Here is a 64,072-nt window from a genome sequence, read left to right as displayed (position 1 = left end):
ATTTACTTATACATTGCATGTATATATATATATACATATATATATATATGTTATTAACATAATTCATAATTAACATATATATATATATATATATATATATATATATATATATATATATATATATGTTATTTTTATTTTTGATATATATTTTTTAAATCAAATAAATAAAAAATTAATAAAATTATATATAAAAAAAATAATTTTCGATCAATATATTCTAAATAATTTGCGTAATATCTTTAAAATTTTTCAATAAATTTATATTTCAAATTAGAAAAACTTATAATAAATTCAAAGTTTACTTCTTTTCTTTTAGAGAATATAAATAATTTTGTAAATTATATATATATAAAGTATTTTAAATTATAAAATTATAATTATACGATTGTAAATATAATAAATTAATAAATTAAAATATTTTTTAAGTAATATGTTAATTAGATAGATATTTAGAAATTTTAAAAATATTTGCATAAACAAGCAAAAATTTAATTAATTTTAATAATTTATTATTCTAAACTTTCATTCTTTTGTTTTTCATTTTATTTTTCTCATTTGTTTCAGCATTTTTATTTCTTTCTTGTACTTTAAAATTTAATTTATTGAAACTAATGATATTGAAATGCGTTACAACACAAATATATTATATTATAAAAATTAAAAAATTATTTAATAAATTATTAATAAAAAAACTGAAAAATAAATTCAATGTGTATAAACATAACATTAAATTTCAAATGTATTTTGATTTTATTGATTTTAATTAATTATTATGAATATTAAATATTATGATTTAAATATAAATATAATAAACAATGTTAAAATTGAATATTTTGACAATATAAAATTTTTTAAATCTTCATTTCTAGAAAAAAAGATGATAAAAACAATAGAAAAATATAATTTATAATTCCTTAAAGATGTGTAACATAATAGGATTTTGATTATACGAATTATATAATTAATTATAGAAATTAATTATATCGGATAATTAAATTTCAATACTTATATATGACTACTATGACTGCATTTGATATGAAGGTTGAAAATACATTACATACATACTTTAACTTTATTTTTTTCTCAAATTAAAATTAGATTTATTTATACAAAATAAATTAAAAAAAAAATATAATATGGTAAATAACATAGATAAGTATTTACATTTCCTTTTAGCGCTTGATTTTATTCGGATAAAAGGAAATCGAAGTTTTATTATATTATTTCTTGTAAATTAATATTTGTAATTTAATATTATGTAACATTGAATTTTAGTTTCAAATTTCAAGCGATTCATAATTAATACTTTTATCGTAATATAATTACACTAAAAACTTAAAAAATGAAAATTATCATTTGAAATTATTTTATACTTACTTAATAAGTACTTAAAACAGTTTTAAATTTTTCTTTTTTTAAACATATTTAAATATTAAATTGTTTTTATAAGTTACTTACTACAAAGTTATACATTTTAATGCTTACAATATTTTTGTTTATAAAATCTTTTTAACTAATAATGAAAATAATTTAAAAATAAATTTATATATGTAGTTAATAATAACTTGTTATTTATTGGTTTTTTTTTTTTGCTTCGTTAATTATTATATATGACAAAATCTAAATCTAAGCAATAGTTATTAAAACATATTATATATCGTATTTAATATTTAATAATTATTTTATGAAAGTTTAGTTTGTAAATATTGTACAAAATCACCAATTTATTAAAAATTATATACTAATTATATACTAAGCTTATAAAGCATTATAAGCTATTATTCTATTTAACAAGAATTTATGAATTATTTTTTAAATTATAAAAAATATTTTTTTCTATTTTCTTAAATAATGATATATTAATTTTTCATTATTTAAATATTTATTATCGAATCTAATAATGTTTATTTGAAATATGTTTTTTATTTTATATAGTATAAAAAATGATATCAAAGAATATTCTATATATATATGTATATATATAAAACTTTTGATATTAAAAAATAATAGAAAAAATTTTACTTTAAAAAATATTTTATTAAATATTCCAAATAATAAACATTCCAATCCAAACATGACAAAATAGATTATAATATTTTATATGTTTCATCTTCTACAGTAATAAAATATTAATTTTACTTTTATTAAAATATGATAATTTTATGATTATCTAATTAAATAAATTAAATAAATAAGATAGAGATTAGAAATAATTACATATTATTATCAAAGCGAAGTTAAATTAACATAGTGATTAAGAAAAATTACAGAAATTATTAATAAAAATAAAAATATACGATTTATTAAATCAGAATAAATCAAAATTTAAAAAAAGTGAATCGAATTTATAAAACAATATTTAAATTCACATATTTCACAATTTCTATATCATTAAAAATATATAACTTTTATTTATAAATCAATTTACATCTGATAAAATTAAGATATAAAAAATGATATAAAATAGTATATTCGTGATATTATTAGAATGATTTATATTATTGATTTTATATATATTATATTATTGAAATATTATTGATATTTATATTCGTATAATATTCATCTAAATATTTATAAGAGAAAAAATGGATAAATAAAATTATTTAAATAAAATAACGAATGAAATAAAATGTAGAAAAAATTTTAAATAGATTTAAGTATAGATTTAAAATAATAGATATAATTTCTTTTTGTATTATAAATATAATAATTATAAATTTCAATATATTTTATATATCAAAAAAATATATAAATTAAATAATTATCCAAATATAATAAAGTATTACCACAATATAATAATATTAACATATAAAAAAAACTAAACAAGAATATATATTCAATATATTATATATATATATATATAATATTATATATATTATATAATATTATATATTTAATATATATATTCAAATATATATTCATTATATAATAATAAAAGATATTTAAAAAAATTTTATAAAAATTTATAGTTTTTATTTATATAAAAAAATTACATAAACTATTATATAATTTTCTATTACTGCAATTATAATAATTAGTTATAATAATTATAATAATTAATTAGTTATTTACATAGTTAATATTATTAAAATATTAATTAAATTTTTTCTTTTTTTCATAAATATAATTTTTAATAACTGGTGATTTTTATATGATTTTTTTAGAAATATTTACGTTTATAAAAAATATTTTTAATTTTTGTATATTGCATAGAAATGTATTAATTTATTTATATATGAAATATTTTAAATATAATTCTATAATAAAAATAAATATGCAAAAATCTTGTAAGTATTAAATTGTTTAACTTTTAATAATAATAAATTAATAATAATTACTATATATCTGTACATAATATATATTCTATTAATGTATGTCCTATATATGTGTATTAAATAAAATTGCAAAATCATAACTGATATAAAACATTTTTTTCTTCTTGTAAGTTATTGTTTTCTTTTTATATAGCAAAAAATATTTTGATAGCATCAATGTGAGAAATTTATAATAATGAATTTATAAATGAATTAATAAGCTATCTTATGCAAAATGAATAAAATTAGCAAACAAAATTGCATACAATGATTTTGTTATTGAATTTCTTGTTAATATTAATTTGAAGAAAAAAAATAATAAAAAAAAATTATTAAAATAGACAAATATATAATGTAAATATTGTACATATATCTGATATCACTGTTATAAAAATATATATAGCAATCTTATATGCTGCCATGTTAATAGATATAAAGAACTTATAATTGCATAATTATACAATATTATATATACATAATAATTGTATACATTATACAATATCAATATTGATTTTAAACAAAATTCAATTCAAATACTATAATTTGTAAATAAAATATTTTTAAATAGCATTAAATGAAAAAAAATATAATAAGTTTTCTGAAGATTTTAGATTTGTATTGAAATTCAATAATGAAAAAGTTTTAAATATTACTTTCTTGTTGATCGATATATTTTATCAATATTGTGCTTTTCAATTTCTGAAAATCCTAAAATGCTTTCAATTGCATTTAAATGTCCATGATGATTTTCTTTATCCGTTAAGAAATAGTAAATCGCCGATTTTAGGAACTGCAATGTAATCTCTGGATCAAGAACACCTTGATTATTACGTGCTTCTAGTATACGTCGGTACATTGCCTGTTAAACAAATTATATTTACTAATCATTTTGAATATAATTTCTATAAATTAAATTAATGTGTGTATATTTTTAATTTTATACATTCCTTGGCAGTATACTATCTATATATATATATATATATATTACATATTAGATCCAGATATAATTTATTATTAAATCAATCAAAAATAAACATTTTAGTACATTTATACAATTAAATATATTCATTTTGAGAATATTATTAACTTATTTTTCAGGATCTAACATGATAATAATGATATGATTTGTATGTAATAGTGCAAGCATGTGATGCTTAAGCACGTGCAAACTTACATTAACTGAAAGATAATAAGAGGCTGTTTCTTTCAAGTGCACAAAATAGTTTCTTTGAACCTAATGATACTGCATAATAACACAAATCAACTACATTTGTGCTTAAGTTGGCATGCAATTGTGACAAAGCATTATAATAAATACATTCTCTTATAAACATATCTTTATAATATAATTTATAAATGAAGACACGTGAAATCAATTCTTACCACTATCATAATTTTTATTTTCAAAATTAATGATAATTAAATTAAATATATTTAAATTAATTAATACAAGATTAAATTTTTAAAAAATTAAATAATTATTATATAAAATACAATATATTATTATATAAATTATATAATTATATAATTATTATAAATTTTATAATACTATTATAAATTATATAATATTATTATATAAAATACAAGAATAATTTTTACTAATTGATATAATATAATTCATGAAAAAAAATATTTAATATTTTTTTATTATATAATACACTAACACACTAATTAAAAATAATACAATTATTTCTTTAGATATTACTTTATTAAAAAATAAATAAATAAATAAAGTATAAGTATATGTTATTTGTAATAGTAAGTAATTTGTACAAATTATTCATAATTATATTTATATATTTATTTTATATTTATTTTCATACTTGAAAAAATAGAATATACATATAAATTTATAAAAACTTAGTTAATATAATAAAATAAATTATTTATAGAAATTAATTTAAATATAATATGTACATAAATAATCATATATAAAAAAACTTTTATAAGAATATTTGTTAAAAAAAATATTTGTTACAAATAAATAATAATAAGTTTAACAATTTTTATTTAAAATTTAAATTTCAAAATTAGCTAATATATTTTTATTATTTAAAAGGAAAAATGCAGATATTTCATTAAAAAAATAATTATTCAAATTATAAAAATCCACTTTTGCAAAAAGAATCTCAACAAGACAGAAATAAGAAAAAAATATTTGTTTGTGCATTTGTATGTGAACAAATACAACATTGATGATTAAAACAGTGGATGAGAATTGTGTCACGTGGCGATTCAGCAGAAATACAGACCTTACGTGTGCCAAGGACCCAGAGAGAAACAGCCTCCTGAGCACTTAATAAACTTTGGCTACGATCGGCTGAAATGTGAGGTTCAGGCGAGTAGCTTGTGTCCTGGAGTGTGAGCGGCGACCAAAAAAAGTGGCACATTATTAGTATAAGAGATTTGTGAATAACAGAGATGCACAGAAAGTGATGAACAACAGTGATTCCTAAATTATATCTTATTTATTCTTATATATTTTATGTTTTATGTTTTATTGTTATAGAGATATAATCTATATATCCTTAAAAAGAAATTATGAAAAAGTTAATAGAAATCTAAAATAATAAACAGTAAATAAGAAATATAAGAAATAAAATTAAATAACATAATAAATAAAATTTTATTTGAAAATAAAAATCGTCAATAACTAAATAAGTAAATAATTAAAAAGATAAGGAAATTGAAAAGAATTACATTAAACAAAGATAACATCTATAAACAATATATAAAACATTATTAATTAAATAAAATACACATTTTAAATTTAAAAACAGAATTACAAAGAATCTTTAAAATTATAAATAGCATTATACATTATTAAATATTTATTTTAAAAATAATTGAATACATTGCTTTTATATTAATGATACTTTTTAGTATTATTATACAATTTATTTTATTATATAGAATATGTATGAATATAATATATGAATGTAATATATATATATATATATATATATATATATATATAAAATATAAATTTTATTATATAGAATAAAGATCATGCCATCATCTTATATAGCGATGAAGATAAATATAAAGCTTCAATTATAAATAAAGTCAAGCATAAAGAATTTTTTTCCTTCATTTTTAATGTGCACTGTGTATAATATTACTATTATAATATTAACAATGTATAAAAGAAAATATAACGATTAAAATAAAAATATTTACCTTGATATTTTCCAATTCTGCTTGTGTTATTGTTAATTGTTGAAGTAATTCTGCAACAGTAACTTTTGGTGGTGTCTGATGTGCCTGTTCAAGTATCTATAATTGTATTTATAAAAGATAAATAAATATATAAATCTTAATTTTTAATTATGTATTTCAATTATGTATTCAAAAAATATTCAATACTTATATAAGTAAAATAAAATAAAAAAATATATAAGCAAAATAAAATAAAAATTTAAATATTAAACAAAACTAATAAAATTTTATAATTTTCTTAAGTAAGAAAAATCAATAGAATAATCTAATTACAAATAATATGAAAAAAATTGATAATATTTATATAAATAATAATAATATATATTATATAATATACCTGATCAGCTTGTTCTATACGTGCTGCTTCTTGACCTTTGGCATACATTTTCAGGTACATTTGTTTATTTCTCTCTTCTTGCTCATTTAATAGAGCCTTTTGTTCTGAGAGTTCTGTTTTTACAGTTTCTAGTTCTGCTTCTAATTCACGAACTCGTGCTTCCGCAACATCAACAGAAGGCCTCACTTCACAATAACGTGTATTTACTTCAGCTAATTGATTTAATAAACTTTCCACCTGAAATATAAAATAATTCACTGTATAAATTTATATATTATATTATTAATAATTTTTCTATATATATTTAATCAATTAAAAATCTACAGTTATAATCACTGTTCACTTTAAAAAAAAGCGAAAATATTTTCAACAAAAACAAAATCTTATATGTGAAAATTTTCTTGTCTTTCTTTTGATTTATTATTCTTAAAGAATCATATTTTTTCAAGCCATCTTTCCTTATTAAAATACTTTGCACATGATAAATATTTAATATATATGTATATATGTATTTTTTCTGAGATATCACCTTATCATTGTGTTTTTGCTTGAGATTTTGAAGTTCATCAACATGTCTACGATGCATTTCCTCAATTCTATTTTCATATAAATTCACCAATTTGCGTTTCTCTTCATCTCTTTCCGGTGTTTCTGTAGTTGATCTTATAAATGTATCAGAAGCATTACTTTCATCAACTTTATTAGGAGTTGTAGTGATATGAGTACTTTCTGATTGCACTTCTGGTATAAATACAGAATCTTTCGAATGGATGGATCCATCTTCGAAGTGACCCGAGTCCGCAAGAGAAGAGGGAAGATCAGAAGGAGCACGTTTTTCTGGAGTTTCTGGACTTGTGATCTTTCGTAACGCATTTTCATCTGGTAAATCTTTGCTTGGAGATTCTGGAGAAAAAGGATTATTTTCTCGTACAGTAAGAGCATCGCTACTGTCCGTTCTTTCATCTGGACTATTTAGAGAAGCTTTATATAATCTTAGCTCTACTACTTCCTTTGTTAATCGAAATATTTCCTGATCCTTCTCTTCAATTTCTTTTCGCGCTTCCTTTAATAATGCCTAAACAACATAATTTTTATAATAATTAACAGTAATATTTTATACGTATTATTATTATTAATATATAGTATTATTAATATATTATATAAATAATATATAATAATATATATAAATAAATAAATATTAATTTTTTATTAATATATTATTTTTTTCGTTAAAAATTTTATTTTATATTAAATTTTAGAGTATCATGATACAATACAAAATGGCAATTTTTTAAAATATTCGCAATGAATAATATATTATTACGCAAAAATTTATGTTGTTAATTATTTAAGTTAATGAATTCAATTGAAGCAATTAGAATTCAAATGAATTCAACTTGATTTAAAATCTTTATTTAAATTAATCAAATGTTACTTGAATTCTTATTAGCTAAATTGAATGTTTATTAAATTCGAATAATTTAATATGAATCAATAAATACCTAAAATAGTATTGGTCAATCCATAATAATAAAAGAAATTTTGAATATATCGTTAAATTATATTATCGTTATATATTATATATTATATATTACTATATATTACATTATATACATTATATATTACTTTCATTATCATATTTTTATATCATATTTTTTTCTCGTTTTCAATATTTTACAAACAACATACATATATTTACTTTTATTATTTTTCAATAATACATTTATTAATTTCATCATTTTAAATTGTAATTTTAAATTGATAAAATTCAAATATATGATTTCAAGCTCCTTGAATTCAAGTAATTTAAACGAAGCTTTACGAAGTTAACTCTTTACATATATTCTTCTATTGTTAATTAGTTTGGATCAGTGTACAGACTTAAGATACCATTATAAATGGATTAATTATTATAAAGCAATATACACAAAATATAAGATAATGTCATAAATGATAAAAAACAATATTAATTATTACCTGAAATTTCCTAACTTGTTTAGCTGCTCTTTGAGTAGGTGTAAGATATTGTTCATTGTCACCAGTATGATTTGAACAATGAACAACGTATCTTCGTGATCTACCAGACCATGTGGTACCGTTGAGAGCAAACGTAGCATGATCACAGGCGCTTGCGGCACTGCAGGCACTTCCATAACTTTTCACGCTTTCTGCATCGCTGTCGTCGGCAATTCCAGTGCCTAATCCTCCAGAGGCCGCGTGTCCAGGCCGCGGCCTTGCCGGCGTCAATGAAAGACTCTAAAATAGTGAGGAAAAAAAAAAAAAAAAAAAAAAAAGATAATTTCATCTATTTTTGATTTAATTTCTTATTTATAATTTACTATATTTATCTTGTATTAACTATTAAAATTTAATAATTTAGAGCTAATATTATATACTATAATATACATATACACATATGTGATTAAATTTTATATTTTTATATGTAAATAACATGACCATATTAATTATTTTTGTTATTAATGTTATAATTCTATGTTATAATTTTTAATATAACATTCATCGATCTAATTTGAAGAAATCTTTCACTTTGGAATTTAATTTTTTTTTTTATATATGTATTATATATAAATTAATATTAAAATAATTTCAGATCAGAAAATATATTAAAATATTATAAATTAAAATAAATACAATAATAATTAAAAAATCTATTATTTAATATTGATGATATTATTTAATAATGATGAATTTATTATATTATATTATTATAGTTATTGTATCATGTCATATTTAAAATGAACAAGTATGTGGAAATTTAAATTTGCTAAATATTATCTCAATTCTGTCTCATTCTTGTTATCTTATCATAATATAAAAAATATTATAAAATGTATAACTATAAATATATTGAAAATAGTATTAATTCTTTAGGATTCATAAAATTTCGATGTTTAAAGATTTTGTATTTTCAATTGTTTTTTTTTTTTTTAATATGTTATTTTAAATACTTTATATTTTTTTTATCATATAAAGTATAATATCAAATTAAATAATACTTTCTTTCATATTTTTTAATTTTAGCTAATTTTAAAGCAAATGTGAACTATTTTATAATACTTTTAAACAAAAATATATATTTTTAAATGATCTTCATATAATATTACTAATATTTTGATATTTTCTATATTTTTTTAAATAAATTTTCAAGCTTATCTTTAATTCTTTCATATAACTTTTTTATATCACTAGTTAATATATACAATCATTTCATATCGAAAATTCAATGAGCTGAAAAAACTTTCATTTAATAAAAAAAAAATTATGTATAGAAAAATTTTAGTCATTTTGAAAATCGAATCATTTTAATAATACAAAAAAAATTTTGATCGATTTACTAAAATAATAATGAAAATAATTAATATAGTCTATTTTATGATAAATTTCTTAAATATAGAAATGAAAATTTTTTTCGAAAAAAAAAAATTATAAAAAAAATTATAAAACAGTAAAATATTTTTTTAAAATTAATTAGCTTCTTAAGGAGTTAATTATTTTACGATAAGAATTAATTATTTTAATTGTCTTATAATTAATCTCATTATTACTTGTTAGATTAATTAAAGGAATAAGCCCACATTAAATAAACGAATAATATTATTCGAAAGTTATATTTTATTCATGCAATTCTGGTTAAATTACTTTATATGAAATATAATTCGTATAAAAGATTAGAGAATGAATAGATTGAAATTAATATATTCTTATTATTATTATTTTTTTATAAATTTATTAATTATAAATTACATAATTATTAATTATAAATTTATTCCAATTGTTTTAAGTGATTTTAAGAATTTATAATGTTTTGTATACTTGCTAAATGAAATATTCTTTAAATTTTATATTTGAAATGTAGATAGAATATTTCATTTTACAATAATTATGACATTAAAATACTAAAACATAAAATTAATTGAAATATTAAAGCATTTGATTTAATTGTATTGCTTTTATAAATCATTTAGAATTTTTTATAATAATATCTAATAATAAGAATTATAAGGAATAATATATTTTAAAAATGAATTAAATACAATTTAAATCAATTTGGACAATAATAAAATAAAATTAATTTTATATTCTGAATAATATTTATGTATTAAATTTTAAAAATTATGATATTGTAAAATGATTTATCATATCTTTTTCATAAAAATCAAATGAGTTTAATATAAAATATGATAAATGCATTTTAAAATATTTATGAAAATTCTGTAAATGATATTATATTGTAACTATTAATAATTATACAAATCTAATTATTATATAGAGCGTTTTTTTTATATTGTTGACGACAAAGAAACGAATATATATAAAGATAAATTAAAAATGAAGACTTATATTTTCCTTACGAAGCCTTATTCGTATTCATTTGTTATGATGTAAACACTATGATAAATATTATTGCGTTTATATTATAATTAATTATAACTTTGCCAGTCATTGTAGACCAATACCAATTAAATTAAATTAATTAATTAAATAATTATAAAGATATATAATCAAATTATTCATATTATATCAATTACTCATTCTAATATAAATATACAATATGTTTGGAAAATATAAAAAAAGAAAAAAAATGAAAAACAAAAAAAAAATTTTAATAAAAAATGTTGTAAAATTTCTATTTGAATGTTGAATTATCTTAAAATATTAGGAAATAAAGATAAATATTTTAAATATTTTAAATATATTACTTTTTTTATATTTTATATCACTTTCATAAATATATATATTTTTTTTAAATTCAAATTAGAAAAGAAAAAAGAAAATTAAGAATAATGTAAAAATAAAAAAGAAATAAAATAAAAAAAAATTATAATATAAGAAATGATTAAAATATATTAAAAGAAATTAAAAAATCAAGGAGGAAAAAATTATTAAAACAATATAAATAATGTGCAATTTTAATTTTTATAATTTTTATAATTTTTATAATTTTTATAATTTTTATAATTTTTTATATAATGAAAAAAAGAAATTACAATATGAAATATTTTATTTATTCAATTAAATATTTGATAATTGATTATTCAATTTTTTTTATAATTAATTGTTTTGAATAATCGAGCTGTTATTATATAAAACTTCATTTTTATTTTATTTTTTGTCTCTTATTATGTTTTCCTCTTACTATCCTCTACTATATCCTTATTATATCCTATAATGTAATAAATCCTAGTAACAATATAGATATAGTATTGATATTTATTACATGTATACATGTATAAATGGGATCATATGTAAACGTTTAGTTTCAATATTGATTTGTTTGGAAATAAGGCTTCATATAAGAAAAATTATATTTTTATTTATTTTTTTATATGAGTTTCCTTTTGAGTTTTGAGTTATTTCGTTAATTTGAAAACATCGCATATTATAAATATTTTTTCTAATTTATGAAATCTGCATACATCTGTAATGTATTTTTATATATCTTGATTTATGATATGTATTGTTGATTCATAATAAATTATTTAATATTTTTAAAATAAATGAATTAATCTAATTATGCAAGTCATTTTAGAGAATACTAAAATAATATTCCAAATTTTTATGAAAATAAAAATTCTTCTTATGAATAATTATATATTTTGAATAAATAAATATTTCAAGATTTTATTAAAGTGTTATTAATAAAACTATTAATATAACTATTAATAAATTTTAAATATATATTATTTAAAAAATGTTTAAAAAGTTATTTAATGTTTAAGAGTTTAAGAGAAAGATTTAATTTAATTAATTAACATGTATACTATGAAAAACACCACATGTAGAAAATTAGAATTATAATTCCTGGCTATCAAATTAAAATTTTAAAAAATTTTGGAAATTTATTATTTTTCTATCATTAAGAAATATATAATATTATAGATATGTATCTGTTTTTTATTACATCTTATATTTTTCTTATAATATTCTAATACATAAAACATAATAAAACATATAACGTAATAAAATATTTAACTACCAACAAAAAAAAAATTAATGTTATTTAAATTCTATGTAAATCGCAATATTTTAATTTACTTTGAAATTATAACAATAAAGATTGAATCGATTGAAAAATCGATATATATATGTGTGTGTATATATATATATATATATATATACAGCACTTGAAAATTATTTTTAGCATAATTAATAATAAGTAAGAGTTAAATATTTCACAAATAATACTCTAGAAAATAATAAAGATAGATTATGGATAATAATTATTATAATTATTAATTATTACATATAATTATATATATTCATCATTATTGCTTTATTAAATTTTTAACATTACTATAACGATGAGTATAGTTAAGTCTCTCTAGTCCAATATTACATAAAATGAATCACATAACGTGACTACATCAAATAACTTGTAAATTATTAAATATATAAAAAATTATTTCATATAAAAGTTCATATAATATAGGAGATATAATTTGATGTTATTATTTTTTTTTATAATTAAATATATAGTTAACAACATTTCTTCATATATAATTAACAGCATTTACTATAGATAATAAATAAATGTTTTTATTTTTTTCAAATCGATAAGATTTTTTTAGATAAATATATTATTTATAATTAGATAAAAAAAGAAATCGTAACGAAAAAAATATTAAAAAATTTATAGCAATGAACAATATTAAAAAAAACAAATTCATAAATTAATTTTAATTATTAATACTTTGATAATTTTATATTTAAAATTAATTAATAATCAGATTTTAAAGTGATTTATGAACAGGAATGTATATCCTCTACAGCATGCAATTTTCATAAGAAATACTTTCTTATTTATTAATTAATTTACGTATATAATTTTATTTGAGATTATCATGTTACGCGATTCATCCTGCATATATAGTAGGTTACAACAGTATTGAAATGATGTACAGAGTGTTCATTAAACTTGTAATACTCATAAAAAAAAATCTTAATAAATATGAATTGAAAAACCCATTAAATATTACAGCATATATTCGATACATTTTCTATTAATTTCAACATAAATTTTTCCTTATAGATACGTACACATATTGAAAGATTACCAATGTTAATAATTGATGATAATAATTAAATTTTTTGGATTCGTTAGATATGATGTACAATGAAATCTCTATAATTGTAATCTCTATAATATTCGAAATAATAAGGAGAGATGAATGTTGGATTAAAAAAAAATATAGTAGAATTTTTATATTTAATTATTTACAGATTTCATAATTTATTTATTTATTAAATTACTTTAAAATAATTAATTTTTTAAAACGTTGAATATTAATTATATACCATTTGTTTTTCAAATCATTTGGATTCTTTTTCTATTATCATAAATGTTTCAGAAGGAAATAGAAATATATATTTTTATCATTATTTTCATCGTAGTTTCCTTTTTATTATTGTGAGAATTTAAATTAATACTAAATATAATTGTAAAATAAATATATAAATATCAAAATATAACAATCTAAAATTGAAAAAGAATCTATTATATTATTATATAGTTTATATAGTTATTTCTATTATATAGTTTAAACTAGAAAAAATCTAATGATTTTTAAATCTACATTTATTAAAATTTTTTTAATTGTTTTGATAAATGTTACATTATATATTATATAATATATTATATTATATTATATTAATCTATGAATATGAGATTTGGCAACAACTTTTATAAACACCCTGTATTTTATAATATTTATCACAACATTTCTCGCTTAACGTTTATTGATTTCAACAAAAAATAATTATAATCAGCCAATATTATTATTTGACATTTATTATGATTTTTATTTATTATATTTATGATTATATTTATTATATTTATATGCCAAAAAACGATACATTCAATAAGTATATTCGAAGTACTATAAATAAAATATACACTAAAGCATGTTAAAATATACAAAAGAAATAACGACCGTATTTATTACGATTCTAGTCATTGTTGATTCCGAAGAATTCGATTTATATTATTTCATAAAATATATATTTTTATTCATTTCTTGTTTTTTTTTTATTTTTATCTATATTCATATTTATTATATTTTATTTATATTCATAATAAATAATCCCATATTAAAAATAATATATATATAATAGAATATAATAGAAATATTGCTGATTATAATTCATCTAAAGATTTCACACAAAGATACATTTTTGTTTTGTCTAATTATTATATCCGCTATTATGCATGTTTAAAGCTGAATAGCATCGCTTCATTGAATTACAAATCTTTGAATTTTTTAGTTAAAATAAAGGACAACGTTTTTATGTTTTTATGTAAGATTTCGGCCATTAATGAATAAAAATGTTAGTGATCTCCCAGAATCTTACCCATTATCCGAACGGTTTTTTTAAATCATAATTATAAAAATAAATTAAAAAAATTAGATATTATTTCTATTTATATATTGAGAATTTATTTAAAAATATATATTTTTGCAAAAATAAAATGAAATATTACCTAGAAAATATTGGATATTTCGTATAAACAATCAATGACTAATATTTATTATATTTGACATGTTTGTAGAAGCATTATATTTAATTATTGTTTAAGTCATTAATAATCATATTGTCTAATCATTGATTATAAAAATAAAAATCATATATACATGATATATAAATATTAATTTCAAAATCTAGTTTCAACTTATGATTTCATTAGTATCCATTCATGGCCGAATAGTTATATCCTTTCGTTTTAATCAATAATTTATAATCAGTTTAATATAGTTTGATATTTGAAATTTTATATTGTATATATATATATATATATATATATATATATATATATATATATATATATCGACGAAAAGCAACGAAAGAATTAATTTGAAAAAATTTTTCAAAAATTATTTATGAATATTCTAATTAGAAAGTAATTAAAATTATTGAAAATGATCTTAATTCAATGGCCAAGGGCTGTATTAAAATAAAATTAGTAAATAATGCAATGGAATATGAATGTTAATGATAGAAATCGAATATTTTATATGGTTAAGAGAAACAATTTTTCCCAAGTATAATATCGATTTTAAATGTCAGTTTCTAATCTAAATTCTAGGATTTTTATTGAAACAATTCCATCCTATTTACCGCAATCACCTTACTGTTAAAGATTATAAATAAAATATTCAATTTATTATTGCAATCATTAAATAAATATACTTTTTACATATATTACAATAAGGTTGCATTTAAAGGATTATATAGACACAGAGAAGATTTCATGACTTTTATATCTGATCACCTAAGGGTAATTTACCTTAAGCTTTTTTTAAGAAGAAGTTTTCTTGTTCCCTGACTAGGAAGTCTCGTTTGAAAGTGATGCAAAATCAAACATCCCATTGAGTAGAAAGATATAAAATTCTTCTTTAAAGGCAAGAAGCTTGCCGTATCTGCATGAGAACAGTTTTTAAATGAAAATAACTAAAATATTTTTTAAATACATGTTTTCCTAATTTTCTATGAATGTTTTGATCATAAATAAAATCAAATAATAAAGTTTTTAATAAATAATATTTATAAAAAAATGATATTTATATTTTCTTGGCAAATAGATTAATATAAAGTAAACGTATAATCTTATGTATAAACATTTATTATGTTTATATATTATATAATTTATTATTATGTAAACAAATTTTTCGTTTTTTTTAAAAAGAAAAGTTATCACGTTGCATATCATTTTTGTAATTATTAGAAATTGTATTCGCAATAAAACAAAAATAATTATTTCTATATAATTATTCATTATTATAAAAGTAAAATATTATTATTTATATCTTCGAAATCATGATGTAACTGATAAATGCAATTGAAAAAAAAATTATTTGTAATTTAAAAATTAATATAGATTTAATAAGATTTCATTGTATACAACAGTTTCTATTTTTGAGAAAATCAAATCATTCTCGTTATTTTTGAACAATGCCAATAAATATAGTTTTAAAGAATAAAAAATACATTTTAATATTTTATTAAGTTTTTGAAAATGTGTTCTCAATATCTTACTTGGCAAATTAGAGAAGCACCTATTATAATTTGTTATATTTAAATTTTTCACTCATTTGAACATTTTCAATTCATAGATTTCAATTTCTTCAATTTCTAGAATAAATTATTTTATATTATTATAACAGCATATAAACTTTTTGATAATATTTTTTAATTTTTGTGATTTTTACATTAAAAAATTTATGAAATTTCATTATCAATTGAAATATTTCTTACAAATACATTCAAATATGTATCCAATGAATTTTCAAATTTTCTTTTACATGTTTTACACATGTAACAAAATTTTTTTCTATATTTTTGACTCATTCTTAAAATTATTTCCTGTTTGTAAGTCGATTTCAGAAACACTTTTATATATTTTTTGTATATATTTTTCATGTAAACTTTTATCGATTTTATATATTAACAAACAAAACGAAAGAAATAAATAGTTCTATATTAAAAATACAATATACAGAATATATATAGAAAATGAAATGACATTTTTGTTAAAATCAAAGACTTATTGGAGGACCTTATTGGAGGAATAGAATAAAATCTATTGTATGAATTTCTATTCTATTTTTATTTCTGTAATATACTATTTTACTAATAATCCGACAAAAGTGAAAATCGTTTTCGAAATGAACAATAAAAATAAATAGAGATTTTGTTGAATTATTTCCCGCTTTTCTCGTCATTTTATCTAGAAAAAAAAAGTAATTTAAATCGATATTACATTTGATGGGATTAAACATCGATAAATATAGTGTACAATCGTTATACTAGCAGTATTATATCTAAAAGCAATGAAGAGGTTTCATCTGCGCTGACGCATAGCTTGCAAAAAAGTCAGAATATTTTCATATTTCGTTGCTTATTTTGAATCTACTTAAATCTAAATATAATTAATAATTCAAATTTTGTTTAGCTAAGCATGAGACATCTTTTCATGCTTGCACGCGTTTCTCTAGTTTTCATGTTTGATGAAAAAGTAATACACGTGTGTATATATGTATAAAGATTATTATACGATTTTTCATGACAAAAGATCCAATCTATTTTATAAAAAATTCTTAATGATAATCGCTGTGAAATATGTGTATAATCGTTGTTTAATTTTTTTTAACAACTAAATTAATCATAATGAATTGAATTTGATTTCATAATAGTATAATTATTTGTTATTGAGGCTAGAGAAAATGGAAAGTTATTTATTTAATAAATGATTCAATGTATACGAATTCCAATAAATGGATTGAAAGTATTTTAAAAATTGTGATATCAAATGAAAATCGGTCTTGGCAAGTGACCTATATTTATCATGTTATTTGAGTGATTCGAACTTCGTGACATAACCTTATTTAAAAATAATTTGTTTTTTTGTTTATTTTATATTATATATTGAAAAATAACATATATATATAGGCTTATAAAGTATATATAAATTTTAAAAAATTTTATTAAACTTAAAAATAAAACATTAATGCATGTGTACTAATTGTATTTTTATAAATTTTATAAATTTTACAATATTTATTTTGAAATTATTATCATTTAGTTATTAATGCTACCTAATATTATTTTCATTATTAAATAATTTATATACTATTATAAATATTTATATATATTTATAATTATAAATTATATCAATTTTGACTAAAATAAAATTTATTAAAGAAATTATGATTTTATAATTATTGAAAAGTGCTTTTATGTGTAAATATAAATGTGTAAAAAAAAAGTGATAATAATAAAAATATCGAACTGTAAAATCTAAAATAAAAAGTCATATCTCTTATATTATATTTTTATATGTATACTAAGTTTATATGCAACAAATGAAAATACTATTATAGTCATAAATATAATAATAACTAGATATGTATTTATTACATTTTTACAACAAAAATATTTTTATTCTTAAACATTATTTCTTTTTATGGATAATAAAATAATAATATATCGTTATTTCGACGGTAAATTCTCTGATAATTTTTTTACGTTTTAAAAAAAGAAAATAATTTTTTTTTTTATTTTTTTCAAACATATACGTATATATATTTTTATATATTTTTTTTCATCATCATTTCCATTTAATACCATTATTATCGTTATATTAAAACTCATATAAGAACTATCCAAAAATAGTCAATAAGACACAATTGTTAGAACGCATCTGTGATCTGCATCGAAAAATACGACGTAATATTGCGGGGAAAACTAAGAAGCTACATCTTTCAAATAAGAACAATAATAAAAATAAATGTGATTAATATTAAACATATTAATACTCACGAGAGATCGTTGTCGGGGTGATTCAGTTCCATTCTCCGTGATGACTGGAAAAGTGCGATGGTCCAGGTGATGATGCTGCTGGTGCAGAAGATTAAAACGACGATAATAATGATAAGATCTGCTCAGAGCCGTGGTGGCCGTGGTACTGGGTAGTGGTGATGGGTTATTTGGTGAAAGTCGTTCATTGCACATGCGCATACTAGCCGACCGACGCAGGCCTGTAGGCGAGGGACGTGGAATACGGGAATCCAATGAAGAGGATACCGAAGATGATATTGAAGTTGACGGAACGGTGATCGGTGCACTTCCTGTCGTGTAAACCACGTTGTTATCGGCATTGACCTTGATCGTGCTGCTGTTGTCAGAACATGTTACTGGCTCTGACGGTGCTAACTCCGTTGTGGGTAATTCGTTCGTATTTAAACGGATTGAGGAACCTGGATGCATCGATTGAGAGGAATGTAAGGATCTTTCACTGCCGTGACGAGCCATCTCCTATAGATCCAGTTTATTTCATCACTTCGTATAATTCCTGTGCAAGAAAATCAAACTTCCATTAAGCTTTGTTCATTGAAAAATACATAGCATATTATTATGGGTTCCTTAATGGGATTTTTTTTTTTAATGAATTTTTGTCGTTTAGAATTATTATGTAAAAATTTCCAGTTGATATAAATATTTCATAAAATTAGGTTAAGCTTTAATGTTTGGGTTTTATTTAAGATTGGACGTTATTTAAGGAATTGGAAAACGTGATATAAGTCGAAGAATTATATAATGTAAAATAATCGGTAAATAATTATATTTAATAGCAAAAAAAGAAATTTAATAGCAACTCGATGATAAAAACAAATATATAAAATACGTAATTCTTGTAAGATAATTCCTTTTTATATCTAGTATTGAATATTTATTTCTTTTTGTAAAGATTTAAATAATTATTTTTTTATTAATTAATAATTTATTTTTATTAAAAATTAAAAAATAAAGTTTTCAAATATATTTATATTTTATACTTCTAATTATAAATCTGATTTAAAAATAATATATTTTTATCTTAATAAAATTTTTAGTATTTATTTTTATTTTATTTTTTCTTATTAAATTAGTTTCATTTATATCATAATACATATTTTATTGAGATTAAAATCTTTATATGTATTTTTATAGATATATATAGATCTTTATATCTTTAAAATTAATTTTTTATATATATATAAATATTCACAGTTTGTTTATTAATATTGATTAATATTAAATATGAATAATTTTAATTTTCTTAAGATTACTAATAATTTATTTGACTTTATTTTAACTATAGAAAAATATTATATTATGAATTGCAACCATATAAAAGAAACTATAAATATATATTTATTATCAAAAAGAATGATCGAAATAATTAAAAACAAAGATAAAATTATTAAAAAAATAAATAAAAATTTTTTTCTATGAATTATTTTTATTTATTTTACAAAAAATATTATTTGTCTTATTTTGTTTTTTTTTTTATAGGATTTGTAATTATAATGAATTTAAATTTCATTTGAAATTTTCGAAATATTGATATAATCAAAATAAGTAATACATTATTTAATAAAAAGATGCGTTTTGATAATAATAGAAAAAATATGATTATTATTATTATTATTATTATAAAGATAATTATATATAATTTATATAATTATATGATAATGATAAAATCATAATAATTCACTAGAATCACAATTATTTTATAATTTTATCACAAAATATATTTAAATAACTTATAATTTTGTTATTATTAAATTAAAAAAACTATTTGATTTTATATGGTGTGTGATATCAATCTTTCTACAATTGATAGCTATTCAAATCTCTATTTATTTATCATTTAAATTATTATTATTATTGTTGTTGTTGTTATTGTTATTGTTATTGTTATTATATTATTATTTCTTTCTATATATAATATATATATAATATATTATAGAAGTATAGAAATATATAAAGTACATAAATACATAAAGTACATAAATATATAAAGTACATAATGAGAGATAATAATTATAGAGATAACTAGATAATTAAAATAATTAAGATCATCTAAATTAAACATTTTCTTTTTTAAATATATAATTTTTTAATTTTTTGTTATTTATTTTGTCATTATAGATATTTCTTTTTAAGAAGTAAATATTGTTTATATTTTTATTATTATTAAATTCTTATATCATTTAATCATATTTTACATTTAATTAGATTTTAAGAAAATTTGTATTACATTTCTAAAATTTTTGTAGTATATTTTTCACACAAAAATATTTCATTTTTCTAAATAGATTAATAGATAATTGTAACCAGAATTTTGAATATCATTGATCATTATTAAAGATATTTTTTGTATTTTACTTATAAAATGTTTAAACATAAAAAGAATGAAAGTTTGAAGTTATTAATAGATTAAGATAATTAAAAAAGAAAAAAAATAATTTATTAGAAATTTAAGAAGAATATATATTTTTAAAATTGATATATATTTTTGGCTAAAAGTAACTATTGAAATATTTGAATATAAAGAAAGATTTATATGAATAGAAGCTACAATTGAATTTTATTTTTAATTTTTATGTATATTACAATCGTTAATGCAATTAATAATTATTCTTTAAGATTGAAATCTAATTTTTACTTAATTAAGTAAAATATTTAATTAATGTATAATTGCAATTAATGATTTAGATATATAATCGTCAATTTAATCGCTAATTCGAATAATTGTTTATTAAAATTTTCATTCATTATAAAATTCATTGAAGTGTATCCTCAAATTAATATATTTTGATCCATAATAATAATCATTTAATATAAGAGATATACATATGATATAGATATCACATACATCTACATCAAATAAAATTATAAATTATAATTATAAAGTTCATATAAATTTTAAATAAAATTAATAATTGATTTTTAATTATTATTTATTATTATAATTATTATTAATATTGATGATTTTATTTTTTTCAGTTAAATAAGATTTTTTTATGATTATATAGCTTCTGTAATTGTAAATATTAAAAAATTTTATCGATTAATTTATTTTGTCATATAATTTTTATTAAATAAAATAACATAAATTATAATATTTTCATTTTAAAATCTGAAAATATAAAAATAGAAACATAATAAAATTTATAATATTTCATTTATCAAAATATATATTAATAAATTCATTTACGTAATAAAAATTTATTCATAGAAAATATTTTTTCGTTTTCATTTAAAATAATTTAACAATATAAAATAATTTTTATAATTCAATCAAATCAAAATTAATAAATCAAATATAAATTAATATTTTTATTTATATATCTTTTTCAAGATCAATGTTTGACAATCTTAATTTTTAATTATTTTATTATGTAATTATTTTACTGAAATTGAAACATTCATTAGAGCAATTAATAATATTTGAATTTCTTTAAATAATTCGAAAATAAAAATTTAATTGAGATGAAGATATGATACAAATAGCATAAATAAATTATTAGAATTTAGATATAAAATAGATATAGATAGAATAAAGAAATTAAATATTAATTAAAAATTGAATTGTCGTATTAGAGAATTTGAAAATAAAAAAATAGTTATAATTATTAAATTTATTAATTTAAAATTTTTATTACTTTATTAAATTTTAAAATATTAATTTTAAAACTATTTTAATTATTTAAAAAGAAAAAAGATATTTTTTTAAAATACGTTAAATAAAAAATATTTATAATATTAATAAAAATTAATTAATTTCGATCAAAAATTAAAATCAATAAAAATAATATTTTAAAATTAATAATTTTTAATTATTACATTATTCATAAATTTCTTAAAGAGTTTGTTATTAGAGATATAAAATATTCTTAAATTATATATATATATAAAAGAATATTATATTTTATTATAAAATTATTATTAATATTAATATTGTAAAATTATTATTATTATTAATTTTATAATTATTATTATAAAATTTTATATTATGAATTTTTTAAATATATTATACACATATATTATGTAATCTATTAATAATATATATAAAATATATATATATCTATAATAATACATATAATCGAATTTTATATAAAATTATATATAATTTTATATATTTATATAATCGAAATAATACATAAAAATTTTTTTATAAAATTAGAATTTTTGAATAAATTTCTTTTCTTTAATATAGAATACAAATATTTTTGATTGATTCTATGCATATATATATAGTCGAATTTCAAGGAAAAAGTATTAAATAGTTATGAAGAATTTTTTTATCGATATTTTCAAATAAAAAAATTTTAAAAAAAGAAAATTTAACATGTAAAATTATATAAGAATATTGTATTTATTCAATAATTTATAAAATATTTTCAATTTAAAATAAAATTAATTTTTTTAAATAATAATTGTTTTATTAAATACTTTATCTATTCCTAAATGTTATGCAGAAAATTGTTGTTATTCAATAAATATTGATTATGTACCATAAAGACTTATTATATTAAATTATTCATTTTAATGGAACTTCTATTTCCTTTTGTAACAGATTTGTTTATTATCTATTATACCTGTATCTGTTATATCTATTATATCTATAATATCTAATTATCTTAGTCTGAAATTATTAAGAATTATAAGAATTCAACAATATAATATAATAATATATTTTTAAAAATTAATATTAATTTAGAAAATAAAAAAATCAATTATTACATTATTCCATTTTTACTATATTAGTATTTATTATATTTTTACTATATTTTTGAAACTAATACTTTTTAATTTTTTTTTATTTTTCAATTTTTTTATAATTTTACTTTTTACTTTTTTTTTATTGAGAAAAATTAATATTGCATTTATTTTAGATAAAGAATTTATTGTAAAATGAAAAAGAATGTTATGAATAAAAATAAACAATTTTTAATCTCTCTCTCTCTCCCTCTTTCTCTCTCTCTCTCTCTCTCTCTCTCTCTATTAATTTTATAAAATTATAATAAAGAAGTATTATATATTATATATATATTTAAACATAAAGTCAAATGAAATTTAAGAAAATCAGATTATTATTAATCGAATATCATAATTTAAACTACATATACAAATAATAAAAAGAATATAAAGTATTATTTAATAAAGTAAAGTTTTATTAAAAAATATTTTAAAAACTTTTTATTTCATTTCTTATTATTTATTGAATTCTGCTTATTCAGTATTGAATATTTATTAGATAATAAGATTAATTAATAAGATTTTTTTATTAAAATTCATTAGGAAAATAACTTTTATATATATTTATATATATATTATTTTTTTTATATAGTCTTTGAAATAAATTTTTTTATATTACCACATATTTTTTTAAAATAATTAAATACTACTATATTACAGAATAATATATAAATAATGTATATGTACATTACTTTAAAAAAATAGAATAAAAAATTGTATATCTATATTTTCTTTATGATAAAATTGGGTTATACTTCCGAAAGACCTTGACATAAATCTCTCGATCGACACGAAATTTGATTCATTCTACTGTTTTCTAGCATTCCTTTTTTCAAAATTAGAACCAAATTAAATTATCTTATAAAATATTTAAGTTATGTCAATAATTTGAATTAAGTTTTAAAAAATATAAAGTATTTTTTCAATTTTTTTTATCAAATTGTTCAATTTGATTTTAATTTTGATGATTTTAATTTTAATTTTGCTCTAACATAAATGATAATATAAACATATTCAGATATTATCGATTGAATTCATTTTTGAATTAATTTTTTTTGATTCTAATGAATTTAAAATGTTTATAAAACAAATTTATGAGACATCTAAAAAATAGTACATATATGTAATCATTATCATAAGATAATATATAAGAATATTTTTTTGATTGTTTGTTGAAGGTTCAGAATGTTAAAAAACGTATTCACAAACCGCAACTTGTAACGAATACAAAGATTATTGAGTTTAATTTTCAATGAATTTATATCGTTATTATAATTTTAAATCAAAATTTAAAAATGAATACTAAAATTATGTTTTTAAATTTTATAAAAATATGATTTCATAATTATTTCGAAAAATCGAAATATGAATGCATATTTATTAAAATATAAAATAAGGTCAATTATGTGCATATTAATAAAATGTAAAATAAGATTGATATCGCGAAAATTAAATTATATTAATTCATTATTCTTATAAATATTATTTTTTAAAAAATAGATATTTTTTAAAAAATATATTATAAATATGTAGTTTTTTCAATAAATATGATTTGATTTAATTAAAAATTCTTTATTATATTTGTAAATATTTTTTTTTATTATAATAATATTATAATAATTTTATTATTATAATAGTTACTTATTTAAAAGAAGAAAATTATGAGATATTGATTCAAAACTAGTGCCACATTTATATTTTAAAAATATATTTTTTATAAATTCAAATTATTATATATAAATAAATACTGTTTTTTTTAAATAATATATTTTATCAATCTATTTCAAATATATTTTATTGATCCCATATTATTAATATATAAATAAATAGTGCATTGACGATATTTTCAAAATATTTGATCATAATCAATCTATGTCAATTTGCTTTCTATTTATTTTTTTTTATAATATATGTTATAATATGCTTTAAATTTGTTATCGCATATCTATGACGTAAGATTAGTATGATTTTATTGAAAAGCAACTGCTTATATTTATGTAATATACCACATAACGAAATAATGTATGAAAGTACAAATATAAAATTTTGATATTCTCTACCAATAATATACATTACAGAATTCTATTGTTAATGTTATTAATGTTTTCTTTCACATAATTGAAATAATTTATATAATTTTATATTATTGTATCATTCATATTTAATGGATATAAAAAAGCAGGGAAAGACCTATTGAAATAAATCGATCATTTGATATCTTCTGATTCTCTCTTTCTCTCTATCTATCTATTTCAAGAACATCATGCAGCATTATGCAGCGTCCACATCATCTTTAAAATCATAAAAACAATATTATTTTCTAAAACTGTACTTTATTTTTACTAAGAAATAAATGCATATTGAAAATGTTAAGATTTTTAAGATTTATTTTGTATTGCTATCATTATTAAATAACTTTAGATTCTGCATTTATTATTTTTATTATTTCATTTTAACTATTTGATAACTATTATATAATCATTCTATAACAAATTCTTATAAAATATAAATGAAAAAACATATACATGTAAATGCTTAGAATTAAGCAATTAGTAAATGAAGTTGTCGTTGCATCAATGACTAATTTTGCAAGTTTCTAATGACATATCATGTGAACAGGAAGTAATTAATAATTAGAAAGTAGTAACTAAATCAGTAACGAAACCATATCTTATTTTTCAAATATGAATTTGAAATTATAATAGAATCCTCATTTGATATAAATTTTTAGAAATTTCTTTCATTTAATATATATGTGTATAATTATTAGAATTATTAATTAGAATAAAAAGCGCAGACAAATTGAATGAAAAAGATTTGATTTAAGTGTTAATTCATGCCACGCGGGCTTATCGCGTGTAAAAGTTGAATATAGCTACGAATACTTACTAATCTAGCAATCCTAGATTTGTTACACAACTAATTATAAGAACACATTCATGATAGACGAATCAATAATTATGATTTCAAAAATATTCGACGTTATTAGGTGCACTATACACTGATAATTCTAACACTTTTTGACAAGATATGGAAAACATGCTCACTAGTCGAACATCAGTCATCTACGATCTCAACGCGATTCGTGCAAGAACTATAGTATTACAACGACAGACAGTCACAAGATGTCGTATCGTAAGAACCGATCATTGACAATGTCGTAATTTTGAGTTATTAACGCCATCTAACAATGTGGACAATAATAATTTACTGATTGTAGATAAATTATTTCATTTTAAATATTTCATTTGTAATTGATATTTAGTTTCAATTCTGACCACTACTAGTGTTACAATCTTATTCTATCGGTAATGTTGAAAATGATACTAAAATGTCCACAAACAATAATACAAAAAAATATTAAATATTAGATCTATTAGCAATGTTCGAGAAAATTTGAGTAATAATTATAAAAACCTTGCGGATTATTTGTGAACAGTATAATTTGTGAACAATATTGGTGAATTTTTTGTTAATAAAAATGCGCCTTGAATTTATGAACAATTTCTGAAAACCAATCTTTAGTTTCTTCAGTTCCAGAGAAATCGTTAATTATATTTACTGTATATTTTACTCTATACTTTCTATTCTTCGAAAATCAAGATTTATAAAAAAAATATTCTTAAATTTATTAAAAATCAAGATTTATAAAAAAATATCAAAGAATTCGTGAATAGTTCTTACAAATCAAAAATTAAAGATTTACAAAAAATTTTATATTATTTGCTTGTAGTTAATTATAAATGATTTAAATTATATTATATTTTTTATTTATATATTTTCATTTAATTTAAAAAAATGTTATTGAAAAAAATTTAACAAGAAGAATTTCATAAATATGAATTTATTAATTATTTGCAAAAAAACTATGTGGTAGTTATGAAATATGAATGATGTTTATAAATTGCTAAATCATAAAATATTTTAACTTTATATTATGAATAGTTCGCGAACAATAATTTTTAGAAAATTTATTCTTTATATTGTTTACAAATAATATATGAATATTGATGAAAGTTGTACTTTAATTTAAATTATTTATAATTAATAAATAAATTTCAATTACTATTTTTATACATCAACTTTTATATTTATTTTGAATTTATAAATCGATCTTTTATATATAATCTTTTATATATAAATTATGTATAAATTATATGAATATACTAATATATAATATCAAATTATTAAAAATTTTACTTAAAAAAAAAAAAAAATAAGAAATAATTTTAAAAAATTTTAATTCAGTTTAGAAAATTTATCTTGAAAATAATATTATTTTGTACTTTTATTTTATATTGGTAATGATAAAAATTTTATATTTGCAGGTTGATATCCTAATTTTTACTTTTATGTATAAAATATATATAATAAAAATAAAAAAATAGCATAAAACAAATCCATGCTATAAATATTATAAATTTATAAATATTATAATAATATAAATCTATTTTATTAAAATAAAATAAAAAAATTATAAATTAACATATATATATATATATAAAAAAAATGATTTATAATAATTTTTTAAATGATTGTAGAACGAAAATATTCTTTTAAATAACTTAAATCATCAATATTTTCGAAATAGAATATCTTTTAGAAAAAATAAATTTAAATTTAATAAAAAAAAAAAAATTTAATATATTTTTAGTAAGAAAATAAAGAAACATTTTTAATTTATTTATTTATTTTCAAGATTCTTTTTTTAAATTGATTTTTTTTGAAAATTGAAATTTAATATTAATATACGATAATTTATTTTCGATATTTTATTTTATATTTGTTTATTTATTATTTATTATTTATTTATTTTTATTCATTTCTTATTCAATGTCCAATGTTTCCTTATGTTAAACACTTTTGTTGCAGCTAAAATTGGAATATATTTTTGCATAAAACATTTTCTTGCATTGAAAAGATTTGGATAATTATATGAATTAAATATGCTAGCTTTGATGAATAAATCTCATTGCTTTTTTTTTTTTATATGTAATGCTATTATACAATAGTTTCTTTAATTAAGCTATTTTTTTCATCTTATTCCATACAGATTCGAATTCTTTCATCATAAATGTAATTAAATTGATTAACTTTCCACTTAACCAATTTTTCCATATTGGTAATTAATTATGAATCATCACATAAATTTTTATAATATATTATATGTGGATATTACAATTTTTTGTACTTACCGAAAAATTTTTTTATGATTAATTGAAAATAATTCTAGATAATTTCTGAAGATTCTTAATCTTGTAATCAAATATTATCATTCAATACAATGATATATTTTTTAAAAATTATTTATTTTATAAAAATATTGCTGTGATAACTATGATTACGAATTCAAGAATAAAAAATACATAAATTTTTCTCTGTAATATTGCAGAACAAAATATAATGCACATCAATGAGAGAGAAAAAGTTGCCGATAATACTATCAAGTTATTATACATTTATGATGCAGACAAAATATGGAATCAATAGTCAAGTTGTCAGACGCTCTATATTCTTAAATGAAATGAATTAGGATAAAGAAAGTAATCGTATGATATTCATTCAAAAGTTGTAAAATTATATAATTTTATATTTTATATTTTATATATAATATTTTATATAATATTTTATTTATAATATTTTATATTTATATATAAAATTATATATGTAATATAATATTTTATATTTATATAAATATAGCTGTATATTATTAGTTGTAAAATATCGTATTCAGAGCCAACTTATATGGTTTCTTGTAAGTTTAATTCAAAATCTTAATTTTTTTCTATTATATAGGAATATATATGCTTAATTAAAAGCTATGAGTTTTTATCTTTTCCATATGTCGATCATGAGTATGTTTGTATCTTGTCTTATTCAAAAAAATATAAATTTATAAGAAATTGAATTGGAAATAAATAAGGAAAAAAGTAAATGGAATAGAATTAATATGCAATTGTTACGCCGCTTATCGGAACGTGTGTATTAAAATATATTTTTATGCACGAAATAATACATAATTATGTTTACAATTAACTTCTATTTTATGAAATATATTATATTATAATTATACTATTCATATTTATACGAATATGAATGATATGATTATGTATTGTATTAAATAATAATGATTTTCTCTCATTGTTTGGAGATTATTGGAGATATATTTTATTCAACTACGAGATCTTATTCATTTTTTTTTACGCGCGAAAATTTATTTTTAAATAAATTTTCTTTTTGATAAAATATCTAAATTTATGATCGCTGTCTAATGTAAGTAATAATAAAAAGTTATAAGGAAACCGAAACGGAAGAAAATAAAATCTAAGTTAAAAGATTTTCTATTAAATAGTTTGCATTTTTATCATAAAACTGAAAAATAATTGATAGTTAAAAACATAAAAAGAATAAAAAAAAAATAAGCGAAATGAATTTCTCACAAAGTACTATTATTATTTTATCCATTAATTATCTATTTATTTATGATATGTTATTTTATTAAACTTTTTAAACTATTTAATTAAATTCTTATAAATATACTTAATTTTAAGTATAGTTTATTTAATGAACATTTTTTTATGCAATTTTCTTATAACATCTTGAAATCAAACTTAAATACATTAAAATATTTTAAACATTCTATCTTAAAAATTCTTTTATGTTCCTACAACTTCTAATTTACCAAAATTTATACATGTGTAATTTATAGTAATTTATAATAGATATAGTAATGATTAAATAAATATATATTAATTAAATAAGGATTAATCTAATTAAGTTTAAGGATTAAGAGTTAATCTGATTAAGTTTAATAATACATGATACATTAATAAAAATGATTAATAAAAACTCTATATAATTATAAATAAAATGAGCTATTATCATTTTTAATTTTCCATTATAAATTGTATTTTCTTCTTTCACTTCAATCGCATAAAAATTGAAATATAATATATTTTATAATATATATTTATATACTTATATAATATTTATATATATTTATATGATATATACTTTAACTGATTTTTATACTTTTAAATTTAGAATTTTCCCTGGTAAAAATATAATAAAAATAATCTATTATAATTAATTTAATATGAAAATTATTTAAATTAAAAAGACTAAAATGTAAAATTAAAAATAATATTTAAAATAAAAAAAGTTAATAAAATCTGAAAAAAGTATAACGTAAAGAAGAAGTATATATGATTAAAAAATACTGAAATATATATTTTCCAGAAATAAAAATAAAAATAAAAATTAAAAAAATTTTTAATCAAAAAAAGAAAATTAATGAATCCTTCTATTTTTTTTAAATTAATTGAAAAAAAAAATTAATTAATTTTAAAGAATATAGAAATCAATATTTAATTAATATTTATTTATATTTATTATTTATGTCCAATCATAGGACATTGATACAATGTTTAACTCAGAAAATATTATTATAAAAACGATCAATAATAATAAATCACATCAGTATATATTCGATTATGTTGAGCCAATGTATAGCATAATAAAATGAAAAAAGTTAAAAAAAAATTGATTTACGTTGTTATAATAGTTCATATGTACTTTCCAATTTTACTAAAAAGAAAAAATTGAAGATTTTGAAGAATCTTAATGCTTAAATAAAATATAAAATAATGTTAAAAATAATGTTATTCTGTAAATTTATTTTATGTTAATAAAAACAAAATTTTATATTTATACATTGCTATTTTTCTTATTTTATATGTATAGAATATATGTATGAGAAAAATAAAAAGGTAGCAAAAAACAACATCATGTTCTATTGCAAGAATTGAAGTAACAATTAAAAAAATTATAAATTAATATATGTATAAAAATATATAAAATGATTAATTTTTGAATGAAACGATTTGTGGAAAATATTATTTTGAATAATTTAATGTTTAATAGATTTGATCGAAGTAGAATATCTTTAAGAAGAAATGAATTTAAAAAAAAACAAGTTTAACATATTTTTAGCGATGAAATGAAAAAATTTTTGTAATTTTAAAGAATTATTACTTTTATTATTTTTAAGATTTTGCTCTGGAAATTGAAATTTATTATTAATACAGATTTAATACACAATAATTTATTTCCTAATAAGTTTTACTTAATTATTTTTATTTTACTGAATTATTTTTACTTGGTCTATATCAAATTCCTTGAATTTTAACAAGTACGTTTGTACTGCAGGTACAAATTCAATAAATTTTTGCAAGAAACACTTTCTTATAGTGAGAAGATTTGGAAAATTATGGGAATCAAAAGAAGTAGCTTTGACGATCAAATTTCGTTGCTCTTTTATATGTATCAAGTATAATTTCATTATACGATAATTGACTTGATTAGGATCTATTTTATTTATCTTATTCCATACAGATTCGAATTCTTCCATCATAGCTCCAGCTAATTCGATTATATTTCTAGCGATTATTGCATCCATCTTGCTAATTAAATATGAATTATTATATAATGTTTTATTGTCAGCAATGTTTTGTGTATGAATATTTACAATTATTTTGTACTTACCATAAATTTTTTTAAAATTAATAAAAGATATTTCTAATCACTTAAGATTCTTGAAAAATTATAATTTTTAAAAACAAGAAAGAAAAACTTTTTTAAAATTATTTCTAACTGATAGAAATATTATTGATAAACTATGATTATGAACTCAAAAACGAATAACTATTGCTCTCATTTATTTCTTGTTAAAGTATGTGTATTGTTGACAAACATTAGTCAACTGAAAGATCCATGTATATATCTTAATTTCATCGAATAATAGACGTATACATATTATACATATTATATTGAACAATAATTTGAAAGAGTAATATCGTAATATATATTATATTTAAAAGTATAAATAAAGTAAATATATATATATAAATATATAATAATATAATAATATATAATAATTTTCTTTTAGCAATTAGAAAATTATATTTTATTAACTAATGTTAAAAATATTCATATATAAATAAAATATTGGAAAAATTGATATATTTTGATCAGATATATTTTGATCAGAAAGTTTTATCAATGGCAAAAATGAATTTAAATAAATAATTTTTAATTTATTGTTATTTGGAATTAAATTTGGGATAGAAAAAGTGAGGCAGAAGCAGCTTATTGAAATAGAAATAGTTTTATCTTCGTCACAATTTTGCTATATCTCTATCTCTTTTTATCTTTTAGTATAAATTTAAATTATTTATAATTTAATAAATAAATTCATTCGATATGTTTATATATTAGTTTTTGTATTTACTTATTTATATTATATTATATATTTTGTTTATTCGATTAAATCATAAATTAATAAATTAAAATAAATTAATACATAAGATAAAATTTAGTATTGTTTTCAATATCAATTTCAAAATAAGTTATAAAGTATAATTATAATTTTTTCAGATATTTAATAATGTTTTTTTAGAAATATTTATTGAAGAAAATTTTTTTCGAATCTTTAAATAAACTTTTATATCTAAAAAGTAGATTATTTAGAAATCTTAAGCTCTTATGAATAAAAAGAAAAAAGAATTTGATTTAATAAAATTAATAAAATGATAACGATATCAAAACTAAAAAAAAAAGAATTGAATACTATATATGCATATATACATACAATAGTTCATATTACAATTTATATGTGTTTCTGTACATGTTTTTGTATTTGTAAATACAATATATACAATATATATACAAATATTTTAAATTAAATTTTTTTAATCTGATCTTTAAATTCAAAAATGATACGAATATTGAATTTAATAATGTCATTAAATATAATTTTTGTTGAATTGATTCTTCAGTATCGATAGTTAGTAGGTAATGCAGTTTTTAAAGATATAATGATAAATTTTATAAGTAGTACTTCTTACGCCCTCTGCAATTTGCTATGATTAAAGTAGGACTTCTACTTATCTTGTCATTGAAAATGATATATACGGTATTCATTTAAAAATTTTCAATTTAAATAACAAAACAATGCATTTTCAAGATAAATATTGAATATAAAAATTTCATAATTTTAAAAGAAAAATACAATTATTTATTTTGTTTGCATTTTTTAATGATTAACTTGAAAATCAATTTTCTTTTTTTAAATAAAAAGTTAAATTTTTTTCATTTTCTTATTTTATTAGAAAAAAAAAACAAAATAAAACTAATAAACATTGAAGACACGAAGAAGTATTGCAACAAAAACATAAAAGAAAATGCGAAGGAAAAAGAGAAGAAAATTTAAAGATCAAATTATATCATTATAACATATAATATTATCATTTAATCTTTTTCTTTTCTTTTAATTTCTTTAATCTCGTATAAATAAAAATATTTTATTAAAGATTATATATAACATGTCATTTTATATAAGTTAATGTTACATACAATTAGATATCAAATTTATATTTAAAAGAATCAAATTTTCACATCTCGATATTATATTAATAATATATATTTATAATATATATATTTATAATATATATTTATAAACTATAAATATAATAATTTTTTTTATAATATAAATTATAGGGAAAAAACATAAAATTTATATAAGTTATACGAAAAAAATATATTTATATTTTGGAACACATACATGTATGTATATATTTTATTTATCATACATGATTATATCATGATTACATTTTATTGTGATAAGATTATCTTCAAATTAATTATGGATTAAAAAATATACATAATAATATAGAATAATATTTCCTTATTATATAAAATTTTGAAATTTTTTGAAATTTTTGGTTCTAAAAATATCTAATTATTACATTTATTAGTTAAATTTATAGTTTATGATTAATTTTAGTAAAAATATAATTTAATTATATATTGAAAATAAATTTTATATGAATAAAAAATTATATTTCTTTATTATAATTTATAATTTATAATGGTAGAAATACAACAAAAATAATTATGAAAGTAATCGGACAGAAAATAATTTTTTTTATTATCAAAATAACGCCTTAAAAGTATAAGATAAAATAACAATGTTAATTCATATCTATTATTAATTGTTATTTATTACAACTTGTACAGGATAAAGAAATTTGTGAAGAAGTTGGACATGGTAACATACACTGTTTTGTTTTCAAATTAAATTGTAAATTATTTGGACATGTCAAATTATATCTCACAAAACTTCCATTATCCACGAAACAAAAATAATATTTCTGACAATTGGGATCACTTATTGGAAATCTACCAACTCCAAAGGGACAAGGATCCACTGTAGTAATTTGATTGCAAATATAATCTGCAGTGCAGATATTCGTTGTAGGGTTAAACACAGTCGAATCTAAACACTTCAGATCATATGAGACGAATGCAACTCCATTGTAGAGACAGAGGTAATAATTTTTGCACGTTCCATCAATAATTTCAAAGTATCCTTGTGCCGTGCATGATCTTCCAGAAGGAATTATCTGAAGTATTCCTGATTGAATCAAAATAAAGATGAAGAGAATTTTAAACACAACAAGAAATATTCTCATCTTATGTATTGGTTTTACGTATTGGTTCGTAGAAAATGAACTTTACTCGAAGAAAACCGAAAAGAAAATATTCCTTGGTTTAATCATTGCAACGATTATATTAAACGTCGCTGAATTTATTGATTTATTGTTTTATTGTTTTTTGTTAGCATATCTGCTTAATTCTAAGAAGATATAAGATATAGATATAATGCTAATGTTAATGGAAATATACAAATTGCTCTTTTATACAAACAAACAAAATTAAAAATATAACGTATTTAACATAAATAAAAAGTGAAGAAGATAAAATCATCAAGCTAAGAAAATAAGAGAATTTTTAATAATTTAAAGTATTTTTATACAAATAATATTACAGAAAACATTAAACTATATATTCATGGAATATATTAAACTATATATTTAACATTGCAATATGTTTTCATATTTTGTAAATGTTTAAGAAAGTTTGTTGAAAGTATTTAATGAATACTCACATAAATCGAGAAAAAAATATTAAAAAAGAATCAAAAAATAAAATAAAAAAAATGATAATATAATTCATTGACAAAAAGAAATGATATGTGATATGTATATTTAAATCATAATTATTATTTAATTATGTTTCATATTTTTTCAGTAGATGATAAATTTTTCCACTTTATTATTAATTTGTATTATTAATAATTTAAAATTTTATTATTAAAAATATTTTACTCTTATCATATTTCATTTATTATGCTTCATTTTTTCTTTATTAAATTTTAAAATTAAATTTTAAAAAATTAAAATTTGTATTAAATGAAAAGAAACGAAAAAAGAATGCGTTTTGTCGCATTCTATTTTCTTTTTACTTCATCTAATAAAATTTAAATTGCTTATAATTTAATAAATAAACTTCAATTGATATTTTTGTATATCAACTTTTGTATTTGTTTTTTTCTAGAATCAAAGATGTCCCAGTATATCCAGTATATTAATAGCATACAAAAATACTATTATAATATTTTTTTCTTTAATCTTGTGTTATGAATTTATTGATATTTTAAAATAATATATAAAATAATGTTCACATAAATTGAAAATATTATTGTTGAAAGGATTATTTTTTTTAATTTAAGTTGGAATCTTTTCAACCAAAATTATATTTTTATAATAAGAAATACTACATATTAAAAATTCATATTATCATAAACTATTGAACAAAAATTTGTAAAATTTGTAAAATTGATAATAAAAAGTAATAATTTTTAAGTGGTTTGCAGTATATCAATCAAATTTAGATTTAAATATTTCTATAAAAAGTGACTTTTATTCATTAATATACAATATACAATAATAAAAAGAAATTTTGTCCCTATGTTTATATATGTCCTAATATATATAGATAATAAAAAACTAATATAATAAATAATGTAATAAAAATACAATAAATTACATCTTTTTACTTGGAATTATCTGTTTGAAATCATCAATTCAATTTTCTTAAACAATCCTTAAAATCAAATAAATTTTCCCTAGATTGTTCTTCAACAGAGGTAAGAGAACTTTCGTAGAAATATATGCATTATGAGAGAGAGAGATTGGTAGATAGAAAAGGAGTTCGATTCTTTAAGAGTAAAAGAAAGGATAAAGAGATGGAGTAAGAGAGAGAAAGAAGGAAGAAAAGAAGGAGTAAATGTATATAAGCCTGTTGCATGGAAGACGCTCCAATGAACTCTCTCTTTGACCCTACTGAAGCGTACACCTTTCTGTTTTTCTTCGTTCTCCTTGTTCTTTAAAGTTCTCTTCTTAAAATCTTCTTTGCTTCATGTCTTTCTTCTTTGATATATATTTTACTATAAAAAAGCGATAATTCTTCCGCGTCGCGCTCATTTCAATTGTGTGTTATCAAAGATGAAACATTGAATTATCTCTTTCTTTACTATCTTCAAATTGCGTGGTTTTTTGTAAATTGTTTCTTTTCAATTAAAAAGTGTGACAATTGAATTGAAAAGTTTTAATTTAGTTTTTGTGATATGTTTTTAACGAAAAGGATCTAAAATATAGATAGTGAAACATGAATATTCTTCAAGTGAGTATAAATCTTATTTTAAATTAAAATGTTTATTAAACATTTAATTTCGTTTCAAATAATAGCAATTTTAATGAAAGATGTTATTTTAGTACGACTATCCTATCCTCAAAGAAGAATGATAATTAAGATTTTTAGATTTCTATTTCTGGAATATCTTTAAATATATTTTAAAGTTTCATATAATTAATTGTTCATTTGAAAAAATTATAATATTAAATAAAAAGATAAAAAAATATTAATTATTTTAATTTATTTAAATTTAATTATTTTAATTTAAATTTCAAATAATTATATTTTGAAAAATATTATAAAAATGTTTGTATATATAAATTACATGCATAATATGATAATTCATCCTTTAAGCTAAATAATAATAATTTTATTACACAAAATTTCTTTAAATTTTAGATAAATAATAATATTATTACATTATGATATTAAAATTTTTACATATTATTATATTATAACATATTATATAATAATTTCTAACATATAACATATTATATATTATTATATTATAACATATTATATATTATAACATATTTATATATTATTTTATATGTTATTTATTAATTTATACTTATTTTAATTCATATTTATTTAAATTTTATATTTATTTTAATTTTATTTTGTTCTTAAGCTCTAATTTAATATATGTATATGTATGATTATTAAAAATTTAAAAAGAAAAAATTGAAAAAGATATAAAATCAGATATAAGCAAGATAAAATCTTTTTTGTAATATCTTTAAAGCAAAGCTTTTTATTTCACATAATTTGGTCGTAAAAATATATCAAATTATTATATTATGAGAATATTATAATCTTTTCATTTTAATAAGCAAAGATATATAATATAAGATTATATTATATAATACTATATTATATAATATATAATATAAGTAAAGATATAAAATGTTTTTAAAAATTTTATATAATATAATGTTTTTATTTTAATTTTTCAAATTAATTATCAAAAATTTAATTTTATAATTAGGTATCCTACAAAATTCAATTCTCTATAATAAATAAATATAGATAAATATTTTTAAATTATTAAACATTTTTTTTCTATATAATAGCATTAATATTTTTTTTATCTTTTTATTCAATTAAATTTTTTATTTATAATTATATTCACTAGTAATTAAAAATTAATGATTAGAAACTCTATACATATGTATTTTATTGATTTTGCATTATATTTGTGAGAGTAGATGTTCGACTTTTTAACCATACATCTTATGAGGCGAAAGCTGTACTAACGAAGATAAATTACTATTTTTTTTTCAGATAAATTTTATATTATATTACATGTATATGTAAATACTTTAATTTTGTATATATTATATATATTATATAAATTTTTTAATAATTTCTATCGTTTAATTTTTACATTTTTATTCATTCTTTATTAATTCATAAATTATCTTAAATTGTAATTAATGCTGGTAATTAATTATCTTTTTATTTTAATTAAATAAAAAATCTTACTTTTTATTAAGAAATATATTTTTGTTTCTCAATTTTTTTTCAAAAAGAAATTATTTTATGTACATATATTTTGAAAGTTACAAATAATAAAATATTATGGAATAATATAATTAGTTATTATTAGGAAAAAATTATTATTTACTCATTTATTTACTTTAAAATATAACTAGTAATATAGTTGAAAGAAGAATTGAGTAATTGTTCTCTTAAAATTATTAACCTATGCTTTTTAATTTAAAATTTTTATTAGAACTAAATATATGTTTCTTTATAGAATCATTCTTGATGTAGAATCCTATAAAAGAACAAGTACTTGATTTATCATACAAAGCATACTAAGCGAAAGTTAAAAATCACGAATTCAAAATCTGGTAACATAACAATGCAACAATATGACCAAATTTAAGTATTTTAAAATCTGTTTACTGATCAGTTTATTTCCGATTTTAGATAAATTAATTAAAACTTACAATATTAAAGTTGATATTAATTTATTTGATAAATATGAATAAATAATTTAAAATAATTTCAAAATTTTAATATATTTGAGATTAAATTTTATTTTTTTAAAATTTTTTTTACAAAATTCCTATTATTTAAATTTTTTTTGTCAAATTTTTCGAAGAAATTAATTCTAATATTATTTTGAAACTTTGATTTCATCATATATTTTTACAATTCTATTAATAATTTAATGAAATAAAAATATCAATTCGAATAAGAATAAAAACGAAGACATATATGGATATTAATATTAATTTATTTTAACAAAAAAAATCTTACGTAATATTTTTTTTTTAAATAATATTAATTTAAAATATGAAAAACCTATAAATTTGAAAAATATATCTAATGTTAATACATTATTAATCTTATTAAAATTCCAAATCATACATTTATTAAAAGAAATGAACAAAATATTCTTTATCTTTCATTTTAATCATTCTTTTATATATTTATATAAAAAAATTTTATCTTTAAATGTTTTAATTTTTTCTTAAAAATTTGAAAATATTTTCTGATACAAATAATAAACATTACTAATTTACATACTTCTAATAGTTAAAATATAACAAACTTATTTGTCTGTAAATAAATATAAAGGATATATAAAGGATACCAAATATTATATATTATATTTTATAAATTTTATAATTTCATAATTGTATATTGCATTTCTTAATTTGAAAAATAAAAAAACTACGATTTTTTTATTTGATTTTTGGCAAATTTTCAAGAAACAGAAAATTAATTCATGCGAACATAACGATTTGCAAAAGCTTTTGAAAGTTAGTACTGTTTTGTATACGTCGTGAATTGTCAATCACAGATAATCCAACAAGGACGTGTGAACGATACAAGGGAAACATATGCTCGACGCTTTCGAATAATCCTCATCGTTTGGCATAGTGCCAACATAGGAGCGAAACTCTTCTGAATACGACCTAAATCTGTCGCTTTCCGTTTGCACGTTTCTTTTTCTTATCAATGTCAATACGGATTTTTTTCGAATAAGCTTTATGACCTTATTAAGTATAATTAGAGTTTAAATTCTATTTTCATATTTTCTCCTTTTTTTTCTTTTGAATACTTACTACGTAATATAAATGTCATTTGTTTTTTTGTTTTTTTAAATTTTCAATATTAAATTTGTTTTTCATAACTGAATTGTAATTATAAAACTATTTTTATTAATATAAAGCATACATAAAATATTTATTTTTATACATAATTCTATATAAATGATGATTGTCACAAGTTGATTGATTGTCTTATTATTAATATAAAATTGTAATTTATATGTAATTTGTCATGTATTTATAATTTTCATTTTTTCATTTACATTTATATACAATTTTGTTATTTCTTATTACTAATATTAGTTAATTATTATGTAAAAAGATCTACAATCAGAAATGATTTTCATGTGTTTATTAATAGATTAGTTATTAGTAACTAATATTGCAACTATTCTACTAATTATTTATCTAGATTTTATATTTATTATATTAAATATTTACTTTGATAATAAAAATAAAAAAACATGATTTATTCTAACATCGTTTAGATTTTATTATAATTTTGAAAATTAAATATCATATTTATATCAAATATTCGAATAAAATTAAATAAAATTTGATCATTTTATTATGTTATAAAAATAACTTATATCGATTATGTCGATAACAAAATGTCGAAAACAAAAATATTAAATATATATTCTATTATTTTCTTTCATTTGTTAAAAAACCAAATAATTAAACCTAACCTGACTTAATTTAATCTATACATTATTATTATTATAAAATGAACAAAAATATTAAATATTTTTTATTTATTATTTTTTGTCTTTTAAAAACCGGAATATGTTTGATATGCGCGATAATTAACTCTCATTATTAAGGTATTCCTGAAATTATTTTTTCCATTCAAGATTTCATTAAAATTGTTAAAACTGTTTTTTTTTTTAAAAGTAAGATTTCAAGATTTTCATTTTATTTCTTCTCACCAAATTCTTAACAAACAGAATCTTCCTGTTTGAAATTTAATTTTTTATTATAGTTATCTTATAAAGAGATTACACACAGATAAGATTATATATTGAGATAAAGCAGAATAAGATTTATAATAGAATTTCTCTTTTTGAAAAATCGTATTAAAAAAAACTCTATCAACAATTATTAAAGAATCGTATTGAGAAATCGTATTAAAAAAATTCTATTAACAATTATTAAAATTTATATTAATCAAAAAACTAAATTTACTGTTGTATCATTATTTCACTTAATCTTTTCATTTTTATTTAATTCTACATTCAATTATTAATAATCAATAATCTTTTGTTATACTTTTCCATATGTTAAGCTTGTTAATATACATATCAGAAAATTCTGTTTTTTGATCTAATGTTTTCATCATAATTATTTAATTTTATGATATTAAAAGTCAATAAAAAATTAAATATTATTTACTATTTTATTTATTTTACTTTTTCTCATTAACTAATAGTATAACTATACTAATATTATATTATATTATATTAGTTTTAAAGGCAATAACAATAATTTTATATCGTTTATATTATTTTTAGTTCCTATTAAAATAAAACTTTTAGTACATTGGTTCAAAAAAAAAAAATTCTTAATAAATGAAAATATTATTTCAATTTGAAATAACCAGAAGAAAATTGCTGTCTCATTATCGATATTAGTTAGTCTCGATTAGTGTCAGCATTTATTCTGACACAAGTGTTCCTCACATGAGCGCACTAACACCTTGCTGAATGCGCATTATACAGATTACATGCAACTACGTATTACATCTTTTCACTGTAGGCTGACTGTCGTAATACCCACAGCCCACTTACCTACATTATCCCTGCTACACTGAATATCTCTTATATATCTTGATTATTACAGTGTGTGAACCACCTACTCTTCATTGAAAAAAAGATCAATCTCACGATCAGTGGGCATATACCGAGCACATACTGTTTTTTGATAACCAAAATTAGATGACAATATAATTTTAATAACTCAATTATCTATATCTTGCTAGTAAGAGTATCGTTGGATAAATGTTATAATTGAGTATTTTTTTTTTTAATATATCTTAATTAATATATATAAGTGATTTAACAATAATTTTGCATTATGTATAAATAATGAATTTTAAGATTAAAATAAAAGTTATGTTTGTTAATTTTTTATATTTTCTTATATAAAGGCATATTTATATTGAATTTGATATTTAAATTTTATTTCTATATAATGTCGAAAATGTAAATAAAAAAAAAATAAAGGCATATTTATATCGAATTTGATATTTAAATTTTATTTCTATATAATATCGAAAATATAAATAAAAAAAAATATTTATAATAAAATATTTCATATAAAGAATAATTAGAATATTAATGTATTTTCAATTAAATGATTTATTATTTTTTATTTTATAGTCTAAATTATTTATTATTTAATTTTATTTTTTAATAAAAATAATTGTGTTTATAAATATTTTTGTTATTATTATTTCTTATTATTATAATTATTATTACAAATTTATTGTTCAATACTTTGAATGTAATATTTCAAGAAGAAATTTTCAATTAAAAAATATATTATAAAAAAATATATATAATATTTTTTCTTTACTTTATCATATTTTCAAATATTTATATCTCAAATTTCTTTAATTGATTAAATAAATCTGTATCTAATATCAATATTGATATTGATATTATCTGATACCAATAATTGAAATATATTGCTTATCGAACAACAATTAATGTAATATAAAATTACAATTATTTTCAAATTATTATTTGAAATAAATCTCATTTTCGATTCGAATTCGATTATATTTGAATAATAAATTTGTTATCAAATTATTTATTTTAATTTTTAAAAATCATTTAAAAATTATTTAAAAATTATTTTAATCATTTAAAAATCATATTATCTTATTTCATTCTTTCTAAAATATTTACAAAGACAATGAATGACAAAATTTGCACATTTGCTATTTTCGCTTGAGCAATCATTTCTTGTCTGCAGCTAAAAATATAAAACACACTGATTTTGATGTTAGTAGGTTTAAAAGTGATATGAGAAGATTATGTCTTTTTTTTTTTTTTTTCGTTTCCGTTTGTTCACTTTCTTATGCAGTTCCGGTTCTCGCGATAAATACAGTGATTCACGAATACTCTCGTTCTTTCTCATACGTTCGCATATTTCACGATAACCGTAAAATAGTACGTGGAACTCTACAAGAACACTATTGACTTTATAACTCATGAGAAACACATAGCTGTCCGTTCAAATCTTCTCTACACTTGATTTTATATTATGCTTGCTCTCTTTTCACTTCTGACCTTTTGTTTTGATAATAGAAAAGCATTTATATTCTATGTTACAAGGAAATTTTAATTTTATTGTCTGTATAATGAAATACATGAAGCAATTTTTTTTATTAACAAATCTTTTCGAGAGAAAGAAATTAACCTCCAAAAATATTTTTTTTTTAATATTTTTTTAATTTTAGAAACAATCTAAAGATATTTTTTACAATAAGATAATAAAGCATTAAATATTTATAATTTAAAATTCTGTGAAAAATAGTACTGAAATGCTGATTTCATTTTCTTACTTAAAATGATGTTTTATTTAAAAAAAAATTGTTATATAAGTATTCATTATACAAAATTTCATTAAAAGTAAAAAAAATTTTTAAAAATAAAAAATTAAAAAGAATTTTAAGTTTTTGTAATGTAAAATACGAATACTTTTTTGTGTATTTATATATAATTACAAAAATAATTTTCATTTATTTTTAACATTTTTTAAAGTATCTTGTTAAATCGAAAATACATAATTGGTTAAATATGAAACGTGGAAATAAAATTTATATAATTAATATAAAAATATAGAAGTATTTTAATTTAAGTAAAATTGTGTAGCTCTGGCATAATTCAAAACGGTATTAAAAGTTACTTAGGAAGTAACCTACTTCAATTTATCCTATGTATTTATTTATTTTCCATGGTTATTGGTTACTGTGAGAAGTATACAAAGTTTTTTTAAAATATGCATTTATGAATTTTTATTTCTGTTAGAAATCTGATTCATTAATTATTATTGAATTTATGATATATTAGTTCTAGTGATATATATGATATCAAATCGTTTCAATAAATCTATATTTGAAAATTTTATTCTTTATATTACATATTTTACACTTTATGTTATATAACATATTTTTATAATATATTTTACAACATTACATATTTTCGTTTTAAAGATAATGTGGAATATCTAAATACGAATATAAGTAAATTTAATCTAATCAATATATATGTCTTTATAGGTTTCGTTAACCCTATTGTTATTCATCTTTATGTGTGATACATCCTCATGTTTGAAGACTGATCGAAGCGAATTGCTTTTTAATAATGGTCCAAACATTAGTCGTCGCAGTCGAAGAATCGGATTAAATGAATATTTAGTTCCACCTCCGATATCAAAATCTCATTCTTTGAGAACAGGAAGAGTGACAAATTCTTCGCCAACAGAACCATCAGGATATCTCTCACAATTGATGAATTGGTTAAATCCCTTCAATTATGATTCTTCCACTTCTGTACCATTAAAATCACCACCACACATTGAAGTATCTTATCCTTCATCCTCTCAATCTTATGGCTCAACAACGTTTAACTTGCATTCTGCTCTGCAACTTGATCCACCTCCACTTTCACCTCCTTATCCTCCATTTGGATCTCAAACTGGTTCACTTCTTCATCCTCCAATTGGACTTCAAACTGGTCCATCTCTACATTTCCCTATTAGTTCATCCGTTCCTCAACATTCTGCACATTTATTGCACACAGCTTCTTCCGTTCCCCATCTTGGTCCATCACATAGCTCTCCCCCTGGTCCAAGTTTACAATTTTATAATTTTAATGTGCCTTCAAACAATTTTCTCGACAAGCAACGTGCTCAGAAAGACCATCGTACAATTCACATATCAACGAACAAAGGGAAACAATGCAATCCTTGTAATAAAGTTCCTTGGATTCCAATGCAAAGTGGAAGCCATTCTGACAATTATCCTCTTCCTCCCTCCCCTGTGCATCTTTCGAACAGTTATCTCCCTCCTAGCAATCAAGCAAATCACGACATTCAATTCGCGGCTTCGCATGAGATCAAGATACCAGAAATTTCTCAAGCACCCGTTGATCAAAATCCATTCAACAATCCATTACTAAATCCACAATTATATTCTGCACCAATGCCTCCACTATACGAAACAAAACCCTTCGATAGACCGTCTCAAAATCCATCAGAGATAGAAAATTTCAAATCACCACCTCTTCCTGAAATACTGTTGGATGGCCAAGAATATAAAAGCTCCGAAATTAATGATGAACGTTATAATATTCATAACAACAATGATGTAAAATCCATTGGAACGGAAATTAATAAAGGAATATCTCAAAACCAAAATGAAGTAAACAAAAGGCTTACAGATCACAAAGAATCATACGATAGTTTTATTCTCAATACTCAATCTTCTATATCAGGACCATTTTTTGATCAAGGGTATAGTAATAATCCTTCGATCTTGAATCAAGAAAATGGCGAAATTTTAAATCAGCCTATGTCACATGTTCAGAATACTATTAATAGTTTTGGTTCGAATCTTAAAAATCACAAATTCTCCAATCAAAATGATTATCAAGAATTGTTTAAATCGAACCCAATCCCGAATACCGATTTGAATTATTTACCGCCAGATTTAAATCCATCGGCAAGCTTCGGTACTTCAACTTTTTATCAAGATGCGGGAAATTTGAATTATTCTGACGATTTGTCTCCTAGCGGAAGTGTCGTGAAAGATTCTCACATAACAACTCAGACACCTAAAACAAGTTTTGCCTTGAAAGAGGAATCGATACACTATGAAGAATCGCCATTGTTGGATCTGACGAAAAATGGCGAAAGTCGAACAGATATGCAATGGCCGACTTCCACTAATGGATACAACAATATCGATGACGTTTCCAATAATACTGTGAAGACAACTACGGATTATAGTTTAGAAACCGATAATATATATTTCGAGAATTCATCGAGCTTTGTCAAACCGACTGATTCTTATACTTCGGATATTCAAAGTATTAACAATATTTTTGGTGCTTCGACAACCACTACTGAGGTTTTTTTAAACCATAATAAAAATCAAGATGTCGAAATATCAACAATTACTACACAATATACGAATCAACAAGATGTTTCACCATCTGGACAATCGGGATATTTGTGGCCAAGTTTATCTATGAATACGTCGAACGATTCTTCAAGAAATCAAGTCTTTTTGAATCATCTTGCTAAATCGAACAATACTTTTCTAGAAATTAAGAATTTTTGGAAGCAAAATAGTGTAAATTTAAAAAATGCCAAAGATATGTTTCAGAAGCAACAAAATATGAAGCGAAATAAACAAGTAAGTAAAATAAAAGAATTCATATATGATAGTATATTAAGATTTTTATAGAAAAATTGTAGTGAATTTAAATATAATAATTATTAAAATAAAATAATTGTAAATTTGTTGTATAAATTTCTTTTTCAACGAGATTTAATTTTAATAATAATTGAATATAAAAAGCATTGATATAATTAATATAATAATAAATTAAATTTTATAATGTAAGATTATATAAGACATTAATATATTATTATTTACAATAATTATTAGATATTTTAGTTTATTTAAATTTATATTTATATAATTATATTTTAGTTTATAAAATTGAATTATTCGAAATATATATTAATAAATTAATGAAGCAATATAGTACAAAAATATGATTCATACAGTCGTCTTAAATTTAATTAAAAATTTTATCTTATGAAGAGAAGATTAAAGCGATATAAATTTTTATAACACTTGTAATCATTTTTTCTCTATCTTCAATAAACATAAAATGTGAATTTATAAATATAATATTTCTAATTATAATGTTACAAATATTTCATATATCTGAATTATATAAATTTATTAAAATAATAATATTTTAGGTACAAGTCATTATACCGTATACGTCAGAATATACGCCAATTCCGTTTCAACAATCTTACGGAGATTGGAGTGTCAAAACTAATTTCAATCGAACACAGTCAAGAAAGATTCTTCCTCAAAGTGAATTGAACGATGATAATTACCTGCAACAAGAATATAGAAATGAAATTCGGGCTGTTAATCATTTTCAATCACAATTCAATTTCAACAATTCGAACAAATTGAACATGCAATCGCTAAGACCTGAGGATTCACGAAGCATTACAAGAGCAAATACTTCCATTGATGTACGCAGATTACAGAAAAATATTGATAACTGGACGATACAAGTAAGCTTACGAATTATAAAAAAAATATATACATATATTATATATAATATATAATTATATATAATAATATATACATATATTATTAGTTATATAATAGTATATAAATTAGTTATATAATATAATAGAGGAGAAAAATTATTTAAAATTAGGTTCTTAAATAATATAAATAATATAATAATATATAATAATATAAATAAAATTTTAAAACTTTGAAAACGATAAAATGAAAAACAAATGCAAAATTATAATTTTAATAAATAGATATTGTATATGCTTTTGGTAAATCATTAAAATGACGACAATATTTGGATGCTAGAAAGTTTTAAACTACTTTATAAATAGGTCACGATTTTATCCAAATTTTATTTGGTTTTGGCTAATTTTTCTATATTTGTTATATAATTTTCATATTTCTTTTTTTTTAAGAAAAATTTTATTTATTTTATTATCTTTTTCAAAAATTAGAAATCATTTAACATGATGATTTTTTATAATTTTAAATTCTTCAAATTAATTAATACATATGACACAACTCTAATTTTTAATAATTCTTTTTTAATTTTCCAAAACATTGAATATAATAATGAATAAAAAAAAATATTAATATGATTAATATGATTAATATTTTTTTTCAATGGATAATTTTCTATCGCAGAACAATTATTACGATATAGAAAATAAAAAATAATTAATAGAACATTTTTCTTTAGGAATATTCAAAACCTACAACATTTAGCACGATTTTACCTAGTTCTTTGCATCCTTACCTTTCGCCGTCAAAGAAAATTCCAACTGAATATTTAACAACAACGGAACCAGGAGACCACGGGAACCAGTTGAAAGATCACAATGAAAGTGTGAAAACGTATTCTTTAGCTGGCTTTAGTTTCAATGAAGTAGAACACGAAGGATCCGCGAGCAATTATATTGAAGAAACGCAGCCGGTAATTTATTATGTGCTTTATAAACTCTAATTTTCACCTTTCATTCATAGTTACATTTATTTCCAAATTGTTATTTTTCATCTTATAAATTGTGAATTAATGATTGACAGTATATATATATATATATATATATATATATATATGTGTGTGTAACATAAAATATATATATATATATATATATATATATATATGTGTGTGTAACATAAAATATATATATATATATATATATATGTGTGTGTAACATAAAATATATATATATATATATATATATATATATGTGTGTGTAACATAAAAGATATAATAATGGTCTTTTACTATTATTAATATCTTTGATTATTATTTGATTATATATTTGATTATTTTTTTGCAGTAATCTCTAAATCTGTAATTGTTACCATATAAAACTCAAAAAACACATCTGAAATTTTATATTATAAATATTCTTAAAAAAATATATTTCTGATATTAATATATTTTTTGAATTATATATTTAATTTGTCTTATTAAAAAAAAAATACATATTATAATATTTACTAATCTATTTATAAATTATTTTTAAATTGAATTTTTTATTATCAAGATATTTTTTTTTAAATTTTAAAAAGTTTAAAAAGTTTTTAAAATTTTTAAATTAAATTAAATTAAACCTGTCTTTAAATGAAAGAAAAGATACTAAAGCAATTCGAAATTATTTGAATAAGATTTTATGATAAAAAGATTCATGCTTTAAGAAAAGTGAATAAATAAATTTTTCTATTTTTAAGATTTACTTTAATTTAAATAATCTACATCTTAAATATTTAGTTCTTTGAAGAAAAATTTACTTATCTAATGAATATTTTTTAAATATTTTTTGAAATATAATTTTCTCATTAATATAATATAAAATTATTTATTATAATAACTTATTTATTGTCAACATATAATTTTTTTTACATATTTAATATTTCTATAGATACTGTAACATAAAAATTAAAAATATTAAAATCCAACAAAAATTTAAAATTTTTTTAGAAAATTTTTGTTATTTTTATTAAGTTATCTTTTTTTAGATATGCCTAATAATATTTATATAATTAATATAGTAATTATTCGTATAATTTTTATCGATTACTTTTTCTCATAAATATCTTAATTGTTGATTTTCAGTCCATGAAAATTGAACGTATAAGTAATCCAAAAACCAGTAACATGCATAGTGTAAATAAATCCGCGATAGAAGAAAAATCGACATGGGAATCACATTCTGTGTCAATATCGCCTGTAAATAAAGAACGAATTTACGTGGTGACGCCACTACCAATGCCGGAAGTACCTTCGAAAAATGGTTTGAAAAAAGAACAAAGGAAAGAGAAACAAAAAAATTTGCAACGATCAAGTGAACCGATTATCAATGATACAAGCAACAATAAAAATAATTTAAACGAATTCGAAGCTATTGAAAAAGCTTATCAAGTACTTCCACAAGCTGTAAATAATCTTGCTGTAGCATCCACAGGAAAGGAGAACATCCCTTTGTGGGGAATTATGGAACATGAAGAATTTGCTTCGTTGAATCCGGACGAAAATGATGAGGAAACAGAACAGGATGTTGCAGATGGACCAGTACTTTATTCTGGACATTCAAAGGTGATCATCAAACATTGAAAATGTTAAATTAAAAATTATATTCTTGTGTGTGTGTTTTTTTTTTTTTTGGTATTCTTTCAATAATTTAAAAAATAGAAAATTATTTGAATAAAGATAGAATCATTGTTAATTACTATTTATTAAATTTATATGAAATAATAATGATATTATTTATAGGTATCACGAGCTAAACGATGACGCAAATATTCTTTAAATATGAAAGCTGAAGAACTAATTTTTAATTGTAAATATTTGACTATATCATTGTTTCAATTTTAAGAACTTTTTTATTATTTGATCTTCATGTATCAAAATATGAATGAGACAAGTCTAATATTTCCAATTTCGATTTCAATCTTATTACGGCCAGTGAATATTAAGTAAATATTAATAATAGCATAATAAGTCAATATAAGTCAATAAGTTAGTTATTTGTAAAATAAATAGATATATAATCACAGAAATATTTGTACTTTATTTTACAAGAAAATTATCTTATTCGAAAGTTTTAATTTTAAAGTTTAATTTTATTGAAGTTTATGTAGAGTATATAATGAGTTATACATGGAGCAATTTTCTTATCGACAGAAAATTTCTTTGAGGAAGTAAAATCAATTTCCAAAAGTTTAACTTTTTCAATTTTGAAAATAATTTCATTTGGAAACATTTTTTACAATAATAAAAGAACAACAAGAACAAATTCTCACAACACAAAGTAAAAGAATATTAAAAACTAAATATTTTATAATTTAAGATTTTGTTTTAACTCATACTATTACAAAATTATATTAAAATTTTGAACGTTAATTTTATCTCATTAAAATAATATGCTAAAAAAAATTGCTGCATATGTAATTTATTAGGTTTTATTAAAGTTTTATTAAAGAGGAAAAAATTTAAAAAAAAACAAATTAAAAAAATTAAATTTTTGTAATTTTAAGATTTTGTAATTTTGTAATGTAAGAATATATATAAATATTTTTGTGATTATATATTTTTGTAAAATTACGTTTTATTGAGATCTGTTTTTTTATTTTTGTATTATTTTTTATTTTTATTTTTATCTTTTATACTAAAAATTACTATAAAAATATTTTTCTCTTTCCTCATAAAAATTAATTTAATTGTGCATTATTTTGTAAATACATAAAATTAAATATATTGTAAGATTAATAATAAAATTAAACTAATTCTTAGGATCTGTACACAAATAAGCGTACACATAAATTTCTTAATTACAAATTGTACAATAGTAGAAAATTCAATTTGTTATATACTATTAAATAAATTAAGATACAATTAATAATAATAAATTATTAATGTAATATTATTAATAGTTTTTTCTAGTTGTGAACTTAAAATATTACTTTACTAGATGAAACAGTGAAACGCATAATAATGAATAACATAAATCAGAAATGTATAAAACAATAAATTCTTCAACGAACTACAGTTATAATATTATGAAAACATTTATCACTTTTTGAAATTGATTTTTTAATGCTATTAAATTTAAATTTTGTTTAAACGAATTAAAAGTTTATGCTTAGACATTTTATGAATTTTTTCTATGAACACACACACACGCACACGCATAAGTACACGCACACATTTTTTCTTTTATATTCACCACTTTCGATTTTGCACAATTGGAAACTATCCAAAGGAAGTACTTATTTGTATTCAGATGTTATAGTAATGCGCATTTATACATATTCTACATACATGTTTGACAATGTTTTAAACTTTCCCAATTATATGGTGAAAGGAGATCGTATTCCGGTTCACGTTGTCAATTGAAAAGTGCGATCATTTTACCATAATTTTGTGACTAAAATTTAAAATAACGTAGAGAAATATTTAAAGAACATTTATACTTTTAACATTTAAATTTTATTACAAAAGTATATTTATTAATAACTGAATATAACTAAATATAAGATTAAAAAATATTTTTTTAAAAAAAGATTAGAAAGTTTCAACTGAAAAAAAGGGCAATATTTTTATATATTTAGAGATAGAATTTAGAGATAAGTTTAAAAAAAAGATAAAAAAGAGCAATCTCTTCTGATCGAATTAAAAACTTAGAACAGTATATAAATTCCAATATTTTCATTTATTTTTATTTTAATTTATTTAAAATTTATCATTTATTATTTACATATAGAGAGTTATATATTTTATTTGAAATAATTAATGATCAATAAAAATTAAATTTAAAAATAATTAATAAAAAATTAATTTCTCTGCATATATGATTATTTAATAATAATTTGGGAAATCAAAAACAATTTATCTATTATATTGAAACATTGCAGAAACTTAAATTTTTGTACATAGTTCTAATTTTATGATTAGAGACTTTTTATATTTTAAAAAATATAATTTTAAAAAAGTATTTTATAAGATAGATATATATTGAATATAATTGAATTTTATGATTATATAATGACTATAATTGAATCTTAAAGAGATACAAATAGAAATTATTTGCGAATAATTCTTATTTTTTCTAAGTTAACCTTGATAATATTTAATATTTAAGCTATTAAAATTTGAATTTCAAATGTAATCAAAACAAATTTTTTGAATTATAGTAAAGCATTTAAAAATTATTTTCATTAATTTTATAAATTTTTATTTAATAATTTATAATTTAATAATTTAAAATTTATATATAATAATTTATAATAATATAATTCTTATTTTTTCAGCAAATAATGTCTCACTACAAATAACTTTGAACGAAAAAAGATTAGATTTGAAATAAATTAAAAAAAAATATATTATTTTTAATTTATTCATTTATATTTATTATCATTTTCAATCATTTTAGATATATATTTTAATACATTAATAAATTTAAAATATAGAAAAAATTATAAATTGATAATACAATAAAAATAAGTATCAAAAAATTAAGAAATATGTTTAAAAATATATTCTAAAAAAAAACTTCAAAGCTTTAACAGTATAAAAATTAATATCAATCACTATCACTATTTTTTAGTGAAGATATATAAATCATATATATTATATTAAAATCAAGAAAATTATAAAAATAAATATCTTTCATTATTAAAAAATCATATTTATAATTTTCATTTTTTCTAACAGCTTAATGTGTATATAAATATATATATAAAAAAAAAAATAAAAAATAAAAAATCTTTTTTATATTTTGATTTAAAAAAAAAGTTTATCTTTATCTTGTATTTATTTTTCAAATATTTACATTACATAGACCTATTATATATTATTATATATATATTATATATAATCGATTTTTTTAAATTAATCTTTTATGTTATTTCTTTAACAACATACGAGAAGTTTTACCGGAAGATTCTGAGAAAAAATGATCTATTGTTGTCATATAAGATCATGATTGTTGCGATAAAGAAATTTTTCACGTCATTGTTTCTGTGGCGAATGATATTGAACACACACATGACCTAAATTAAATTCAAAATGATATAGCAGTTGCTGTTTTATGTAGAAAGTGTCTCAGTATTTTCATTTTATAAATACTATGTGTGAAAAAGATATACGTTAAAATCTTCAAAATAAAATAATCTTTCATAGAATAAGTATTTATAATCAATAATATTTTAATTATTCATATTTATATAATAATACAGATAGTTCATATTTTATAAATTTTATTATACCAATTTCTACTAAGATTTTTAGAAATAAAAATTAGAAATTTTTTGAATTATTCAATTAATGATTTATTCATAAACAAATTATAGCATAATATTTAAAAATATGAAATAATTAATTAGCAATAAAAATTAAATATTTTAAAAACATTTAATAATTAATTAATTACTATTATATATATATAATAATTTTCATAAGTCATATGTGTAATTTTTTCCTAAAATTGTATTAAATTACTACAAAATTTATAGCAAAAGTTAAAAAAAATTCAAAAATTATTTGTATAAAATTAATATTTTATTAAACAATATATAATAATACATATATACATTCCTTAAAATTTATTGAACAATTTCATAATTTTTCTCCAATAACTTTTTATCCTTCCAGATAAATTTATTTAATAATTTTTTCAAGCATTTAATATTTTCTTTCTTTTTTTTTTTAAGAAAAGTTTTAAATATTTTTAATGAAAAATAAATAATGAATATAAATAATGAATATATCCATATGAACATATAGAAAAAATAGATAGTAGAACATTCAAATTCTGAAAAAAGTTCAATTCTTTATTAGTTTTATCCATATTGAAAAATGATACGTTTCTCTTTTTTTAATAATTATATTCCATGTTCAATTACAAATATTATTAAAATAAAGAATTTATAATAAAGAATTTATAATAAATAATTATTATATTTTTAGCTAAATACATAATAAAGTTTGATATCATTTACAAAAAATCCGTATTAACTTTTTCATCTTAATAAAAAAAATGAAAAAAAAAAAAAAAGATTTTTGATACAAAAGAATATGCATTTATTCTTTATTTCTTTTTCTTTTTCATTTCTTTTGTACCTTTAAATTTGATTTTTTTATTATTTTATAAATATGTATAATAAATAAATTTTTTTATAATACGGAATCATCCAAATGGTTAATATCATTGCTATAATATGATAAATACATAATATTAATTAATTAAATATTTTATAAAATCAAGAAATTTCTTGTTCTATTTGTTTCTGTGATTTTTTTCTTCGAATAAGTATAATTTCTATCGTCCACATTATTACTGTAAATAATGTAACAGTATTTATCACAATTAGAGAAGGTGCGAAATTTCCAAAATTATCGCGCATTATACCTATAACAATAACAAAAATGATACAATTTATTAAATATCAAATATTTTGAAGCTTTAATGATATTGCAAAATTTTCATTTTACATACCAAGCATAGGGCCTGCACATAAAAGCAGCATTCCATTTACAATCATTTGAATTCCTGATGCATTCGGTAATTTATGAATTGGTACATAAGAAGGTATTACTAAACTCATATATATTGAACGTATTCCTTTGGCAGCTCCTAGTCCAGAGGCAACAATTAATAATGAAGCAAATCCATTAATGAACAATAAAGCTGTATGAAAATTTAAAAAAATATTAAATTAAATATTAAATATTAAATATTAATGTTTTTAAAATATTAATCATATTAAATATAAATGTATAATAAAAAATATTTGATAATAAAATAGTAAGTTTGAAGAAATTATTTTTTAAATTAATTATTATGCATTTTATTTTAAATTATTTTTTTATTAGGAAAAGTAAATATGTAGAAAAACGTAATAATAAAATAACTGAATAAAGAAAAAGAAACAAAGAATAACTGTTTAATAACTTTTAAACTGAAATATGTAAAAATAATGTTTCAATAAATAAAATTGAACATATTAACAAAGATCAAGATTCATTATAAATATTATTTTTTACTTAGTAATTTATTTATTTAGATGATTAAATTTTTATTATTTTTTCATTCAAAAAATTATTTTATTCCATATTATGTTATAATGTCTATTGTGATTATATTTATTTAAAATCATAAAATTTATTCATTAAATTTTATAATCACATTACTAATTATTGTACCAATCATTATTTTACAAAAATATTGTATATAAATAACAAAAATTATAAAATTATAAAAAATTTATAATTTTTTTTCAAACAAAATAATAAAAACATTTCAAAATTAAAATTTAAGATTATAAAAGAAATATTTATCTTTTTTTTTTTTTAGAAGAAAAATATTAATTTCATTTTTCTGCATATTATTATTCATATATTTAAAAAATTTTGTTATAAAAAATAAATTAATAAAATCATTATCAAATATTATTTTAATATTGTTGATGAAAATGTTCTTTCATAAAGAAACATTAAAATATAAATTATAAAATATATATCTTCTATTTGTTTTATATTCAAATTTCAAATATTTTTTGAAGAAATGTTTTTCTTTTTATCGAATATAAAATAAATTACATATGATCGAATACTTACATGTTCTACTGATAATTAAGAGACATAAACTCATCATGTACATTATTTTCGGTGGTTGATTAAACCATTCTCCGATAAAAGGAGCAAGAATTCTAAAAATCAAATCCACACTTGCAATGGTACTCATTATATATGCAATCTGCTTAGTTGATATATTCATGTCCGTTAGAATGAAAGGTGTTAGTTGGGAGAAATTCATTTCAGCAAAAACAGCAACAGACATTCCTAACATCAGATTTACGTACCCTGGGTCCTTTAATAAATCCAGATCAAAATATTCTGCTATCGTTCTCAATATTCGTGACATAATAGATTTATTTTTTAACCTACAATTGATTAAATTTTACATTCATTTCATTTGTATCGTTCATTTTCAATTCTTTAGCTTATTGATAAAATATTCATTCATAAGATTTTGAAAAAATAAATTTTAAAAAATTTCTTATAAAAAGGAAAGAAAGGATTTCCTTAAAATCCTTTTTAAAAAATATATGATGTAACATTCTGTATAGAAGAAGAATTTTATTATAAAGAATTTTAACTACTTTTTGTATATTCATAATAAAATTTGAAACAACTTTCCAAAAATAAATCGAATTGTTATATTATAAAAAAATCGAAATTTTTTTATATTTGCCACAATTATAGTTGCAATTTCATTTTTCATACCCATGTTAATTTTATTAATAATCATTCTATAGTCGATTTTTTTATAATTAAATATAATAATATAATAATATTTTTATAATTATATATATTTTCATAATTATATATTTTCAAATAATATATTTTCATAATTAAAATCACTATAGTATCTTATATCCTGACTATAGATCCAAAATTTTGTGTAAGAAAAATAAGTGATATTAATAATAATGAAGTAATGAAATAAATATAATTATAATCAAAATACAAAGAACTATATTATAAACTAGAGATTAATGTATATGAAATATTTTTTATACATCTATGAAAAAAGGAAAAAAATTTATATGTATCATTATCTTGTAAAAAATTCCATTTTTTTCTACTTTATTTTAATGTATATGTATATATAATGTATATGTATAATGTATATGTATGTAGATAATAAAATATATATATATTTACATATATATACATAAACACACATATATATATGTATGCATGCATGTATGCATGTATGCATGTATGCATGTATGCATGTATGCATGTATGCATGTATGCATGTATGCATGTATGCATGTATGCATGTATGCATGTATGCATGTATGCATGTATGCATGTATGCATGTATGCATGTATGCATGTATGCATGTATGCATGTATGCATGTATGCATGTATGCATGTATGCATGTATGCATGTATGCATGTATGCATGTATGCATGTATGCATGTATGCATGTATGCATGTATGCATGTATGCATGTATGCATGTATGCATGTATGCATGTATGCATGTATGCATGTATGCATGTATGCATGTATGCATGTATGCATGTATGCATGTATGCATGTATGCATGTATGCATGTATGCATGTATGCATGTATGCATGTATGCATGTATGCATGTATGCATGTATGCATGTATGCATGTATGCATGTATGCATGTATGCATGTATGCATGTATGCATGTATGCATGTATGCATGTATGCATGTATGCATGTATGCATGTATGCATGTATGCATGTATGCATGTATGCATGTATGCATGTATGCATGTATGTATGTATGTATGTATGCATGTATGCATGTATGTATGTATGTATGTATGTATGTATGTATGTATGTATGTATGTATGTATGTATGTATGTATGTATGTATGTATGTATGTATGTATGTATGTATGTATGTATATAGCATATATAATATATATAATACATACTTTTCATCATTATCATTTTCTGTATTCAATGTTTTGTTTGTATTGTTTTTTGTTAGTTTTAATATATCGTTTTCTTCGTTTATTATATTACTGTAATCATCAATTTCATTTTTACTATTATATTTTGTCAAAGGTTTCTCTTCAAAGATTTTAATACTGCTGCCAAGATTGATCGTATCAATGCTTTTAACTGGAATAAAATATTTTCAATTATTTATAAATTCTTTTTATAAATTTTAAGAGATTTATATATACTCACATCGACGATTGTTATATTGAATTCTTGAATGGTCTTTTCCCATTTCACCATTTTCAATGATTTTGTACATATCAACTTCTTTTTCTCCTATAGAAACTATAATAATATTTTTTAAAATTAAAATTAATATATAAAAAGTAATAAAAAAAATAATCATTGATCTTGCATTTGTATATGTAAAATATATAAAAATAGAAATAATTCTTTGATTAAAAATTAGAAGTCTGAGATTATAATATCACAAATTAAAAATTTCAAATATAATTTTATCATAAATATGTAATATTTTACATATTATACATATTATACATTTACGTAAAATAATATTTTTTAAAAAATGAATTTATATTATAATATAATAAAATAAAAAAAATTGATTTTACAATTTTGTTATCGTGATATCTATTAAATATTAGATATGATTCGTGGATTATTTTCTTACCATTTAATGTTTCTGATATTTGACGAGCATAAGGTATATCGAATCCATAAATACTTCCAATTTCTGCATCGTGATCGATATTCGACACTTGAGTTATTTTTCTTTTTCGTGATACGTTATTTAAGTCCATGATTGAATTTTTAATATTTACTTCTTCTTGAATAATAATCTCTTTCTGATCTAAAATTAATTTTATTTTAATTTAATTCTTTTTTTCTTTTTTTTTTAAATTTTTAAATTTTTAAATATTTTTTAAAATTTTCATCGTGATTTTTATATACCGAGTGTCAAACCATTTATGGATCACCTATAGAAATTTCTATATATATAATAAAATAAATATTGATATATAAAAATTTTGGTTGATACTTATTTAATATATTATTAAGTTACAAGAAAAATTTACATTAGATGAAAGAAAACAAATCAAAAAAATTGTATAACAAACACATAGTAGTTTATTATTCTATTTCCATCTCTTTTATCTTATATTATTTATCTTATATTATTTTATCCTATATTCTATATTAAATTAAAATCATTTATAATTTAATAAATAAGTTTCAATCAAAATTTTTGTATAATAATTTTTGTTTTCTTTTAAATATTTAAAATCATCCTATAAATGTAAATAGAAAAATGGTATATAAATAATTAATAAATATGTTAGATTTAGTTTTGTTTCTAAACAATTTTTACCTAATATTTTATTTTTGTCTTCTTTCATTAATTCTTCATTCGAAGATTTCGATTTAGTTGCATCTTTCATATGCCATTTGAGTGGATGAAGTAGTAAAGCTCCTATCAATGAATGAAAAGAAAATGCTCCATATAATAGTATCGTGCCCTATAACATAAAAATAAAAAATATATATAGATATGAAATTAATTATATTAAACATTTTCATTTCTTAAATTATTTTAATATAGTTTTCATATTATAATATTTTTATATTTTTAAATATATTAAAAGAACGATAAATTTAAAAAATCTATGGAAATTCTAAATATGGGAATTATATATTTAATTCTTTTCTTTCCAAAATTATTATTTTCTTTGATTTAATTTATTATTATAGTGATAAATATAATTATAAAAATTAAATTAATTATAAAAATATATCATACATTTTTTAAAATACCTGAAATCCATAATATGAAAGTAAAAAAGAAGTCATTTGAGGTACAACTATAGGTCCCAATCCAATAAGCGTCATTGCTAAAGACATGGCGCGTCCTCTCTTCGTTGTAAAATAGGAGTTCAATGCATATGAAAAAGCAGACAATGTCATATACGTACCTAATGCTACATAAAAAAATATCATCTTACTAATAATAAAAATACTTTATAGCATAAAATATTATTTCAGTTATTATATAATGTATTTTATGTATGTATAAAATATTATTTCAAATTTTTGATAAAATGAAACTTTCTATATCTCGAAGATTTTTTTTTATATATATTTTATATTTTTCTCATTATTTAAATGTTTGATTAATATTTAATTTTTTATCACACTTACACGTGAATATACCGTAGAATAATATGAAAGAAGTAAAAGAATTGATAAATGCCGTTATAATTACTCCAATACTGAAGAATAAGCTACCAATTATAGCCATTTTCCTATATCCATAATTTCGTAACAATGGACCGTTCACCAATCCAAGTATCATACCAAAAGAGAAACTTGTATTAATAATAATCGTCCCTTGAGTTGCATTGAACTCAAAACGAGGGAAAAGATCTTTAAATATTAATCCAAATCCTTGTATGATTGATATGGTACATATCTATAAGAACAATTCAATATTATTAATAGTTGTTATTTGATAATATAATGACAAATCCGAATGACTGTTATATAATTATTAATTATAAAATGTCAAAAGGACTTTTTTAAAAACAATATTTATTAATAAAAAACAACATATTTTTCTCAAAATAATTCTCTTTCTTTGCGATGAATTTCATATCCATCATAAAGTTGGGTTTAAGCATTCCAATGTCAAATACAATATTTCGAAGTCAGAATATACCAAATATTTTGATGTAGTCAAATTACTTTTATTAATTTTTAAAATTATGATAAATGATAAAAGAAAATTATAAAAAATATTTATATTTATATTATAAACATTTATATTATATTAGGCAATATGGAATCTAAAATAAAATATTTTTTCAAACCATTACTTTTTTTTTATACTTTTTTGTAAATTTGAGATGTATGTCAATTTTTTAATTTTTTATATGAATTCTGATAATTAAGATGGGGAAAGTAAATAAAAATTGCTTTAGAATATCTATTACATTTATTGACAATGTAAGAAACAAAAATGTTATTACATATCATTAAAATATTTCTTTATCAAAATATATAGAAAAAAAATAAATTTGCAAAACATAACATAAAACATACAAAAAAATAATTTTGATATAAATTGATATAAATTTTGCTTTGTTTTATGCAAGAAAAAATAGGAACATATCTACATACACGTTCATTTAAAATATACATTCTTTTCATTTTTCAACATCATTCAAGATGTAATGAATTTATTTATTAATTATTTTTTCAGTACAAACATCTTACTTGTTAACAAAATAATTAACAAAATGTTTCAAATATATAAAGAAATCCTGTTTCCTTCCAATCCTTATCAATTTCCGAAGAAACAAGAATTCATTACGTGATAATATCTACATCTTGACCTATATGTTACATCGAGGCTGATTGAATAATATTATCTTTCTTTGTTTATAAAATATTTGTTAGTACATAAATAAATACATGAAAAAATTGTTTAACTGATAATATTTAAGAATCAATATAATTGGAAATCGTTATTTATCTGCGGATATGATCGGAAAATAAGATCTTAGTTACAAACACAAAAATAATTTTTAAATGTATAAGAATACTGTAAATTGAGACATTAATTTTATGCATAACTTATTTTTTTCATTTATTTACTATTTACTAAATTAACTCACTTTTTTATTTATCATACTTTTAGATATCAACAACGTGAAATAGATAATACTCTCGCTTTGTTCCATTTTTTTCTAACTATTAAAAAATTAATTTTATTAATGTTACAAAACTTATATAAAAAAAAACCAATTGATATTTTTTATATATTAATTGAAAATTAATTTTAATTTTGATAAAATGAAATCCTAATAATTTTCGTTTGAAATTATTCTATTTGAAAAAAGAGCAAAAGAAAATTTTTTTTTATTTGAAGTTTTCAATTAAAGTTTAGGCTATAATAATTATTATAAATCAATTATTATAAATAACAAATTACAATTATTATAAATCATTGATTATCAACAAAATGTAGATAATATAAATTTTTTATTTATAATATTTAACATACCCCGTTCAATCCATACGCCAAAACAATCATCCAACCCCATTTTCCATCTGGAGGTAACTGATTCATTTCTTCTGTGATCATTATATTTTTCTTTTTCTTTTTTCTTATTATTCAAATATGTCACACCATAAAAAATATTATTATAATAATTATTCTTAATAAAAATAATAATTAAAAATTTATCAAGTCTATATTATATAATGCATATGTTTTTCATATAATATATTTATTATATTTAAATATTATTAATTTCTAATCACTGATTTATGTATATATATATTTGTTTTTATGTCTATATATATAACACAGTATTATAACACTATTGCAAGCACTATCATTTTTTTCAACACAGTATAAATATTAATTATAAATTATAAACATTGCACTAATATTGTATATATTATTGTATAAATAAAAAAAGTACAAATGTACAGATTATTTGAATAAATAAAAAAAAATTATCATATTATTGATTGATAAAATCATACACAATATATACACATAATATAATTTCATAATAAAATTAACATAATATCATACCACAAGAAAAATTACAACAAATGATGTCTGTGATATCAGTCTTTCATTGTTAACATAATAGCTAGAAAAGAAGTGTTCATATAAAACGAGTGTTTATTACACTTCATATTCGATAAAATTATGTATTATCGATTAATCTAATCTTTATCTTTATATTGCTTTGTCATTATACATTGCAGAAATAGATGTTGGAATATAAAGTTATAATATCGTTTATCTTTATTTATATTTTTTGATACTTCAAATATTACAGAAAAAGAAAAATTTGAAGACAGAATGTTTTAAAAAAATAACAAATTAATATCGAATTAAAAAAAATATTAAAAGAAATATTAAAATAATATTTGATTAAATTAATATTTTATTAATATTTATATAATTTAAAAAAAAGCAATAATACATTCGGAGAGATTTTCGACAGTTAAATAGTTAAAAACGAATATTCATTAAAATTATTGCAAACAATATATAATAGAAAACTATCCATAAATGAAATATAATTAATTTATATAAAAAAAAACAATCGCTGCAATTGGTTAATATAAAAAAACAAAGAACATTCTACAAATTTTTTTTTACATCTTAATAGAAATTAATTAGAAAGTTTAAAAAATTTATAAATTTTTGAATATCCCCAAAATAAAAAATAATTTTATAATAAACTTATTGCATATTTATATTATTTTGAAAATTTTAATTAATTTTTAAATTTTAAATAATTTTCATATAATGAAAATTACATATAATGACTGTTCAATCTTACTTTTCGAAATATCTGCGAAAATAATTATTATTGCTAATTGAATTTTATTATATGTATATTTTATGTCAACAATAACATGTACCTACGCGTAACATACTTATTAATTTTCAATTATTTTTTCTATCTTTTTCTATTTATGCTTTTTAGAATTAAATAATATAGAACTAATATAGAACTAAAAAGAATATAGAACTAAAAAAAGAAATAACAAAAGATTATTCTTGATATTTGTAATATTTATAAAAAAAT

The 64,072-nt window shown here is 18.7% G+C and overlaps 3 protein-coding genes across 7 annotated transcripts; 1 reads left to right on the top strand and 2 right to left on the bottom strand.

Annotated features, from left to right (window-relative positions):
* Positions 1-3,932: 3,932 nt before the first annotated feature.
* On the bottom strand, positions 3,933-27,117 carry LOC412646. Of its 2 annotated transcripts, XM_026439031.1 has the most exons (8): positions 26,863-27,117; positions 19,207-19,738; positions 8,848-9,126; positions 7,400-7,945; positions 6,871-7,107; positions 6,495-6,590; positions 5,567-5,668; positions 3,933-4,173 (listed from the first exon to the last, which is right to left on the bottom strand). In XM_026439031.1, exons 2-8 carry the CDS (start codon positions 19,696-19,698, stop codon positions 3,964-3,966), a joined length of 1,962 nt encoding a protein of 653 aa, XP_026294816.1. In that variant the 5' UTR covers positions 19,699-19,738; positions 26,863-27,117; the 3' UTR covers positions 3,933-3,963. The 2 variants fall into 2 exon arrangements, with proteins under 2 accessions (XP_026294816.1, XP_026294817.1); XM_026439032.1 differs by lacking the exon at positions 5,567-5,668 and having other exon boundaries at positions 3,934-4,173.
* Positions 27,118-37,194: 10,077 nt separating this feature from the next.
* On the top strand, positions 37,195-51,299 carry LOC100578587 (putative uncharacterized protein DDB_G0282133). The gene is made up of 6 exons (XM_003251850.4): positions 37,195-37,557; positions 44,920-47,058; positions 47,637-47,966; positions 48,677-48,910; positions 50,060-50,539; positions 50,717-51,299. Exons 1-6 carry the CDS (start codon positions 37,543-37,545, stop codon positions 50,735-50,737), a joined length of 3,219 nt encoding a protein of 1,072 aa, XP_003251898.2. The 5' UTR covers positions 37,195-37,542; the 3' UTR covers positions 50,738-51,299.
* Positions 51,300-55,070: 3,771 nt separating this feature from the next.
* Positions 55,071-63,155, bottom strand: LOC552202 (monocarboxylate transporter 9). Of its 4 annotated transcripts, none has more exons than XM_026439108.1 (11): positions 62,521-62,677; positions 60,657-60,927; positions 60,273-60,436; positions 59,830-59,977; positions 59,131-59,310; positions 58,689-58,784; positions 58,430-58,619; positions 56,806-56,886; positions 56,561-56,652; positions 55,440-55,631; positions 55,071-55,352 (listed from the first exon to the last, which is right to left on the bottom strand). In XM_026439108.1, the coding sequence occupies exons 1-11, from the start codon at positions 62,599-62,601 to the stop codon at positions 55,204-55,206; spliced, it is 1,644 nt and encodes a 547-aa protein (XP_026294893.1). In that variant the 5' UTR covers positions 62,602-62,677; the 3' UTR covers positions 55,071-55,203. The 4 variants fall into 4 exon arrangements, with proteins under 4 accessions (XP_026294893.1, XP_026294892.1, XP_026294891.1 ...); XM_026439107.1 differs by adding an exon at positions 63,061-63,155 and having other exon boundaries at positions 55,073-55,352; positions 56,561-56,886; positions 62,521-62,623; XM_026439106.1 differs by having other exon boundaries at positions 55,073-55,352; positions 56,561-56,886; positions 62,521-62,676.
* Between the last annotated feature and the right edge of the window lie 917 nt (positions 63,156-64,072).

This window comes from Apis mellifera, linkage group LG2, assembly GCF_003254395.2.
Source record: "Apis mellifera strain DH4 linkage group LG2, Amel_HAv3.1, whole genome shotgun sequence".
Lineage (NCBI taxonomy): Eukaryota > Metazoa > Arthropoda > Insecta > Hymenoptera > Apidae > Apis > Apis mellifera.
The sequence above is the reverse complement of the archived record's forward strand: the minus strand, read 5'-3'. Positions and strand labels throughout refer to the sequence as shown.

Coding starts and splice junctions, on each gene's coding strand:
- LOC412646 (XM_026439031.1), bottom strand. CDS start 19,698: ATGGCTCGTCACGGCAGTGAAAGATCCTTACATTCCTCTCAATCGATG. Junction 7,108..7,399: donor AGCAAAAACACAATGATAAG/GTGATATCTCAG, acceptor TTTATATTTCAG/GTGGAAAGTTTATTAAATCA. Junction 4,174..5,566: donor GGGTCCTTGGCACACGTAAG/GTCTGTATTTCT, acceptor TTTGTTTAACAG/GCAATGTACCGACGTATACT.
- LOC552202 (XM_026439107.1), bottom strand. CDS start 62,601: ATGATCACAGAAGAAATGAATCAGTTACCTCCAGATGGAAAATGGGGT. Junction 55,632..56,560: donor CTTAATTATCAGTAGAACAT/GTAAGTATTCGA, acceptor ATTTTCATACAG/CTTTATTGTTCATTAATGGA. Junction 55,353..55,439: donor ATGTGCAGGCCCTATGCTTG/GTATGTAAAATG, acceptor TTATTGTTATAG/GTATAATGCGCGATAATTTT.
- LOC100578587 (XM_003251850.4), top strand. Junction 47,967..48,676: donor TTGATAACTGGACGATACAA/GTAAGCTTACGA, acceptor ATTTTTCTTTAG/GAATATTCAAAACCTACAAC. Junction 50,540..50,716: donor TTTATTCTGGACATTCAAAG/GTGATCATCAAA, acceptor TATTATTTATAG/GTATCACGAGCTAAACGATG.